The sequence below is a fragment of the Liolophura sinensis genome, chromosome 1, assembly GCF_032854445.1.
Source record: "Liolophura sinensis isolate JHLJ2023 chromosome 1, CUHK_Ljap_v2, whole genome shotgun sequence".
NCBI classification, from domain to species: Eukaryota; Metazoa; Mollusca; class Polyplacophora; order Chitonida; family Chitonidae; genus Liolophura; species Liolophura sinensis.
In genome coordinates, this window is record NC_088295.1 from 56,502,875 (window position 1) to 56,574,963 (window position 72,089).

Here is a 72,089-nt window from a genome sequence, read left to right on the forward strand (position 1 = left end):
AGGCTACTGTTAAATTCAATAAACGACAGATGTAAATCCACGGTGCGTCATTTCTCACAAGTGCAACCGCTTCTAGTCTTGTTTATCTTGCAGTATTTTACAATTAATGAAATGAATCGTGTTAAACTGATCTTAGGCCTATATCAGAAGCAAACAACACAACAAATACACAATACACTTCGTCGATGTTATTAGCATCATAAAGTGTTAATAACAATCCAGATAAAATTGAAACTTGTATGATAAAATCGACAGCAGCAACAACAACAAAACTATAACAACAACAACAAGTAAACTGCGCATTCTATAAACTGCAAATCGATGACCCTTGTTGTGGATATTAAAAAATGAATATTCATTTGAGCGAATCGACAACTCTTGTGTCACTCAAATACGTCATTAGAATATAAACATGTGTATGTCTTTGATAACTCAAACTTCATTCCAATTTCTCGTTAGAAGATCATACTTCTGGCTCCCATCTCTGTTTATTGTGTGTCTGCGTAAATGATCGTATTCTGTCTTTCTCTCCGCGGACGGAGGTTGAGGTGTTTCACTCGGTGAATCCCGAGGTCGTGGAGAACTATAATGTCCTTCGGTTGCGGCTAAGTGATCGTAGTCATTGTGACGGAAAACCGAAAGTTGAGGTGGATCTGCCTGCACGTGGTCGTATATGCCATTTGTGCTGGGTTCAATTTTAACTGCCGAGCCTGCGAACCTTGTAGCATCATCGCGAAATACACTCCGATCTCTCATCAACATAGAATACGTTTGGCCTTCTCTTCTAGTTTCAGCCCTCCCGGAATGCACTGAAGAACTGGTTGTTGAGTCAAATGAGCTGTCTGTCCAGTTAGAACGAATTGAGTCGCTGAGTCCATAGTTGTGAATCACTTCAATCTTTGGTCTTTCCTTTGTAGGAATATCGGTACCCTTCTTCGCTAAAGCTTTCAAAGAAAACCTGCAGACACAAACAATTAGTGGAATTTACACATCGATTGTTAAATTATAACATCAGTTAACTAACAGTTGCATATATTTTATTTCTTTCTAATCTCTCAAAACAGCAAAGTAGATAATGTACCCTGTTGTATTGAAGAAACCCGTCATGCATTGGACATCCACCGACCAATTATCACAACCGTCTACTCTTAAGGTTGATTAATTAGTAGTTTTTTTAGGTTACATGTACATTTAAGAAATAATGTTCGCATCAGGGTAGTCTAACGGTAGTTTTACATCAAATCGATGTGGAAGAGTTTACATTTTAGGTCGAAGACGAAGGTTCTGTTACCTTGGTAGAAGCAAAATGTATTCGTAATTACAACAAAAACGCCATTGTGGTTTAGATTAACAGCAAAAAACGCCCCCACTTTCCCTGACACGTTGTTTTCGTCCAACCGAACGTTCTAAAGGGGCGTGACTTTATTCTGGACGAAACCATGATGTGTTTTACAGGGGGTGTTAAAATGCGATGCTAAATATTACGAACGTGCTTCACGACTAGAATGGAATAATAAAAAGAATACGTTTGTTTCTCGAAAACAATTCCGACTATAAAATATAGCACTATAAAGTAAAACATCTGCAGGGTTGCTTTCATATTGTCCTGCTTTCAGCTAAGACGCTGTTATCAGGGTGGGCTTCGGTAAGACAGGCACGGTGTCCAACAGCGACAAACACTGACAGTGAGCCGCGGAGGTCGCTCGTTGCTGGCAGCGAGAGTTCGGGCAGGTCAAAAGTTTTCCCAAACTCTGTCTGACAGAGCTAAAGGAGCTGGAAACCTCTGGCATCAGCAAAACGACAACAAAAGTGGGGAGTTCAACTGTTTAAACGTAATTTAAAAAGTCTGAATTACGCACGAAAAAATAATCATTGAAACACACAAAATTAGGTTAACAATAGTTCGATACTAAATTTTATATTGTATCCTTGTGTAAATGCTTTGCGGTCGTGTTGTATTCTGTATCAAATTCATAAACACTGGGTAACGAATGTTGAAATAATGAAACACTTCAGTTTACATTTTCAATTCAATATTAATTTCTCAACATATGTTGATAAATAACAAAACAATAAAAACATCACAGATATGTGTTTATGCTTATTATAAGTAAGCAAATAAATATATTATAATTTATATGTTGAAGGTATCATGAAAATAAATATGCTTTGCGTTTATTGTATTGTGAAATACAATGGATGGATCACAATTTAAATTTGTAATGACGCAATCTGTACAAAGTTATTTGTTCATTAAACCAGCCCCGTGCACATGTTTCACTCAATGCGCCGTACCAGTTACGTAAAATATACACGTCACACTCATGCATGAAGGTCACATGATGTACCAAATTTGAAGACCTGGGTCAATGGCAATGTACTGGCGGCAGTCAGACAATAGCGTTCGCATAGAGAAAACATGAGTAAACGGACTGAACATTGTGGATAAAAAAAAAAACAGTTTAACTCGGATAAACATCGAACAAGGATTGGGAGTTGAAAAGGACGATCTGCAGCCAGTCTGCTTTACAGAGGATGTGAAGTTGATGTGAACTCTGCCCTCTGAACAGCCCTCCAAAACTTTGAGGCGTGACTGAAAACTGGAATTTTGCCATTTGGATTGTATTGCTATTGTTATGTGTAACATTACAGTCGACAGCCTCAGGCATTTGCACTGGGAGTGGTGTGACTGACATGAGAGTATTTTCACTCAACGGCATTTTCACTTTCACCATTTTCTGATAACATACTTGAAGCATGCAGGATAATGCTGATTTCACGGCATTTTGAAACGGACGGTTTGGTGACATAACTCCCTACACTGGATTCATTGCGGTGGCCTGTCACAGACATAACGTCCATCACAGAAACCCCAGCATCAGCAAGAACTGTAGCTGTCATAGCCCGGACGCAGTGATTCGTGTACCGGCGGCTAAGTTTTGCATCGCGGGAAATATCAGACATCATGGATCCGATCCATTGGTTGATTGCCATACCATGGTTTGTGGTCAACTGGGACGTTTAGGAGAGACCGCTGAAAGAAAGACTCGGAGGAAGAATTATCAGGTCCGTATGTAAAAAAAAAAAAAACTTTTCGTGAAACCATTATTATCTCTTTTATGTAGCATTCAAACGTCCCTTTGGGCTTTAAATTATCTGTAACCTGATACTTTTCTTCTTTCAAATAAACGTTTGCTCCGACAGAAAAACTAGCCATTTTTTTTCTTTGTTTATATTTGTCGTCTGCTTTATTCAATGTAAACAACAACCTCTATCCACCCATAGAAGTCAAACGCTTCTGTCTCGTGATGGGGGATATCTAACGACTCAGATAATGTGAACTTGGCACAGCGCCAAGCAGTGCGTTGCATGTAATAAAAAGGAATCGAAGGGTAATAGAATCACGATTAGACTCATCGATCCACTTTTAATGATCATTTTTAGCTTGTTTTTTTTTTTTTCGATTTGATAAAATTTGAATGAAGTAGCTGAATACCGACAATCACATTGACTGTTTCCTCAATAAATAAACGTATTCCGCTACACTCTTGTTGAGTTTCTTTTTGTACCCTATCCTGGTAACATCAGAATATTTTGCGTATTTATAATACCCTCTTGAGTTTCAGAAGCATGTCACTAACATTGTCACTCAAAAGTGCAGATATACAGATATATTTTCGCTCAAGATTCAGGTTTCAAACAGCTTTATATAGAATTCCTTTTGAATGTTGCGTTCAAGTGTAAACGTGTTCCGACATTCTAGACAGGACAGAACACGTCACTACAAACGGGGCAGATCAAAAAGTGATGACGTAATCTATACATGTATGTACAGTCATAGACATTCGCTTGCTCTCCACGAACGAACTGAATTGAATCTGTTTATATCCACGTGTGTCAGCTCTATTGATAATTATGGCATATACAGCTAGGTTATATCTTACCATCTTTTGAGAAGGATAGCCCCGATGAGCAACAAACACACGAAAAGGCCACCAAAGATTCCTCCTACCACAGCGCCGACATCTGTGCATAAGAAAACGGTGAATATAGCTGAGCATATTTATTGTGAGCATACCGTGAATGAGTTGTTTCCTTTCTCCAAGTCCCGTGTTTTTTGTTTTTGTTTTTGTTGTTGTTGTTTATTTATTTATTTATTACCTGTTGTTCCACTTCGTGTTTTATTCAGTTTCCTCGTATAGGATGGCATTTAGGTGTACGTGTTGAGGAAATCTGAGAAAATCACCGCCCTTCGCCAGTCCCCTGACAAATATGATGACTTAAAGCCGCAGTCCGCTTAGTAACTGCTTTCGAGTCTGAGAAATCATTGAACAAGGATAAAATTCTAAAAATAAGATTATATTATTAAAAAAAACCCATAAATTCACCCTTATGTCGAAGGAGGAAGTAATCGAAGAAAAGCCCTGTGCAGCCCACACAGGTATAGTTCGTCGATAGTTCCTGTTTTATGACTATGGCGTGAAGATAAAACTTTGACAAGTGGGTTGTTTTATTGCCCTGGTTATCAGTTACCTGTTCCAATGGCCTCGTTAGAACTTGTCATACGTGACGTCACTCTGATAGTGGCAAGGTCAACAACAGGCGTTGTCAGCTTTCTTGTTTCCTTATACTGTTGAGTGGTTGTCTCGCTGTATCCTGTGCGGTATGAAAACGTATTAAACCATACAATGAGTCAGCTAATCCAGATGTGATTTTAAAAACTTTGTGAGTTTTGTGAGTAGGTCCAGGGGATAAACATACGTGTTTTTGCAGTTGTTGATTTGATTGATTGATTGATTGATTGATTGACTAATTATTGCTTAATGCCGAAAGTTTTCATTTGTCTGAAAGTGCATAAACCGATTGTAGATATCGATGTGAGTGGTAGCGAGTATAGTAAAATGAATATGTTTGCTGAAGATGAATGCATGTGTTGGTCTATACCAAAGCTGCAGACATTCTTATATCTAAATCATTTAAGACCATTACACAATATGAATTACATATGCACTTAAATGTTTATCTTTGTTCTATTTATTTAATTAAAACATTAAGTTATTCACAAAGATGTATTAGTCATTGTGTACCTGATATGACGAGGTGATGATTATGGATCTAGGAAACCGGGTGTATCTCTCATTTAAGGCACAAATTAATTTTTACTTTACGTTCCTTTTAAATTTGGAAGCGTTTAAAAATATCAAAAGGTACACCGGAATTTAACCGTTTTCAGGGAAACGGTTGCATAAAAAACGAACTGGCTTTGCTGATGGGGTTATACAAAATGAGGTAGAAAATTAAAGCGGCGAGGTATGTGATAGCTCTTTTGCTCAAATGAGTTATCTCCCATGAATAGGTTTACACCATCAGGAGTTTAATGTTCATTGCAAGCCGGTTTACCTGCATCCGTTGACGTGACGGCTATTGCTGTCTTCGTAGTAATGGGGGCAGGTTTCCGGTGAATTATTCGATGTTTTGACGGAGGAGTTGCTCTTCTTTGACATCCATCTAATTTAATGTAAGAATTTTAAAATAAAAAATAACTTAAAACAGTTATAAACACTGAATAGAAATAGCGTTTATTTACCAGAAATCAAATGTGCACACACATACTGACATTACCGTGATTATTTTATGATTTTGGCTTGGAGTTTAATCAGGACAATGGAACCAGATCAAGTTTAACCAGGACAATCGAACCAGATCGAATTTAACCAGAACAATGGAACCAGATCAAGTTTAACCAGAACAATGGAACCAGTTCAGGTTTAACCAGAACAATGGAACCAGTTCAGTTTTAACCAGAACAATGGAATCACATCAAGTTATATCAGAACAATAAAGATTAAATTTGCCCCTACAAACAGTAGATGCAAATATTGTATATTCACATAAATATATTCCATGCAGTGGGATGGGATATCATGAAATGTCAGTTTTCGACACGTGATGTTCAGCTAGTGCGGAAATATTGCCACAAACGACAATAAAGGGACGACTATATACAAGTGACATAGGAGAGAAGTATTATCATAGGTTACAAGGGAATACAACATGCGCACAAGTAGCATCTAAGGTGACTATTGCCAAATAACATTTGGTGAAATTATACTACGGGTGGCTATCAGCTGAAATATTAGTGCAGGTATAATTAAAGGGAAAGTTTACCCTAAGTTATATATGTACGTATAAGTATAAATTATTCTATCTCACCATAAACGCATGAGTACTGAATTGAACGAACACTGCTACTCGTTGACAAATCGATGTTATCAATGTAACACGGGCGCCTGACAACTTGCGGAGATTTAGAAATAAGTTCACATCGGCCATCTTTGAATCGCGTCCTCTCGCAGCTTTGCTGCAGTTCGGTCACGTGTTCGGCCTCACCGGCCCAGTAGCATTTGCCGGTATCATGGCGGCAGCAGCGTCGATCCACGTGCTTGTTGATGGTATGTGGACAGGATACGTCACCGATGTGCCACTGGTAATACGTCACATCCGTGATGCAGATGGCTCGGTCACGAGGGCATTTCAGGATATTTGTCGTCTGTGACAAGAAGCTTCCATGGCAGGCGTCAGAGATTTTTGCTGAAATTAAAGTTAGAATCAGCTACAATTTATATCTGTCCAAGACCGTAATCTTTTACAGCAGGACTACTTGTATGTGGCATCTGTACAGTTGGAAAAGCCCTATAGAAGCTTCTTTTTAGACAGAATTACAGGTAAACTCTGTCACATATTCTAGAAACCTTTAGAAAGAGCGTATATGACAGAATATTCTAAATATGTGAAAGGATCATTTCACACCTGTACTATCGTAATCAGGATGAGATTGCTGTGTAAACGATAACCTTTGAAGGGTACAGAATCGACGTTGATTGGCTGACAGTGGAGATAGGGTATTCTGGGTTAAATCTTGCAGCCTTGGTCATCCTTGACTAAATATTCCCTACCTAAAATTCAGCACAGGCAAGGCATAGGCTGGACTTGCCTATCTCTCACACCAGCCAAATCAGAAGCGATTCTGTATCCCTTTGAACAAAGATACAAAAGCATGGCTGAGATGAGTGATCTTTTTCTGCTGTGAAGTTGCAGTGCTTGCGTACTAAGGCTAAGTGTTATATGAACACACGCGCATGCACACCAAAAGGTGTAACATATTACATGTATATGCATGGAAGAACAATAGAGCATAAGCAAGTCTATGGTCTTCAAGCTCTGTGTTAAAACCGGATGAGCTTTTACGATTTCCTCATGGTAAACAGCAGCAAGTTATCGAAGATCAGGCAAAAACCCTTGGCCGGAACAAATGCACGACTTGCTTTTGTGATGTATCACATGTAAATGTCTCTTTTATAACATTTAGTAGAAATAAATAAAGTTTTATCTTATAATAACAGAATACATTTCAGCATCACTCAGAAATTAAAAATGAACAGATAAGTTTTTGGAGTGATTAAACTACATGCAGTATCGCAGTTTTCCCGAGATATTCAATGGATCTTTATGGATGTCCCTATATAACATTTTTTTCTCCGAATATCATATGGTCTTTTTGGCGTACACTCTCATAATCCCCCTTATAGTTTTTTCACATCTTTCCTTTCTTCAAGGTGTGTTTAATTATAGCAAGAAACAATGACGGTTTTGTTGTGCATTCGATAAATATATTCAGTTAACAGACACTGAGTCAAGACAAATCCGGGATATGTCTTCAGCGTTGTGATTATTCAACCAAAAAAGTTGCTACTTATTATCCCATGCACCAAGTGATCCGTGACAAATGTATACTTTTCACTGGCTAGCTGTCGGCGCATAACTTAGCACACACACACCATGTTACCATAAATATGATACTATATATATTTTACCTAGATATACTGTTTATTACAGTATAACATACATCGCCTATGATAGAATGTTATAAATTCAGCAGTAGTCTTTCCCGTCTTTTGGCACGAATATTGTACTGTATAAACCTATATACACTGTATATAACATAGATTATGACGGAAGGTTATAAATTTCGTGGGTATTATTTTCACACCAATACCAGATGGTCACAAATATTTAGCCTGGTTTATCATAGTGTACTAAAACGCTAACCTGAAGATGGTTACGTAGGATTCTGTCCGGTTTCCACTATACACGCAATTTTTGTTGTCGAAATATTACTAAGTATGGAGTAAAACAACAATCAAATAAAAAATAAACGAATAAATAATACATTGCTGAAATACATTTCACCGCATGAGCATGAAGCTTTACTTATGAGAGCATATATATACGATATTAATATACAAACATAAACAGCGCACGAGACAAATAATATTATAATTAGCATGTTTGCGATCCTATATTCTCAGAGCAAATCATAAATATTTTCAGCCACGGCCACAAATATGGTCGAGGCTTTAAGGACTGGCCCACATCATATTCATTTGGATGTTAAATCCCCTTCAACACTGAGAGGTTAGAGCAAGGAAACCCGAGTCGTTGGCCCAGTGTCAGTATAATATGGAGTGTCTTCTCTGGTGTCTTTGGCATGATACTTCAGTGACGGCTGCACTTTGGCGGCATGGACTCGCCATGCCACAAGAACACACAATATATGTACACACACCTATTAGACTCCTTGCCGTCATTTCACTGCAAAATTGTTAGGTACCACGTTACACCTCAAGCATACATTAATTTGCATACGTTAAAACCGAAGCATATACACACATGTTCGTTTGGTTTTCTCAACTGAACCTTTTTTGCCCATCGTACCTGTATACATGTTCATATTCTCAACATATTTGTACAGTTATACTACTCTCTCATTACCAATGATCGGTAAAGATACCATTTTAAACTTGTACAGTTTTCACACGGCCAAGAGTGACGTAGGAACTCGGTACGCTGTAGTAAGAGTGGTGGAAGAGCTTGTGAAGTCGGGAGATACAGTTAGGCTTAGATACGTGAAGTATCTGTGAATTTCCCGTGTCTCCAAGACAGTTATTTGCACAGCATGCTGTATAGAAGAAACCTGAAGTATCTTGTCAAGCCTACTCTTAGCATAACAATTTTTAAGGCAAAAAAACATTGGTCCTGACCCAGTCAGACAAATTGTTAAACCTTAGTAATAAACAGAGCTTTCAAATGTCTTACATTACCTTAACTATTGCATGAGATATGTCACTTATTCTGTGTAGCTTGCCCTTAGAATTTGTCGATTCCTCTATAACTGTTAAATTATATTCCTCATAATGGTTTTTTTTTCTGCTAAAGTGGCGTAATAACTACTTTTAGAAAAAAACGCACATAATAACGTACCGGTAGTATTAGTTAATATGTGCTCGTGTTTCCTTGCTGACCACACTTCATGAGCCATACATTGTTTATTTATATTACAAATGAAACCACTTACCAACTAATACTAACCACCTAATACACATTTGAGTGGAAAACCGGAAGAGCCTGCGACAGCAGGAAAAGCGCCCCATTAACAAAACAGAAAGCAAATAAGATCCGTTTGACACAGGTAAGAAATATTTTTGATCATGAGGTAACAGTCGATGAAGATATATTTAACATTTTGACAATTATTATAATAATCGCATGTAGTGTATAATATACGGAAATTACAAAAAATTACAAAGTTACAGTTTCTTACCTTGCGTTGTGGAAATAATGCTCCAAAACAGAGCCAACGGTAAACACATCCACATATCTAATAGGTAAATATAGTAAGTGAGGTGACGGTCTAAATGGCGTGCCCGATATATGTACATAACGGCGCCATCTGCATCAGTACATCAGATGTGCATATTAAGGAAATGTGTCAACAGGGGGACTAAAAATATCAGCAAATGAATTTCTTTTCTCTTCCTAAATAGGGCTCTGTGTAGTTCTCCATCGTGACTGCATTAGTTATAAAGTCTAGGATAAGATAGCTACGGGAGAACAATGGCCACTGTTCTGTATAGGCTTATAGTATATCGAGATCAACAGCGACATACCACAGACCCTCTGTTTTTTGTGAAGCCCTAATGTTACCGTAGGTAAGCATATTAAATCTTTACATCCTCACATGCACGTCTCGCCGGTTCCAGTCGGGCCGTCACAAGTGGAGGCTGCAGGTTCGAATCCAGGTCTCGCTCAAAATAAAATAAGTTCCTCAAGTACGAGGTGAGTGACGATGGTCCAGTATACGGGCGCTTTGCTTTCCTGCATACTTTATAACCCACTGTCATCGTTTAGGTGAAAATTCTCTGAGAACAGCGCTCAGATAAACAAAATCATGTACCGGTATAAGTAAATAATGCAGAGATCTACTCAGAAATGTCAAATGTTATATACCTTAGGGGGCAAAAATTCTTAGCTCACTTGATATGAGATAAACGTACTGAACACGAAATCCTTTACTGTTTGTACGGTCGACGGGTTAATACCAGCTGCTTTTCATTAAATTTGAGTGTCCTTTAACCTTAGCTTGAAAATTCAGACTGCCCTGACTTCCAGACTGTCGAAAGATCCTTACACACTTTCAAAACAAGTCCTACCTCTGCGAAAAACTACGTGTAATTACTAACTCAAAACTATCCTAGTGTATTTCCCAACCTTCGTAGCTTCTTAGATGTTATTAAGTACCAATTAATCCATCGCGTTTGATTGAACACCTGCGACAGTATAAGGAACATGATATGACCGCTGAGTTGTGACGGGTAGCCATCCCTCATAAAGTACCTTCACCCAGCTAACTTTACAAAACACATTTCCAATTTCTGATTTATTTATTTATTTATTTATTTGATTGGTGTTTTACTCCGTACTCAAGAATATTTCACTTATACGACGGGGGCCAGCATTATGGTGGGTGGAAACCGGGCAGAGCCCGGCGGAAACCCACGCCCATCCGCAGGTTGCTGGAGACCTTCTCACGTACGGCCGTAGACGAAGCCAGCATGAGCTGGACTTGAACTCACAGCGACCGCATTGGTGAGAGACTCCTGGGCCATTACGCTGCCTTAGCGCATTAACCGACTGAGCCCCTCCCATTTTTGATAAATACTATTAACGGGAAGATAATCTTATTGAACTACTAATTTTGTACTTGAATATGATTACCTCTTCTTCAATGACGATGTTGTAAACTGCTATCAAGCTAACAGATATGTTGATATTAAGCATGGAACGAAACGAATAATCACTGAAATGTTTTCAGAATTCGGCGATGTCCGAATCGAATTTCATAGTGATGTATTTATACGCAAAGGTATTTAGACATGTAAACACACTGACAAAGACATATTCTTGAATCATGCTGGCTTCCTCTCCGGCTGTACGTGGGAAGGTCTGCTATCAACCCGCAGATGGCCATGTGTTTCCCCCGAGCTCTTCCCTGTTTCCTCTCGCCATAATGCTGGCCGCCGTCGTATGTGAAATATTCTTGAGTACGGCGTAAAACACCAATCAAATAAACATATTGTTGAATTTTGGCGTAAAGCGCCAATAAAATAGATAAATAAATTTAGGCGACGTTACAAATAAAGTCCATGTCATCTGTAGAGTCTGTAGAAATGTACATGAGAAGACCTGCACGCAATCTGCGAATGGTCGTGGGTTGCGCCCCCCTCCCCCACCCCCAGGCTTTGCCCCGTTTCGTCACATCATACGCCCTCGTCGTGTAAGTGAAATATTCTTCAGTACGGCGTAAAACACCAATCAAATAAATATACGGCCTTGCTGACACATTCGTCAACCACTATACCACAACATGCATGCGATGGGATCTTTACCAAATGCTTTCGTGCGCTTGTCTACATTTAATTTTTCATTTATCTTATTGTTGTTTTCCGCCATAAAAAAATATTTTTAACTTATGCTTCGACGAATGTATATTCAGAGGAAGACATCGGAATGTCAGGTTAAAACCATCGAAGTTTGGCAAGCTATACTGGGGAACTTTTCCACGGGGGACATACGTGTATGCCATATAGGTCGATGGCAACTGGTCTCCAGCAAACTTCATTACAACACTGAGAGCGCTCCTGGTTATAGTCACCAAGGCCCCTAGGACAATGAAAACAATGGAATCTGTCCAACAGTGTTATTAAACCCACGACTTCTGTGACTTAGCCATTGTATAAGGCAAGCACCATACCCACTTGGCCAAGGCCAGCCCCCAGCTTCCAGCTCCCAGCTCAAGTTTCCGTAACCTGTAAACTTACCCATCATCATATAGTGAAATAAGCATGTGTTTACGAAACTGTGGCGGTTTGTTCTGCTTTCCTTTACCAATATAACTATCACCATCACCGTACAGGTGAAACAGATGTGTGTTTCCCAAACTTTGAGGATCTGGGCTGTTCTCCTTGACATGTATAAATTTGTCCATCATTTTATAGATGAAACAGGCATGTGTTTACCAACTTGAGGCTCTTTAAAGCTATTCTCCTTTACCTGTATAAGCCTGACCTTCATTTTATAGATGAAACAGGCGTGTGTTTACCAAATTGAGGCTCTAAGCTGTTCTCCTTTACCTGTATAAGCCTGACCTTCATTTTATAGATGAAACAAGCGTGTGTTTACCAAATTGAGGTTCTGGGCTGTTCTCTACCTGTATAAACCTGACCATCATTTTATAGGTGAAGCAGGCGTGTGTTTACCAAATTGAGGCTCTAAGCTGTTCTCCTTTACCTGTACATGCCTGACCATCATTCTATAGGTGGTGCAGGCGTGTGTTTACCAAATTGAGGCTCTGGGCTGTTCTCCTTTACCTGTATAAACTTGTCCATCATTTTATAGATGAAACAAGCGTGTGTTTACCAAATTGAGGCTCTAAGCTGTTCTCCTTTACCTGCATAAGCCTGACCTTCATTTTATAGATGAAACAGGCGTGTGTTTACCAAATTGAGGCTCTAAGCTGTTCTCCTTTACCTGTATAAGCCTGACCTTCATTTTATAGATGAAACAAGCGTGTGTTTACCAAATTGAGGTTCTGGGCTGTTCTCTACCTGTATAAACCTGACCATCATTTTATAGGTGAAGCAGGCGTGTGTTTACCAAATTGAGGCTCTAAGCTGTTCTCCTTTACCTGTACAAGCCTGACCTTCATTTTATAGGTGAAGCAGGCGTGTGTTTACCAAATTGAGGCTCTAAGCTGTTCTCCTTTACCTGTAAAAGCCTGACCATCGTTTTATAGGTGAAGCAGGCATGTGTTTACCAAACTTTGAAGTTCTGGGCTTCTCTACATCGATCATGCTGAGTCACACTAAGAGTAAAGATTACAAATCAGCAAACGCAGTATTCTCTGAATATATTTATTTCTATGTAAATAGAACAGTCAACGTGTCGTGAGAAGACGGCAGTAAAAAAGATATCCATGAACAATTGGCGCAGTAGCTAGTACCATATAAAGATCAAGTCATCTTGCATGAGGCCCCTCGTTAAGTGACTGGCCTACGTTAATAGATCGGATGTCGAAAATTTTACCGACCCACAGACAAACAGGCAGGTATATCGATCCACCTGCACAGCTGCCTGTCGCAGTCAAAATATTTCAAGTTCTTAAAGGAGAAGAAAACTTAAAAACATGACACTATGGGCTGAAAAGAGCACATTTTTTCTATCTGGTGGTGCCTGCTGCATAATTTTACCTCGCCATACACGTAAAGCTTGAAAACGGCAAAGCTGGCATAAATCGCTGAGCCCATCGCGTCCTCCATCTTTAACACCCTGTAATTTATGCTGGGGGTGTGTTGCCTCTCAGCCAGTGAGAGTCGTTAAAACTGCCGGCTGGTTCGTGTAAACTCGGAACCTACGTCCAATATTCCGGTTTCCCGATCGTCAAGCGGAAAACGAACTGTACAACAGTACCTTCTGGGAAGAAGGGTTCTACCGGAAATGTACGAACTGCACTTCGGCAGTTTCCGACGGCAATTCTCCACCTAACACAGAAGACTTCAGGGCTAGGCCTTACGCAAACTGGAGTCGCCACAGCGGATTTTGGCGCTGACTTTATTTATAATTTATCAACTTGAGGTACATATTAGAATTTTTATGGCATGCACCTGCAAGGAAATACATACTTTTTTCAATGGTATTTGATTGATATTAAAATTTTCTTCTCCTTTAATGTCAACTCACTAAAAGTTTCTATAAATATGTAATAATCTTTATGTAACGGTAATCCACAAGTTACACGTTTTAAAATATATTTGGACACAAATCTGGATGGTAACTGATCGGAAACGTATAATAATGCAGCATAACTTATTAAGCTTTAAACTGCGGAGGACATTGTACTTCTGTATACATTTTTTGCCTTGACTTCGAGGAATTCACACAATTTAGGACAGAGTTGAGTGTAAACTTTTTATATCTACTTTACTGATAACAGATCTCAGTTCTGGAACAATGTGGCTGAATGAAATTTTATTGGGTAATTAGCTACTGAATTTTCTAATAAGGTAAGGTTTGGACGATCCTCTAACACGGACATGAGAGGAAGTCTTCTCCTTTAAACAGCCTTCTGAAACATTATAACGCGGCATTGCAAAACTGGTTCAACACAATTTACTACAAAAGTGTTAATGAAAATTATAAAACATTGCTTTGCAAACTAGCTGAAACTCTAAGGAAGCTATAACATCAAGAATTTCTAATTATTATTCAAAGAAACCAAACATCTATAAAACATCGAAGGGGCATCTTACAACATTCAATTGTCAGATCTTCGGTATATTTACAATCATATAATGACTAACATTTCTGATAATAAATGAACACTCAAACAAATGAATAATTAGAAAACAAAATATTGTATAAATGAACTCATATATATACACGATTTTGATATAATTCGTCAATTTAAGAATGGATTTTAGCGTCAGAAATGAGCATCGTATTTGGCTTAAGGACACATTATCCTAGTTTCATCATAAACATCAAATGTTGCCATTATGGCCGCTTTACAGTAAATGGGACGTAATCAATAGCAAAACAGGTCAAATCCCCAAACAAAAAATATACCTCCTTGATATCAGCGCCACTTGACTATAAGGTAACTTCTTTAACAATAATTTCTCACTGTTACTTTTCTTGCAGCTGTGAAGGCTTCTAATAAATCAGGCATAATCAAGAGCAATAGGTCAAACCCAAACACAACAATATTCCATCGTGACCATGACGTAGATTGTCGAACTATTGCTACCTGACAAAATGTCGTGTTACATCGTCATACATATATATATATATAAGAAAACGAACGTCTTTAAAGAATCTGAGACAGAATATGGTATATCAAGTATATTAATGGCTTTGGTACTATATAATGTATTAATTTGGCTTATCAGTGAAAGGCTCTTCCGTCTATCACTGATTGTGGATACAACTACTTAGTGGTCTCCCTTGTTAAAGTTATTTTAAAATCCAAAAACGTAGCTAAACCTTACTATACCTTTAACTAAGAGGATCTTACTGTTGTATAGAGTTATTTTGGCGTTTCAGCTATTCTCAGATCTAGTCTCAGAATGCTATGGGTGTTTTACTTTGAATGAATTTCTTTGTGTAGGCGTGAAATGACAATGGCAATGAATGATCGCGTTCCCGCGAGATCATGCGTGACATGGAATGCATATTTACGTAACATTATAAAATAGGAATAGTCTGTTGGCGCGTGGTGAAGGAAGATGACGCCTTGTCTAATCAGCAATGATCACCAAAATGTATATGCTTAGTGGTCTAGTTATTACCGCTTGTTTACTTATATCATTGGATTTTTACATCGTACTCCAGAATATTTCACTTAGACGACGGTGGCCAGCATAATGGTGGGAGGAAATGGGACAGAGCCCGGAGGAAATCCAAGACCATCTGCAGATTGCGGCCAGCCCTTCCCACGTACGACCGGAGAGGATACATTAGTCCAGATAATATCATAACATCTTGAATATACAAGTTTTGAGGAACACACATACTTATTACATACAGGCAAAGCATATGATATTTCTTTACCGGTAGATATTCACCTTTTCTTGCAACATCGCTGCAAAAGATGTTTCAACCAATATCAGGTGCACTAGATAATGAATCCACCAATGTGAATTTCCCATATTACGAATAATCAACAACCTTGCTTTTGCAGTCAGAAACTATTACATAAGTTCAGATCGCGAACATATTGTAGACAGTATCTTGTTCCTCAAATCATTTTGTTGGCTAAAATGATGTTAACTTAAGTCACTTTTTTATATATCAACAGTATATATGGGCATTGCTGGTAAGATAATCCCGTCACTAAAATCGTTTAGTGGATCTGATCCCCGCACGATATCCAAGATTCTGCGCATCCCAGTACGCATGACTGCTGAACAATCAATCTTGTTTCAAACTCCGTTGTAAAAATACCTGCACCTTCAGTTCTTGTAGCCGATTTGTGGGTGATCTGTCTTGGGCGGAGCTCCTCTGACCTTGACTTTGATTGCCCCTGGGGATACCTGGGATACGTCTACCTCCAGGTAAGTCATCCGTTTTCCGCTGGGGTCGGACGGGTCTCTCCCCGGTGAGGCCAGGACGATGGGTATCTGGGTGTGGTCGTTTTGATCAGCTTTGATGCTGGGGTAGCGCTGCAGCTGTTGGTTGACTTTCTGCGACTCTTGTGGCACGATGGGGTAGTCTTTGCTGGAGTTGCCCAGGCTAGTGGTTCTTGGGGTAGGTACAGGGCCATGATCCATGTGGTCAGGCATCGCATTGTACTTCAAGAGAGGGACTACAGTGACCCCACGGTCAGGCGACGTGCGATCCTTAGAATTGCTTGGCTCATACCTTGTCATGACGCAGTCATCTCGGTGTTGACTCTTTCGCCTGTAACAGAAGATAAAATACTTTTCAGAAAAAATTTTGCTTTTAATCAGTGTCTCACGCCTTGCTCATGAATATTTCACTCATATACAACAACGACCAGGCTTACGGTTGAGAACAGCCTCCCTAATTAATACTCTCCTAATGCCATCTGTCGGCTACCACCGTAGCCTTCTGTCGGCTACCACCGTAGCCTTCTGTCGGCTAACACCGCTGAAAGAGCACACAAATCCAATACAGAATGAGCAGTTAAAACATCCCTACCGTCGCAAACTGCTGTAAAGTGGTCGTCTGAAAAAAACAGGAAGGTGACTGACCAAATTTTACCAAATTGGTTAATAAAGAGATCTGGCTTTAACTATAGTTCTCTAATGAAGGATCGCCCACATCAGGCATTGCTGAACTATTTCTTTGGAAATGCTGGAGTTGCTAGCCGACAACCTGCCTCTGTGTGAGTCACGTGAATGTTAAGTAACACACAATTAACTCTATTTGAAGAAATCAAAATTTACACCCTTTTACCGAGGTATTTTGTTCTACTTACTTACTTACTTTTCACTTGTATCACAAAACCCAGTGTCTTTGGATAAAACAGACAATCGAAAAATTCGAACGGTCTGTAGTGGAAAGAATACCGCTTTAACAGTAGGCCTAGCTTCCCGACTTAAAAACGGGATCTTGCTTTGAACACACAACCTGATAGATTACATACCCAGGAAATGAACCTTTGTTGAATTTATCTGATTGTTTTTTACAGCCATAATCATGAATTCTTTTCTGGCAAAAGATTTAAAGCCCTAGTCCAATCAGCTAGAGCTGGATTCAGTTGAACACGCGACCTCACTTTTCAGAGCTTATAAGTCGCTTTTACCGCCTTAGACAGCGCGTGCCCTCTACCCCAGTCTAAGAAGTGATTAATAAATCTGTCAGATTATCAGAACTGAACATGAAGGTTAGAGAAAATATATAGTCACAGGAGAGAAAATGATTTTCTCTCATGAGAAAAATAAAAATTTTCCCATGTGTATAGCCTGACCGAGTACATGTAAACCCGTGTATCATTAAAATCTACTTTACAGCATGATACATATCAACTATTCTTCCTATCCTCCGGCAATAAATGCCATGGTGTCTATTAGAATTCTATAAGCTGATATTAAAAGAATCGGCATCAAGACTAGCAAACAAGTTGTAAAGAAAAAGGACATGGTATGCTAGCACACATGTTCTTCTCGGACAATTCGAACGGTACTCATATAGAGGGCATGTGTGCATGTACGCAGACATGTCTTGTAACTGAGACCCTACCCGAAACAGCACTTACTGAGACAAACTGTAAAGTGACACATTATGTGTTTTGGTATAACTCACATCATCACCAGGGGCCGGTTTCATGAAGCGCACTTAGTTAAGTAAGTTCTTAATTACCATGGCAACGTATGCTGTAGAGATATAAAGTGCACATAAACAAGTGATACTTAACACTAAGAAAGCTTCATGAAACCGGCCCCAATTTTCCCGGACTCCATCTCTAATCCTCTGATGTTACACTTGATTGATCTGTTAATTTACACGGTTATTCAGTAACGTAATTATCGATAACGGCGAGTTTTATGAGTGGCGGAAACCTGATTGCCAGGGTTCAGTAAACCACCGGCCTTTCCACATGCATACATGCACACCCTTTTGGTGGAGGACGAGTGGTCTTCAACAAAGGCATACTGCGCAAGCGTCCACAGGTGCCTCGTTTTTGTCATTAATTAAGGCTACAAACAAATCTTGGGTCAGGGGAATCCACAAATTCCTCGTCCCAGGTCAGGATTGAACACGCACCTCGTGCATGTGTTCACAATTGATGGTCACACATCTTAACCACTCGACCACGCCTTATGTTCCACGTAAATCGCCAGTTACACTTTGATATTCATTACGGTGTGACCTTGACCTTGGTGGGTCATTCAAACCTAAGTATGGATTTCACAATTGCCCTAACATGACAACACAAAAGACATTATCCCGTCATAAGTGGGAAGGTCTGCAGCAACCTGCGGATGGTCGTGAGTTTCCCTCGGGTTCTGGGCTTCCTCCCACCATAATGCTGGATGCAATCGCATGAGTGAAATAGGCCTACTCTTGAGTACGGTATAAAACATTATCAAACAAAATCAAATGCAATAAACCAGTAGACATTATTCGCTATTTCGGTATTATGCTACTAGTTTGTCCCAAAATCGTTATGGACAAGGCAGGAATTAACAACAAAGATCTTAGAAACGAATCATTTTAGTTGGGCAAGGTTCCCGATAGTTTCCAGCACGGTGAAATTTATGAACTGTTGTTGTTGTTTCGTTGTAAACATGACGGAACTCGAATTGCCTATACTGTGAGTTGGTTAATTAGAATGCCTTATTTCACCACGGACTATGCACTATTAGGGGTGGTCAACCTATGAAACATCAGAGGACGGAAAAACATTTGATATATAACCAAACCATTTCGCATGAGTTTATTAGAAGAATAAAACAAATGTGTCACCGAATAAAAGACAGAAATATGTTCAGGCATAGAATCAGAAAGGGAAACAGCTTCCTCGATTGCACAGTTGTAGTTAAGTACGAAACATACAAATAACGAAACAAAACAATGTTATTCTGGTGGTTGTTTCGATAGTTAAACATGACATGGGAAATAGATTCCGGTTCAAACAAATGAGATCACTGAAAGCACACTTTGTTTAATATACAGTACTTAATAAAACGTTTCTGAAAAGGATTTACTTGTATATTATGGTTTAGACCGTGCTGAAACGTACCAGTATTATGCGATCATGCGTGTTTACAGGTGGCGAAAATCGTGCAGAACTATAGGGAAACCACCGCACACTGTCACGTTAGATGAGAAAATATCTGACATAAGGCCGCAGCTACATTAGTGACACAAAAATAAGAAAGAAGAAATTACTTATTTTGCTTATTTACAAAACATTTAAGATCCCATCCACATAAAACTGTACGACCAGTTGTCACTGTCAGGTATTTCGAAAAAAGTGTAGTACATATACAAGATACCCCACCAAATATGGAACAAATGGAAAATATAATTTCTCTTGTAAGATATGAAAATACAGTACGCTTATTGGATCCCTGCATAATATTAACGAGGTTATATTAGCATATCCATATTTAGTAGACAAAGTACACGTATTTCAAATTAAGGTCTAGAAGTAGAAATTTAAAACACTAATATTTATTAATAGTTATATTTCATTTGGGGCCAAAAAATAATTGAGGCACAGAAATTTATGTTCGGAAAGATTTTAGAAGCCCCTAGAGACAACCTGGTAGGATATAAAGCTAGAGCATCAAAGGCACACACATATGTGACGAAGACAATAACCTTGGTATTGTTATACACCGTGGTATTCTAATAGTAATTCCTTATTCATCAAATATACCCATAACAACAATTCAAATATTTTTCTTTATATGCAGACAGCAATGCAAATAAATCAAAATAAAGATAAGGACACCGTATTTGTGTCAGCAGGACAAACATTATGGTTACACAACACAATGAGAATAAATGGCATGAGGTTTTATACTAAATTCGATATTGTAATCGCAGTGCGTTAGGTGTGATGCAACTATTATGAGCATACATTTATATAAAACCAAAGTTACAGGAAAATAAATCTAGGTAAATTCCAATCATATAGTGTTGAGACCAGCAGGATAATAGATCCCAGATATTTTGCAGACCCATATACTTGCTTCCTGACTTTAAACTAGGAAATCCGAAACAAAAAATGGAGACTACGCACTGTGCGAGTTTCCGAGGACTTTGTCTCGTTTTAAAACAAACCCGTGGGGCTATATACTGAAGTATCTTTCAAGGCAAGCAGCACTTATTAGTAACGTTTACATCTGAGACATTCAAAACATAAAACGCTTTCGAAAATCCCAGAAAACATGCATAGAAACCAGACATTTTGTGGAAAAAGAGTAACCAAATACACGCAATCTGAGGTAAAGGCGTGGCACATTTTAACAGCTTCAGCCTCAAGAACAATGGCAGAAAACAAAATGACCGAAAAGACAAATGTTCGAAAAAGCCCATTTACAACAAATGCAACAAATACCATCAGCGGATTTTAGCAGCCATGGGGTTGCACATGGTGATGCGCAAGACAACAACATCAACAAACAATAATGAACAGACTATTTGACTTAACAAAAAGAAAACAGACATTTGACAAAATGATAGCTGATAATGTCACAATGCCGCAACATAAAACTCAACAGGCTGCAAGGTTGCCCTCAGAAACATTGATCTGTATCAGTAAAAAGGAGCGCACGTGTTCCTGAGCAGTACAAAATGAGTCTTAACCGTTGAACAAATCTCCAGCAGCAAATACTATGAACTTCTTAAAGGAGTTAATTCACGGTGTTACAACATAGGTTCATTTCCGGCAATTTCATTTAAGAATTTTCCTTTGGTGCTATCTTTTTTCACCTTTAGATTCCTTTATTTTCCGACTTGCTTATTTATTTCCTTTAATTTTAACTGAAAATTATCATCTCGTGAAAACACGACTTGATTTGAAGAACACTTCGGGTCATTGTGTAACACCAACAAAGTCTGACACATGCGGAATAATTCTGGCCGAGATCCGAAAATAGGCCTCCTCCCAAAAGCTTGGGGATCCTTTGCTGACATGTTCCGAAAATTCTCAAGTAAATTCCATACTTTCTAGTCTCTCTTCCGCCTCTAAATCCAGGTTACTATCACAATTCATACTTGGCTTTAGTGTGATGCCTGAAATCGAAGAAAAAGATTTTTTTAGAGAAAATATCAAGCCGAAAAGCAACTCTTGAATAAAAAAAAAAGAAAAAAAAATACAAGCCAAGGAAGAAAAGCCACTCCAAAAATGAACAGCAATCAATGATTGAAAAGTAAATGTGCCCTCCTAGCGGAAATGATTTGGGTGATTTTGTTTTCCGTGATTCACTCTAATTATGATGCCCAGATGTAAACCTCACTTCAGTCAGTGCAGCTTGCGAAACGAAGATCGGATCTTATAACTACGTCAATGGCTGTTTATTGCAACGCAAGATATAGGGAATGATGAGGGAAAAAGTGATAAAAATTTAATTCAATAATAAGTCACAATAAAATAATACTTAAAATATATTCCGGTAGATTAAACCTTATTATCGAGCGTGAAAACTATCCGAGTATTTGGAAAGACATGAACCATTAACTGAAACAAGAGTAGCGTAAACTATGAAAAAGATTTTATGAAGAAAGTTTGGTGCACGTTTTCTATGGCCGTTAAGTCTGATCCATTCCGTAGAAGTAATGGTCTCAGAGTACCGTTAATCGTCTGAACCATTCCGCAGAAGTAATGGTCTAAGAGTACCCGTAATCGTCTGATCCAGTCCGTAGAAATAATGGTCTAAGAGTACCCGTAATCGTCTGATCCAGTCCGTAGAAGTAATGGTCTAAGAGTACCCGTAATCATCTGATCCAGTCCGTAGAAGTAATGGTCTAAGAGTACCCTAATCGTCTGATCCAGTCCGTAGAAATAATGGTCTAAGAGTACCCTAATTGTCTGATCCAGTCCGTAGAAGTAATGGTCTAAGAGTACCCGTAATCGTCTGATCCAGTCCGTAGAAGTAATGGTCTAAGAGTACCCGTAATCGTCTGATCCAGTCCGTAGAAGTAATGGTCTAAGAGTACCCGTAATCGTCTGATCCAGTCCGTAGAAGTAATGGTCTCAGAGTACCCGTAATCGCCTGATCCAGTCCGTAGAAATAATGGTCTAAGAGTACCCTAATTGTCTGATCCAGTCCGTAGAAGTAATGGTCTAAGAGTTACATAAGTTCCATTCCTGCCGCTCTTAAAAGAATATACAACAAATAATGTAGTCTTAATTACTGAGAAAGAAACAGACCCAAACGGCCACAATGGTCGTGGGTTTCCCCTGGGCTCTGCCCTGTTTCCACCCACCATAATGCTGGCCGCCGTAGTATAAGTGAAATATTCTTGAGTACCGCGTAAAACATCAATCAAATAAAGCAAATTTTTACATGCTATTAAGCCCCGTTAAAGTCTAACTTGAAGTGTAAAAATGTAACCAGTTTAGCTTTGGTTACAAAACTAGCATTAGTGCCACCCGCGGAAGGCGTTGTGCACCTGAGCTATTCAATATGCCAACGTAAACGTATAATCTCGCTTGGCAAATGCGGGTCTTCAGTTTTTTCACAACCCTTAAATAGTGCCACTCTCCATAATCGTCAGATCCATATACCGGAGAAGAAATGATTTTAGAACTGTATTTACACCAGTTGTATTTGAAGTGAAAGAAATGGGGTCTTTTGTCATACATACCCAAAATGACTCAAATATATGGTCGGATATATACTACATGTAGGCCTATAGGGTATAATATAAATGGCCTTGCTGACAAACCTGCTATTGGCATTGGCCTAAAATTGATCTTTGCACTTCAAGAGGAACTAGGTTTTGTCGTAAATCTGTTTGATTGAAAAAGAGCGTGTATTTATTCTGGTGCGACACCAGTAAGTTACAAGTAGTTCACTGGAAACTCAGTTTACTAGAGAGACGAATAAGTTGCTGAGGACTACAAAAATACCGATGTTCGAGAGGACTCACTTAGTGGGTTCCGTGTCACAATCTCTCTATATCTTACAGCAGAGTACTATGGGGTAAATTTATAAATTATGCATTCTCCTAGCTCCTTGGACTTTGTATTGCCATATTACAAAACTGGGACAGATTTGCTGTTGTGTATATTGGGAAAATAGCGATAAGAATGCTGATGGTTTGTAATCAAGCTTTTATAGGCCATAGGATTGTGATATAAACGCAAAACACAAGACAAACAAAGCAGTGACAAATATATGGACATAATAAAATGAGCTCTGAGAGTAAAAAAATTATTTTGAAGATGCTCTGTAGGACTACATTGTGTCATCTGAGGAGAAGCGAATATAATCAAGGGACGTCACTCTAAAAGACCGCAAAGTCAAACGTTGTCTCCCTTTAACCAGATTAATCAACGTATATTACGTATATCTAACCACTAATGCTGACTATGGCGATAAACTTTAATGTCAGGTAAATAGAACTACCTGTGGATGAGGATGCGAAACCCCTAAAAAAGCTCTTTATGCATTGGTTAAAATGATTCAGTTAGTTATGTAAGCTATTATATGGAATGATGGGATGAAAGAGGTTTAAATACACATTGGAAACATTTCAACAGTATCAAAGAAACACTTGAAACCAACTTACGTTAAATTAATGTAAAACCTGTACTATAAAAACATGACGTCGTTTGCTACCAAACCTTTCCATACCAAAATCTCCTGTTCTAAGCATGCCATTGTGCTGCGGACTGGATTGTTAACAGGTCTAAGCGTATATACATGTAGAATCAAATGTAGGTTTCCACCGAGATCATATTATTAAGCAAAAAAAAACCGATTAAGCCATATCTCTGCCCCACAAATCACATTAAATGCAAAATATTAATAGACCTTCCCATAAACCAGCTATAGTAGATTTGCTTTAGATAATTTTTGGGAGAAGTTTATTACATGTGATACCAAGGGTACAGCACATGAACAGGCAGGCAAGGATGAAGTTAAAAATTTTTATTGAAAATGTTTACATGACGTTAAAGAATACGGACCGACGAATGTATAAAGTTATAGAATTAGGGTGAAAATTTTAGCATTTCGTAATAGAGCACTGCCCGATACAAAACATGGATTTTTAACTTTATAGTTTTTATTTCGACTTATTTTGGCCAAAAGTCAACTGTTTGAAACGAGTTTAAAATTTGATTTGAGTCAGCTGACTGCTATTTTCAACTTGATCTCAGATCCCGAGTTCTGCATAGTGTGTAAACAGTGAGTGAGAGATGTGTCCATGGTAGTGCCCATGATGTGCCCATGACAGTGCCCATGATGTGCCCAAGATAGTGCCCATGACAGTGCCCATGATGTGCCATGAGTTAACTACAGTGAGGATGAAATAAAATAGGTTAGGACGATCATCCTGATAGGGGCTATTTAGTACGCATGTCCTCATCTCGATTTCAAGGGAGATAAACAGTAGCACAGATATCAGCCAATTTCGAGTACTTCAAGGGATTGCTTTGCATGGGCTCGGATAAGTAATTTTATTTTCTTTATTGGCAACATAATTTGCACAAAACAATATAATTTTGAAAAGTTAATAAAATACATATGACACGTGAACTGAGCAGAATCCTAGGCTTTTGCTCAGCGTTACAATGTTGTACACGTAACATAGGCATGAAAGGCCACGAGCTTTTGTTTGCTTACTGTATGACGCGATTTGTGCATGCGCACTGATGCGTTATCAAAACTAGGATAAGGCTTATAGCCTGCTGAGATGCCAGTCCATGCCTTGTTTCAACACAGCTTAATAACATGTAAACTTACATCATAAAATACATGTACACTGCAAACGAAATAGTTCTTACCTGCAAGTTATCACAATAATAATGATGATTAGCAATAAAAGAATTCCTCCTGCGACAGAAACTCCAATGATAAATGCTGAAAAGGATGGAAAAAGATATTGGCCTATGTAAGACATTTGAGACAGTGAAGTGTACAGAAGCTAGAACACAATATATTTCTACAGACAACTCTAATAATTAAGACTGAAAGAGAATTGAAGGAGAAATGTACGTAAAATTAGCGCAGAGGACAGAGAAACGTCCAGTTATCTGTATCACTATAACTTCACCAAAAGGAAAGGGCTATCTCTCTTGAATCGAGACAAATCTGTCATGAATGTATGCATGTATGTATACATGCAGAGCAAGAAAAAAACTGGACAAAAAGAGAATTATTCACTTACCTTTGCTTTCTAATATGGACACATCTTCCTCTCCAGGATTGGCTATACCTTCAAACGGTATGGTACCGTTATTACAGACAATCTCTACCTCGTTGACACCTGAAAGGGATATACAGATACGTAGTTACGGTTACGGTGTGTGATTACGGTATGTAGTTATTTACTTATAGCTACATTAGCTACATTATGTAGATATGTACTTATGGTGAAGTTATGTACATATAAGTCACGGTGTGTAGTTACGGTATACGGATATACGTACATGAGGCACAAGTTACGACATGTAGCTACAGTATGCAGTTACCATATGTGTTTAGTTACAAGATGCGTAGTTACAGTATACTCACGTGAAGTTGGGATAGAATAGTGGACACAGTATTCAGTCTGAGGTTTGGACTTGTCGTGCATGAACTCCACCGTGATGGGGTTGCCGCTGTTGATGGCGTACTTTTGGCTGAATATCGGACAACTGGTGCCGTTTCGTCGGCGGGTGTGTCGGAATATGTTAATCCTGAGGTTACACGTCGCCTCGTACAACCGACGCGATGACTCCGGGTGGAGCGGTGTCACCGACAACGCAACGTCCTGGTCCGTACTGTTCTTCGGTATGACCCGGCAACTGCAGTTACCAGTGCTCTGATCGCCGCCCGTTACCAGTAAACCCGTGGGTTGCCGTAACGTGATGTGCTGACACACGTGAGGGACTGAAGAGGTAAACAGAACACCCAGTATTAGTGACAGACTGTCTGACTGATTAATAGATTTGACTGATTATCCGCTATAACTCATCACTTCGATCTACATGTAGTCCCCATTTTGAGTTGCTGGATGTCAACTGGATCAAAGGTAGAGAATGGCCGCACACTTCTAACCTAGACTTAATCAGTTGATCTTCCACATGGATAACCTCTACTGATCCACTTGCAGACTTGCCATCTAGCCGAGGTGTGGGTTCAAACCCGACCTTGAACAATGAGTTTGTAGATTCCTTCATTGCTCTCACTTGAAGTCAATAAGCGGTTGAAGACGCTCGTGTGCACCGTTTGCACCTTCTATAACGTCCCTTCAAAAATTGTCTTCCACCAATGAGGTGCGCATATTTGTACAGTACGTTACATGAGAAAGTTTGCCAATAACTTGCCAAAAATCTGTGGTTTATCCGTGAACTCCCATTCCCCCCATGGCCCATAAAACTGACCATCATAATATAAATGAAAAAATCGTGAGTTTGACATTAAATAAAAAATCAAATAGTATTCCATGGTATCTAATAGATGTGTCAAGACATTTTCTCTGCGTTGTGTATTTTATTTATTTATTTATTTATTTATTTGATTGGTGTTTTAGGCCTACTCAAGGATATTTCACCTACAGCGTTATAACGTTGTGTATGTTAAGTGTACAAAACATTACATTACCCTATCGGACATTAAGTCTATCGGATACCATGACATAGCCGTGGAAGCTATAGGCTATCTGATATCTCTATCATTCGTCTGCTCCAATCTTATTATTTATGTCAAACGTTATGACATAAACCTGTACAGGTGCAATTATTATTCAGTGCCCAGGCCTTGTATAATATCCTGGGCAAAATCACCTATATGGTATACAGGCAGAGTGAGCCACGGCAAATAAGTCTACATCTACCGTACATATCTAACCTCACAGATGTCACCGCCATAAACATAGTAAAGATAACATGATTTGCTTGTCACTCGAGGCGAGCGATATTGTTACAAGGGTTACAAGGGAGATAACCGTGACATTTAAACATATGGAAAATATAAATATGCAGCAAAAGCCATGTGTTAATATATCACATCCTTGGGCTTCTATATGTTCCTGAGTGAGGACGTGAACTTAACTGTGCATTGATTCAGATGAAGCATTTACAGGTGAATTGATTATAACCTGTAAGATAAATGCGCTTATGCAGATTGATTCATTTCTTGTTTAACACCATGCTCAAAACATTTCCGGCTACTAAGGTAGAGGTCAGTTTTGTGGGTGGAGGAAACTGGAGTATTAAGAGAGAAATTACTGGCGAATAGAAAGCAATTCGAGGCAATTTATTACCGTCAAAATAAGGCGATTTCTTTAGGAAAAGTTTACTTACGGTCATGTTTTGCTTCACTGCATTTCGTTTGGGCGCCAACTGCTGTAAACAAACAAGACGTTGTGTGAGTTAAAGTTGCAAGCAACTGAGCAATTTAGATTTTATATATTGTGCCTTTGCGAAGTACAGTTAGTAACTATATTACCATGTCCAGAATATGCCAAACTTCAAGTCTTTAATAATATGCCTGCATTGAAATGGACTATTGAGAATAACTAAAAATGCATTTTGAGTTTTTGCAATGACTAGAACATTTGAAATCACGTTCAGTTCAGACACTCATGTTGCCAGTTGTGTTCAGACTGGCATTAACGTAAAGGCTAGTCTCAGAGTAGGTATATAAATTCCGACAAATGCACATAGAGGTTAAACACTTTCCATTTATCTAGGAATTAATTTCATGACCCAGCGGGGTTTGGCCCGTTACACGGTAGAAAAAGGCAGAAAACGGCGCGCATTTCTGTCAGCCGTCTGCACGTATGTGTCTCGAACTCAATCTCAATTGCCTAGACCTGCAGATCGGCGCTAAAAGTGTGGTTCAACTCAGAAACGTATTATCTGTGCAACGGCAAGTACGGGTAATTGCAGCAACGGCTACAGCAGCTGTCGCTGGCTCAGTAACGGCAACACCAGTGACATTTAACGTGCGTGAAAAGGTCATGACCCCGGTGGGAAAAGCAAGCATTGTGTGTTTAACCTGGTCTCGATTAATACCGCGAGAATACAACGACGCCCCTCCGTTGGGGTTAACTAAGTTGTCGTAATCGTTGACAACCAGCATATATCTCTTAATTATAAGCTAGGTTTATAAAATATTAAGACAAATACTTTGATTAAAAAGGTGATGAACACAATTACTAGCGTCAGAAAAAAAATGTAAAGATATACTCCAGCAATGACTTGCACTGGGTTTTTTCTCTGTCTGATTTTTTTTCAACATGAACATTTTTTCTCATATAGTTACAATTTAAAAACAAAATGTTGGAACTGACCGTTAGATATTTGTTACAGGCTTTTATGAAACCACGTATTTAGTCATCTAGACTATGATTTACATTCCAGCTGTTGACAAGGTACAAAATAACAATTTGAAGCCCTTTCATAACTACTTCTGGCTCTGGCTAACTCACAAATAGGCTTTTCCTCAGAGGATGGTTCCAGTGTCGTTAATATTACCATATAATGCTGCCCAGTGAACCATAAGGCATGATGGGCATCGCTTAATTCGTATTTTCACTCCTACGTACTATCGCTCCGGCGTACTATCGCTCCGATGTACTATCGCGAGGACACGAAGCATTCGAATGTGTGGATGATGGCCTTAGCACACCTCCATACATTTGTAATACAGCACAATAAAAGTTCCATATTTACTCATTGCCAATTTGGGTTGATTGATTGACTGCATTTAACGCCCTGCTCAAGGATTTTTGGCTCATATGACGGTGATCGTGTTTTTAGAGTGTAGGAAACTGTAATGGTATCTGACAAACCTCCTGACTTAAAAGACGCGGCTGAAACAGCGAGAGCTGGATTCGAAACCTCAACCTCACAGACCAACGGTGTGAGCACTCTGCGCGCCAGTGCCTTAATACTTCATCTGACCCAGGCGGTAAGCCCACCCACCCGATTTCAGAAGGAATGGTATTACAACCACCATATATATTTCCTGTTGGATATAGCGAGGATTCTGCAAGATTTTCTATGTTTATAATGTACATGTAAACGTGTTGCACATATCACGAGGTACAAGCCAGGGCTGGGTCGTAAACGAATGCTATATTTATATACAAGCATGAGACAAGCAGCCGTTTGGCAGACTTTGTCCTTCTCCAAGTACAGCCAAGACTATATAGCCTGCAGCGAGATGCCACTGACAAAAATTAAGTTGGCAATCATCCTACTTCCTAATCAGCGAAGGTTGTAGCCTTTCATAACTCAACGCATGTTGTTTTTGTCAGCAACTGCACTGCAGTCTGTCAGTGTAGTAACATACACTCATAGCCAACTACATGTAAACAGTGTTTAGTGCGCGGACACCGATCACACGGTTTCCACTCATACGGATTCAAGCACAGTGAAAGTGTGAACTGTCTTATTACTGATAAAGGATATACATGTACATATACAAGGTTGCATAAAAGTACCAGCATCGAATAGGTTGTTACATGGGTAGTTTTTGTTCGTAACGGGCACAGTACTTACACTATCTCAAGCTTAAGATGCAGACAGCAAGCTCACGAGGAGAACTTAAGCTCATCAGTCGGACATCAAGCTTATGATGCGGATCTCAAGCGTATGATGCGGATCTCAAGCTATGATGCGGATCTCAAGCTTTATGGTGCGGATCTCAAGCGTATGGTGCGGATCTCAAGCGTATGATGTGGATCTCAAACGTATGGTGCGGATCTAAAGCTTATGGTGCGGATCTCAATCATATGAATGCGGATCTCAAGCTTATGGTGCGGATCTCAAGCGTATGATGCGGATCTCAAGCGTATGATGCGGATCTCAAGCTTATGGTGCGGATCTCAAGCTTATGGTGCGGATCTCAAGCTTATGATGCGGATCTCAAGCGTATGATGCGGATCTCAAGCTTATGGTGCGGATCTCAAGCGTATGATGCGGATCTCAAGCGCATGATGTGGATCTCAAGCTTATGGTGCGGATCTCAAGTTTACGACCTGGGCATCAAGTTTACGAGGCGGACCTCAAACTTACCAGACCTCAAGCTGAAAAGGCCGACCTAAAGCTGAACAGGTGAATCTCAAGCTTTACAAAGCGGATCTCAAGCTTACCAGACGGACCTCACACCTACAACACGGACTCAAGCGGAAGAGGTGGACCTCAAGCTGAAGAAACCGACCTAAAGCTGAACAGGTGAAATCTCAAGCTTACAAGCAGATCTCAAGCTTACCAAGCAGATCTCAAGCTTACAAACCGGATCTCAAGCTTACAAAGCGGATCTCAAGCTTACCAGACGGACCTCACACCTGCCACACGGACTCAAGCGGAAGAGGTGGACCTCAAGCTGAAGAAACCGACCTTAAGCTAAACAGGTGAATCTCAAGCTTACCAAGCAGATTTCAAGTTTACAAAGCGGATCTCAAGCTTCCCATGCGGACCTTAAACTTAGAGGCGTACCTCGACCTTACGAGGAGGGCATCAAGTTTACCAGGCAGACTTCAAACTCACGATGCAGACCTCAGGTTTATGAGACGGACCTCGAGCTTATAAGGAGAGCATCCAGTTTACCTAGCGATCATCAACTTACTAGGCAGACATTAAACCCAGGGACCCGGTCCTCAACCTTACTATGCGGACCTCAAGCTTACGAAGAACATGCTAACATCACCAGCCACAGTTCCACATCGATACCTTTTATAAAGCCAGGCAGCGCATTAACCCTATACGCTGTTACCATCATCCTTCAACCCTGTGACTGTTATGTGTCATCGCCTTCGGTTAATTAGTTCAAAACAGAATGTATCTGTATTTACCATCAGATGCGGGCATGTGCATGCAACAACAATACCCCATAGATATCTATGCAACGCTTTATTACGAAACGACTGATGTGTACAGGCTATTTCACTAATGCGTTTTCGTTATTAAAGCTCGCACACAATGACAGACAATTGAGGCAATTAGCGGAAATAATTAGTGTTCTGTGCATGGGCAAATCCTGCAGGAGATCAGACGTGCCCGATGGCTATGGTTTTAAATGTGGAGTTAAGACCTGAGTTTTAAGGGGAAAGCAGACGGATTAAACAAGGTAAATATTAATGTCGTTAATTATTCCAGAATTTGTATATACAGTTCCTAAATTAGGGTTTAATGGCGCAAAACTTAGCTGGTGGTAGTCATTTTATTACATGCGCATCGCCGGGTAGATCTTAATACAAAACACATTACGAGAGTTTTTAAATTACGATGCAAATATTCAAATCTGTTAACTTATTACCACAAATTAGCATGTGCTTTAATTATGTAACCTAAAGCTATGTGGCAAACGATGTAAACTGAATCAGAATTCTTGACTACTGTGTAAGTGTAGTTAAGGTTTGATAAAATGAAATGACAGGTTATCGCCTCAAGGTGTAACTGAATTTCATATTTCACGCACAAGTCTAGAGGATTCAGCCTGTTGCCTACCTGCTCATTTTCTTTCTGATTTATACATATCTTCAGGTAAATGTAAATAGAGGCAACACTGTTTTGGAAACGAAAAAAACTTTCATCTTAAATCAGTTTATTACTTATTCTAATACATTGTACGTACAACGTTTAATCAAACATATGGCAATTGATCTTGTTCGATTGATAGTTATGTTAACTTTTTCCCTGCTTTAATGTTCCGCCAGCAAAGAGTTTCATTTTGGATACATCCAAGAATCAACCAGCTCCTGAACCAACCTTGTAAGGAAAATTTAACATTTATTGGTCATTCATAAACTTGGCAACATTCCAAGTGTCCGTGGACATATAAATAGCTCACAATTCGTAATGGAAAATCCCCTCTAGACGACTTCCACGGAGTTTGCCGCCTAGCACTCAGTCAAATTTTTATTTTGCCGTCAAGTTGGAAGGCCTTATTCAATGTACAAGCTATAAGTGACAACAGAATAAATGCTTGTCATTTTCGTGATGTATCTTCAGTCTGGTAACCTTGGTGCAATGATTGAAAACCAGAATAAACATCGATCCTTTATTTTGCGACGGGGGGGGGGGGGTGTCATATAAATTGAGTAACACAACAGAAATATGACCCACTTACTTTTATATACAGTGGCTTAGTCGAAGCTAAAAACAAAACGGACACACAATGATAATCAGTATCCTATAATCTTCTCAGAATAGGTCTCTAATACTATATAGGGAATAACTGATTCACCTAAACCAGACGGATGAGCTAAATTATTGCAGTTTCGGTGCAATTAAGCAATAACTTAATGACCTTAATTTGGCAATTGGTATTATTAGGACCACAATTAGTCAATTGTCAGACAAATAAGAATGATGATTATACGAGAACTGATGAGCTGGTGGGAACTACCTGATGATACGCAGGTCCAGTGTTATTTTCTCAAAATATACTGGGTAACATTATAGGTGTAAACGGATGAACACGTAATGTAGACATATAACACTGACTGAACATGGAGCTAAATGATTTAGCATCGAGATGATAATCAGCATTAACGTATTTTACCCAGTGATGTCCATGTACATTGTTCGGTAAGTCATTTCAGTGAAGCAGCACTAGATGAAGGGCGGCGGAAATCCGTTCTGCAACAAGGAGGCACATTACACGCACATGCACGCTAAAGGCGTCATATGACTGAAAACTGTTAAGTACAACGTTAAACTCTCAGCACTCACACCACGTACACTGGTACGTGTAGCATAGATGTCAAGATACCGAAGTACTACTTTTAAGCCATGGGCTGAAAATCGTATTGGGCGTTATAAAGTTGGTCGTGGGTCGAGTCGACATTTTCAAGAAATGTGATATAGCATCAGTTCCTTCGCCACAGGTATTAATCCACGATATTATCGGCTGTTCAAATTGTGAAGCTTTTCTTAGCTTACTTCTCCCAGTAATCGGTGGTTGGGTACATTTATAGAAAGGCATTGGAAATTTCATTCTGATGAGACAAACGTTTCACCGTGAAAAACTATTAATCTATGAAGGTTTTATATACCGCAGTCAAACAAAGTGCTTTTGATTCAACACATGATGATGGCCAGTTTTTTAGGTGACACATCATCTATTGTTGAGTGTAGGCGTATGTAGGCTCACATTATACAGCGTTATAAATAACCCGAGTATTTCCCGGACACATGTTGTAAGACACATGTGAAAATGAACCTGCCAGTGCGGAGAGCCTATCGTACGTAATGAGGAATCGTTGTAGCCTGTATAGTAAGTCGGTCACATGCTGATAGTGCACAATGGGATGTGACGCATAAAATGTGACCGGTGATCGACGCCATTGCTTTTGGAGACAAACAGCAGGGAAAAAAGTTGATACATTGCAGAAAAACGTGTGGCAAAAAAGCAGATTATGAATGAGTGTTTAGATATAACCCTTGCTTATAACCTTTATATAAATAGGTTTTTAGTTTTTTTAACTTTATTTAATCTGTGAAATGCATGAAAACTGACTGAAAAGCACAAAATATCATACACTTGTGGTGGCGTTATATTTAGATCAATTGAACCATCATGGCTCACGCAAAACTGACCTAGTAATTTCCACGGTTTCGTGGTACAAATCATTTTTCTGGTACAAATCAGTTTTGTGGTACAAATCGCGCCGCGAGTAAGCATGAATAAGAAGTGGCATTGGTCACTACATGTCAAAATGGGGAACCAGTTATTCGCAGTCGGGGTAAAAACAACACATTCGTCGAAGACAGGGCATCAGGGCATTGGTAAGTAATCCATACCAAAAAATGGCTATTCTAACTTTGTTTTCAAAACACACTTTTCTTTACATGTGTTGAGAGGTTACCTAGAAAGGTCTTGCATGTCAGAACGGCCACTTGGTGTTAACCCCATGTTGATGCCACCAGGGGGCGTGACATAGTGTGGAAATAACCTATACCACTAATTCACACCCTGTGGCACAAAATAATAGCACTCACTACGTACGTCTACTTATTCTCTGTTTCAAATGTGTTATGCACTTTAAAAATAGCGCAGCTTTCCATGCTGACAACGTACCATCTTCAGTTCTTAATTCAAGAGTTTCAAGAGATAATATCACGTCGACATTTTTGACCTACATGTGTCGTACACTTGAACACAAGAGAAACATCTGTGTCAGGTATAAGATCAGCCATATCTGATTGAGATGCATCGCTTAATGTGTGCGTTTTCTGATCAATACTTGAATACCATTACGTCTTGGTTGTTACGTAATTTTTCAAGTACGTTCCACAATTAATCCAGCCTTTCCTCCAGGGCTCATTTGTGTATTAGCTAATGCTGGTATTAGGTCATATTTCATATTCAAAATGTTACCCACACTCAGCAACAAATGCAGTTCTCTAAAGTCAAAGTATAACAGCCGCCCATTTAGTTCATATTTTATATTTATTTATTTTTTGATTGGTATTTTATGCCGTGCTCAAGAATATTTCTCTTATACGAAGGCGGCCAGCATTATGATGGGCAGAAAACGGGCAGAACCCTGCGGAAACCCACGACCCTCCGCAGGTTGGTGGCAGACCCACCCACGTACGTCCGGAGAGGAAGCCAGCGTGACCTGGACTTCATATTTTATATGCTGGTACACAATTTTTTTAGGTTAAGTACAAAACTGAAGACTTGACTTCCGGTTAAATCTGGTATTAAGTCTTAAATCAGTTTTGTACAACCGCGCCTATGTAATATTTCAGCTGTTCTTGTAGTTAGTCTCCCTGATGAAAACACGACGATCATGCTGACGACGCCTCAGACTTTACGGTTGAGTTTGTTTTGAATCTACACCTTACGAAGGCGACCAGATCGAATATGCTGTCGTCCAGGAGATTGTTTTACCTAACCAATAGCGCACAAATGGCCAAGTTGAAGATCAGAATCATATGGAATTACTGATATCTTTTTATTTTTTTGGGTTCTTTTAAAATGTTTTAATTGTAACCCTATCGGTGAAAACAGACCTCTACAGAGCTGTGGTTAAAAAGCGACTTTCAAAAAGTTTTCTTGATTACAGACAAGAAAAAAAAATTCCAGCAAAATATTTCTCCAGCCAACAATCACACTCGTCTGACAATTTAACTATCTTCTAGGAACAGTACGTGCCGTCATCGCAAGTAAACCACGAGACTTCCACAGTCTGTACATGTCATAAATTCTATGAATGCGGCTCCCATGTAGGACATTCAGATAGGCTATTTCCGACTATACAAATCTAAAGGTCACTATGAGGTCATCCATCTGCCTTACTTACATATACCTAAACCTTATGTAAACACAATCGTTTCTTTTTACAACAACCCCCTCCCCCACCTCCCCCCTCCCGACAAAACAAATCATACAATTAACACTGTTTGGTGATGAGGCGAGGTCCCTGTGCATTATTCATTGTCATGCCGAGATGTTTCTTTTGTGGCTTTAGGTAACAGGACTTCGGATTACAATCTACTCGCGCCTACAGAAGGACAGCGTCAACTTCTACCATTTTCATACGTTTGATCACGTCTGGGAAAGCTACTGGCAGCAGTTCCCGCGAGCAGACTCGTGCATAGTTCCCGCGATCAGGTTCGTACATGGCCGCCCGGTAATATATCTGAGTAGTGGTCGCAAGGCTATTATGTCAATGGGCTCGTGAAGTCAGTATACCGATGCAGCCTGCTTTGCTTTCATTGTGAACGCCTTTTGTTTCCGTGAATAATCCTGCATACCCTAAGCCACTCTGTACACTCTAAGGTTATGCCCAAAACAGTTAGGTAACAATGAAATTGAAACTTAACGACCGCTGATTTTTCAGTAATGCAACATTCTAAAAAAAAATCACTGTTAAATGCCAGTCACAATTCGAGTGCTGGGATCCGTTTTCCTTTCTGTGCGTTCTAAAATGTAAATTAATAATTACTCAAAAATGATAATCGATCCCTTCATTCACTGACCCTCCTGAAAATAGGTGGGGAGACACAGGAATACAGTATTTTACGTTATATAGAGTACAGATTTCTAAGCAAGATATTTTTTAATCGAAAGGCGAGATACAGCCACAGAAATTCAGGTGGTGTCAAGCTAAGTAGATTTCCCGAAACAAAAGCTTTGAATGTCCCAGGGTCAGCGTAGAAATCACAAGAGCGACGATGTAGAGTGGGTCTCCTCCGGTCCGTAATAGGAAACATCTTAACACGGCTACCTCCACCGTGTCAGGGTGCGTCTGAACAAGATTTCTAGAGTGTTGCCTTACTCTGCTAAATCACGACCACATGTGACGCTTTGGCCACCTTTAAAACACAGCAAATGTGTTTTTATTGAACCAGCCCAAAGATTCCCAAAAATATCCCGCGAGTACAGGCTAAACCAATATGTTGCTTTTGGAGTTCGTGTATTGTTTGGTGACGAACCGTGTCTATAAATACGATAAACAGAGGTTAGCTGGTGTTGGGCGGGGCTGGGGCACTACAATAATACACGAGGTAAATTCTGGCCTATATATCGTATCGTTATACCTTGCCAAACTGGCTCGGGTGGGAGGGGGTGGGAGGCGTGGGTTCAAACCTGTGGCTGGTGCGTCACTACGATAGAACGTTTCACTGCCCAGCCCACACGCGGCACGAGACAAAACGTGTTCTCACCGCGAACTGTTTATCAAGATACATTGACTCATCACTGTGCATCAAGCTACGCCTACTGATTGTTCTCATCCGGAAATGTTAACCGACTCAACGACTACGTCTCCCCCAAAAGTTTCCGGTTTGTCACTTTAACCCAGCTACACTTTACCAAAACAATATCCCGTGGCTTTTTTTATGACCTAGTTGTCATGAATATAAAATACTAATGGGACTCACATTCCTATAACTTAGTATGTTTTTTTTTTAAAAAGCAGATTGCCGCATTAGTAATTTTTACATATTATATTTTCACCGGTGTTGTTTTGACTCTCTCTCTCTGTCCGTCTGTCTGTCTGTCTCTCCGTTGGTACGCTGTCTGTCTGTCGGTCTGTTCGTCGGTACGCTGTCTGTCTGTCTGTCTGTCTGTCTGTCTCTCCGTCGGTACGCTGTCTGTCTGTCTGTCTCTTCGTCGGTACGCTGTCTGTCTATCTGTCTGTCTGTCTCTTCGTCGGAACGCTGTCTGTCTGTCTCTCTCTCCGTCGGTACGCTGTCTGTCTGTCTGTCTCTTCGTCGGTACGCTGTCTGTCTGCAACTTTACGGTAAAAGTTATCCTTGGATTTGGATGAAATTTTGTACGGGCCTTGGGTTTAGAACAAACTGGCGATCTGCCTCGGCATCCGCATCCGCATGCAGGAATTTTTAAATGATTCTTTACCACCGAGAGACATACATGTGTAGTCCCTTGTTTTGTAGGTAAGGATGTTCTACATTTACACTGACGCGGAGAACTGAACTCTCGGAAATTACTTCATGCTGATGTCACAAAGCTAAGATTTAAGCATTTGGTGATCCTATTGGGTGAAAACAAGTTTCCTTACATTTAAAATAACAGAAGAGTATTTATCTGTTAATGTCGTGCTTTTTATAGAATACATATTGAACAGATGAAGCTGTATATATTCAGGGATTCCAGTGACGGGCACATTCACATGAATATCAAAGCCTTTTATTTCCCTTGCAATCAAACAGACCAGTCACTCCAGAGACAGACGCATTTGACACGACAATGATAATCCAAGTGTTACAGTTTACCAGCATGGAACGTTTTCTCCAGGCAATCCAATAAAGTTCAGTTTTCAGCCAAAAACGCAATATATCTTTTTTAATTGTAAAACACAGTGCCCAACTCGACTTCCTGGAATCAGGGATGTTAACTAGATAGCAAGCACGAACTTGACTTAATGGATATGTGAAAATCCATACAAAACAAAAGATTATGATTTTACTTAATTTATTTATTTGATTGGTGTTTTAGGCCATACTCAAGAATATTTCACTTATTTGACGGCGCTCAGCATTATGGTGAGTGGAAACCGGGCACAGCCCGGGGGAAACCCACGACCAGACATTCCCACGTACGGCTGGAGAAAAGCCAGCATGAGCTGGACTTGAACTCACAGTGACCGCTCCTGGGTCATTACGCTGCGCTAGCGCACTAACTAACTGAGCCACGGAGGCCCCATTACAATTTTAAGGAAAATAAAGAAAAATATGCCACAAAAAATCTGCTTTTTTAAACATTCTTGAAGAATTTGTTACGTCAATGGTCGGAAATATTCTGGGAACGCTGGGCCACCTTATTCCTCCAGTTCTGGCTCTCCACCCAGGTAAAGTTCTTTTGACAACCGTCACCATTGACATCACCACAGCAGGCTACTTAATTTCCGGACCGACCGGCTTTAGGAAAAATGTAATTCAAAGCCAATTTGAAACCCCACATAAGAAAGCTGGGAAGATTTTTTAATGCTTCTATATGTTAAACTATACCGTGAATTTCCCTATTAGGAAATTAAAACTAAGCGTATATATATCCTTTTCTATTTCCATTTGTGTTTTCGTAGTTTGATCGTCATCTTGGATCACCGAACTAATACTGGGCTGAAGAATAAAGTTTCACACTTTATTTCAGCAAATTTTATCAACACTAACAGCTAGTGTTCCAGGAGAATAAGTCAAACTGAGAAGTTAATACGCATACGGCCACTTTGATCTACTCCAGACTAGGATATTTAATCCTTTGTCACGCTTTGAAGAGCGTAATCTCTCAACATTTCCCCCCAAAACAAGCTGCTTCAAGGCTAACCATAGAAACCAATCATTTTGCAGTGCTTGTGAACTACGCCTTTACTTTGACAGCACAACTCTCCAAACACAGTGGTGTATTACGGAAAATAACGAAAGAGTACACAGCTTGAATTTACTTGATTTAGGTGGGCAACATTCCCGTTACCAATACACCTGTTACACTCTTGCCAACATTGACTCGCCCTTTTATCCACTCTTGAGAAATCATATCCGCCTATTTACATATATGCTGCTTGTCAGTGAAATGCTAATTCATGTTGATCGATCGTTTGCAAGCCTGGCGGTCTGATGATTACCTCCCTTTCCAGGAGACTAAGAACCTATTTATCACACTATATCGGAAGTGTCTCCACACTTCAAAGCTGTGTAGTAATCAACGAAGTAGTCCCTGTTACGTCATTAAGCAATGTACGATGTGATCTAAGAGTTCCACACGGCATTACTCCGTAACTCATAAGCAAACACAAGTTGTCGATTTTAGTTAAAGTAAGCCCAGTGGCTATTACGCTCTTTCATCACATCGCCTGTAGCGTATCCTCATAAGATACCCTTGCCAAAGGGGTAATGTTTTGCACACAACTGGCTGTGGATTTGCACTGCCTGCGCAAACCATATCTCAGTTAAAAACAGATGCAATATTACATCAAAAAGGGTTTAAAGCTTTTGCGGGAGATACCGAAGAAATATAGACCATTATTACCGACCGAAAATCATTCAGGAGAATAAATTCATTCAGTGTATATTTATTCAGTGTACTTTTTCCAGTGAAAAAAAGATTCTCCTTCAGCACGATGGCAGGCGTGTGATAAAATGCCTTGCCTTGGGGGTAAAATGTGCAGGGGATGAATCACTAAACGGCCTTGATCATCTGGCACCCCGGCATGTGCTGCGGGCAAGCTGCCCCCCTTATACGTCCGATCGTGTACAAGCAGTGATTACAGGATCACAACCGCCACAACACTTATTTGCCCCAGTAAACGTTGATCACGCTACATTTCCTCTGCGTACTGTATCACAGGAGAATTACACCCACGGCCGCCTGATCATTCAGGTTAGAGAGAGGTACAACAACAACAACAATAGCAACACAGTCAATTTCAACGATATAAAGCCGTCGGTTTATTTAATGATTTGATTAATGACAAGAGTACTTATGGGGGCTGTTTATTGTAAACAGATGCATTGACAAAACAGATGGTAAAATTGTTTTGATAAATTATTGAAGTCGATTGTTGGATTGAATGGCCGATAAATCGATTGACCGGCCATGCTTTAAAGTGATAAGATCGCTAAGACAAAATTTATTGCCAACTTTACATATAATTGCGGTAAGTGCCAGTTTGGCATACAATCGTGTGGTGTCGCATGTTGACTGAGACCACCCAAGTGCAAGAGGCTATCAGGTTATGCACTAATAAGGGTCAAACAGGTATATATCAAAGAAAATGCTGTCGTGCACCACTTTAAGGTTGATAGATGCATGGGCTATAGCCTAGACGTCTCTGTCACATCACATCAAAGGTAGCGAAATAACAGCGGAGAAAATATTTCCGGTTTGCATCCCTCGCTCCAGCCCTCTTAGAAAAACCAATCAAACTGTTCAGGAAATCAGATTTATGTCCTTTACAGAAGATTTAAGGTTTGTGTCTCCGAGATAAACCTTTTGTAGGCTAATGGCGTCTTTATCCACTTATCTGGCTCTCACCACGAACAGGAAATTCCATATGTACAATACAACAATCGCGAAAGGCTCTATATGATCATAAAATTTGACAGGTCTAAATCAACCTCCAGGTAAAGCTCTATCGTGCAAAGTAAGGCCAGCCCAGTCACATACCTAATAGTTAATTTTAGGAGTGACACCCGTCATTTTAGCAAAAACGCAATTCATTATTTCAATGCTGTTTCGTGCTTCCCTTCCAAAAGTGTAGTTTGCAACTTTATTAGCTATAGCGTTATGGACACGGGGTAATATTTGTTCGCTATGGGTTTGACGTCTACCCAAATGTTTTTTTTTCAAGCGGTTTACAGTGCGAACAAACGATTAAGAAGTTTCCAGACATGGTCTAAATTGGCAAATAAACAATGGTAAACGGTTTACAGATAATAACTAAACTCAGACCTTCGGTTGTTCTGTAATATAATATGCGCTTTCAAAATAATGATTTTAAGCGGTGTTTGGACTACGGCATGCCTACATCGTTCGTTCACCGGTATCTGGAATTGACCTTGGGATTATCGACCTGGAACGTCCATATTGGCTTACGGATGGTATACGAATGTCTGTTTCAACGCATAAATTCTACCCTTGAGAATGACATACTTGTCAACGAGGAGGGTTATAGCTCCCTTTTAGATCTACGGACATCTCAAAACCGGTCACCTCTGTACAATCGCGTATCCTAGCACATGTGGTAGATATTTGTAAGTCTCTTAAGTTAAGAGTACAGGCAGTGCACCAACATACTTGGAAGAGACGCAAGTACAAGACAGGGAAAACGCCAACAAAACCCGCATGAACAGAAGCTGTACAATTCGACAAAGCAAAGCAGATGTTCTGTGTCCCAGCTACATGGATCGAAAATCCACACGCGGAGTACAAGGGTGTTGCCAGGGCAACCGAGCTGTTTACTGGCAAAACTTTGTCTTTTGTGTGGCACCACCATCTTCTAGCCATGTGTCTTGAATTTCATGTTTGTCAATGGTGCCAAAAATCAGGAATCTGTATGATTTGCAAATACAGGTGTAAATCTGCAGCCAAATCCAGCGCAGACTAACGTACGTGTCTGTGACAAACCATAGACTCGGATGATAACTGGACATGGACTTTTATTCCCATCTCAGTCAACTGATAACATAAAGTGTGCCGTGTTAAACCAGCAAATATATCCGTTTTGTTTCAATTGTTCTTGACATCAAACGTGTTCGTCTTCTTAAAGTACAGAAACGGTGATCATTGTCTTCTTTTTATGTTTTGTGAACGCCTATGAGCCGTTGACGTACATGTTTTTACCGATTTTGTGAAATGGTTTAATTCAAGAAGAAAAGTCGTATTATCTATTAAAGCCCCGTCCAGACTATCCAACATCACTGAAGTTGAGTCAACAAGTTGAGCCGTGTTGAGTAGTGTGGACGGGTTCTTCAACTTGGTTCAACAACGCTCACCACCATCTAACTTTGTTGAATCGGAACTGTGCATGTGTATTTGTTGTCAACAACTTGAGTCGAGTTAAATGAAAGTAGCCAATCAGCGGGCGTGTAGAAATACCGTGACCGTCTTAAGGCACGTTGAAGGAGCAAATTGAAGGCACCAAAGGCGATTTAGAGAAACTGGTCTCACGATGAGACGGTTCTGTTAATACAAGAGTATGAAAAATACCCTTGCGTGTACAACACTCTCTGTAAATATTACAAGGACAGGGACAAAACTAAAATCCTTTTGTCCCATGCATTGGAGAGAAAGATGTAAATTTCACTCCAATTTATCGAAAGTTTGCTGAAAAAAAAACACAGCTCAACACACGACAACAGTGTTGGACAATGTTCAACAATCTGATTTGTAGTATGGATGGACACTCAACTTACCTCAACAGCATTGAAATTGCTGTTGAGTCAACAAAAGTTGAACGATGTTGGATAGTCTGGTCGGGGCCTAATAGGGGTATTGTTGTGGTATATACTTAATCTGTAATTGATTGATGGATATTAACATCATTAACTACATGTAACTACAACAAGGCACACAGTAATTTCAATGAAAGGGTTCTTTTTGGTTCTCTCAGTATTTCTAACCAGTACTCTATATGTTTTATTGTGGTGTGAAGAATAAACAACGTCGGTGTTGTTCAACTGGAACTTTTTGATACTGCGCATTGAGTTGACAAGTGTGAGTCACGTCATTTCTCTTTAGCGCTTACAACGATCACCACCAGATTTCTGATCACAGCTCATATATCAGAGTAGTACAACAGGCGTGTAACGCCAGGGGTTACTGATCTGCCTTCAGAGATTCCGAATCAGGTCAGCTGTTGTATTTCTAGCAGATTATATTGGGAGGTATATTCAGTTGTATTGGCGGGAAACAGAAGAGTGCAGCCACATGCTATTTCCTTAATGCAAGTATTCTGGACTTACGCCTACACTCTCCAAAGTACAGCCGAAAGGCGAAGACTATCCCTATCTTGAGTTGAGAGTGCCAAACAGGCATAATCATGGACATAAAACATCAAAACTGAATCTCTATGGTTTAAAATATGGAGAGACCATTTCTTCAGGAATTTATCCACGTTTCTGAATTGTACATGTATTTATGTTTTACAACATTGTGATACAAACTCTTCATTTCATTTACTTTTCTAGTCATATGGATCCAACGTAGCCCTTTCAAGAAAACATATAGTGTGCCTGGAGACCGGTGTGTGGAATGTCGTTTAGTCGTGAATGTAGGTTTTATTTAAATTAATAAACAAAATATACATCTGGTGAAGATGCGACCTACTTGAATATGTGTCGCAAATGCTCGGTTCAGTGTGGTAAAAATGCAATTAGTGCTGTGAAATATATTTGATATACGTCTTCATTTAAATGATAATGTCTCCTCTAAACGACGCCTCAAATAACCCGAGGGTGTTATGTTCATACTGGCCCTGATATTAAATGTCATCAGAATTATGCGTTTCTGACTGCAGAAGAAAGCTGCTGTGTATAATTATACAAATGACAAATATACATAGTTCGCCGTGAGAGCTCTCAATAGGTGAAGACAAGCTGTTCATGTAGCAACTTATACAGCACTATAACGTAAGCAGAATTAGTCAACACAAACATAAAGATGTTCTTTGATATACTTCATCAGTGTTGCATAGATGCATTAAGATGTTTAATGATATAGCGCAGCTTCACTGAAGCCACCCACGGACTCAGAACCATGCAAGGAACAAACTACAGCCCTTTGCAATTACAGAAAAAACGGCGATCAAATAATTACAGTGACATTGCCAATTGATTGAAACCTTGACTCACTTGTTTCAACATTTTGCGATTTGTGTGCAAAGAGGATTGCCGAAGAGAACGTTCTCTCAGCGACACAGACTTCGATGTTTACTTATCGGGAAAGTGTCGGACGTTTTTGGACACGATGAAGGCAAGTACAGCTTGTGACAAGCTCACGAGGTCCCAAAATCTCCAGCAAAACTTCCCCACCATCAATACAGGCAATGTCAACACGAACTATGTCAACACGGGTAAAATGTCGACATTCTGAACTGTGTCAACATGGTTGTGGCCTTTTTGTCACACTTCATAGCTGTAACAGTATCAAACCTGATCGCTAGGATAAAAGGCTGTAAACACATTCCGTAATTCTTGAGTTGGTTGCCATATATGAGCTGCTCTTCTAAAATCATTATTCAATAGCACGTTTGTAATAACGGAGGGCATCTACCGTCGTCGCGAAAAAATATGTTTATTTATTTATCTGATTTGTGTTTTACGCCGTACTCACTTATATGACAGCATTTTGGTGAGAGGAAACTGGACTGAGCCCTGGGTTAGTGCGGGGGTTTGTAATTATGCATGTAGTGCTAAATATGTTGAAATATATCTACCTCCGTCTGATGTAAATGAGAGGTGTATGCAGGAGTTCCATCAGTTCCGCTACAATATATTCACATTTCTGGTTTATAGAATCTCATATGCGCCGTATTCAGTCAAAACACGTGGAAGTTAGAATAGTCAATCACTTTTCCACGATAGAATTCTATATTAGCATCCCAAAATATTAAATAATTAAATCAAAGCTTGAACGAATGAGTGAATTATTTGTAAACCAATAACTAGATTAAACCAAAACCATTCGATCTCCGCGTCTGAAACATACCCAGTCGTGGAGAGGAACAATTTAGCCAATGTATCCTGTACACTTACTACATGTGAACTAGCACTATTTATACAGTCATGTTTCAGCTTAGTGTCAGTGTGTATCTGCTGTGCGATTATGCACAGTGATTTTTACAAGGGATTTTTCACGTACTAATGATAATAGATACTCCTTGGGCAGAGCAATCCAATCATGGGAGACCTAAATCAAAATAGCTCTGGTCTCGGAAATCTCGTGTTATTCCGCACGTACCATAACGGAGACGATCTCGCAACAAAAACAAACTGGGCGACCTTTTGGCGGCGTTCGCCATGGTCGTGTTCAGAATGGACACTCATACAGCCTAGGCCGGCAAAACGCGATGTCGCTCAGTAAATAACACGTTACGATATATTTGCAAACATGTAGCGGGTTTTGATGGCTTCGTATTAGCTTTTCTCGGGTTTTTAGGAAGATTTTGCAATAAAGGGTAACTATGAGGAACAGTCCACGAGGCCTTATAACTTTATGTAGACAATGTTAAAGAGCTCCACAGCCAATGTTGAGGGGTGCTGGAGTTTGAAGATACTTAATGTGAAATGAATGTATTAAATATTTTATATGTCATCAGTGTATTAAAATAAAATAACGGACAATCGACAAATGCCCATAAATCATTAAGTAATATATATAGGAAGAAAATGTACATAACATGGACCTGTTGCCGTCTTATCAACAACCAGTGGAGTTATCTTCGCAGCTATGTGCGTTTGCTATATATATAATATATGTATTGTTATACATAATACCTTTTTACAAGTCACCCAAAGAGGATGCGATTCGACATATGGACTCATCCAGTTCAAATACGGTCGAATACGGTCAAATATTTCGTAGAATTCGACAAATAGCACAGTGTGAGCGGAGTTCGCGACACAGAAGTTTGCCCTATTTTGGACTTGACGAGTCGATGCGACAAATCGCACCAATCTCATAACAACTAAACTACTGTCAAGTACACAAGGACTGCCAACCTGCACAAAACTATACCGCCTAAGCAATTCTACAATCAACGCTGAGTTTATTTGCTGAATGCTTTCACAGCCGCGTGAAATTACCGGAGATAATTAGTGATTCATCACCACATGCACTTGGCCGTCCAATTGCACCTAGATCAAGCAATGATAACAGACCAACTATCAACTGTAATAACCAGTTTACCAGGTAAACCGTCCCGTGTCAGTCAGCACGTCTATTTATGCTTCAGTCACGCCATTCTCAGATGGAGGATCGTTCATGTGAGCATAGGGCCTATGATAAAGAATACAAATTTGCACGACACAACATCTCGTGTACAAATAGTGGCCATCTTGAACAACAAACGGCCATACATCTGCCAACGTGTTTTGATTAGTCCAGTCCCGAGAGGTCTTTGCTCGCATGTTTGGCCTTGTTTCTTAGACATTAAAATATCTTGAAATGCAGTAACAAAACCTGTTTCTGGGTGAATCATAGAAGATGTATGCATGTATTGTTCATTTATAATGTCCTTATTAAAGTTACATGTAATAATCATACAAAATACTTTAAAAAATAACCCCACCTATGACATGTCGAAAGACAAACAGTGAAAAAAGTTAACGTTAATAATGAAGGTTGTATAATATTTATACAATAAAGCAAGACACACACAATTTAGAATAGAATACTTCTGTGGCTTTGGTGGTTTTTGGGAAACGTCGTGGTGGACTAGAATGATACCGCTCTGATACACAAGAAGACATCGTCGTGATACACAAGAAGACATCGTCGTGATACACTAGAAGACACCGTCGTGATACAGTAGAAAACACCGGCGAGATACACCAGAATGCAACGGCGAGATACACTATAAGACACTGGCGAGATACACTATAAGACACCGGCGAGATACACTAGAAGAAACTGTCGTTAAATTCAGACAAACAATGAAAGACAACTCTTTTATAATTTCTCAGGCAATGTTGTGTGTAAAGACAGGCAAAATAGTCAGGTGACATCATGTACACAACATATCTTACTACAGAAAACTGCGTTAACCTTAACACAAAGTAGGTTCGGGCTGGAAAAGACATGTGTTAAACAGAACGAAAAGGCCAAAAGGGTTTTGATTTAGGGCTCTTTTATCGTTAAAGGTAAAACAGTCTTACAGGCCAATTGTTACCATACATACATATATCCTGATGCTGCCATAAAGCAGGTCAGACTGAATTAGACATATGTATCACATATATACACTTACGTTCACGATAAAGGCACATACATATGGTCGCCAGGTATCCAATCTTTTTCACGGCAAAATGCCAAATGAGTGCTTTCACGATACAAACGATTCATGTAATTGTCAATAACTTAACATAGTGGAAATACTTTCGTTTTTTAGGTCTGAAAGAGAAGTAAGTTTCACCTTTATTTTAGCAAAACATGAATTGTCGATGTTTATATAGCGGATTGAGCCTTTCAACATTATCTATGTGAAATATATGTTAAAAGATATGATGCCTTATCATTTATACCTCTAATAAAATAAAGAGTGGGCCTAACTGGCTCATTTAACTATCAAGTCACTCTCGCTATGGCTGATCGGCTCCTAACCTCTGAGGTCGCAGACTGGCTACTATCTTTCGTTAGTTTCATGAGGCATTAAGCCAGGGCTGAAGATTGACAGGTACCTGTGGAAGGGCGGTGGTTTACCCTGTACCCTCTGGCTTTTTCCACCCAATAAAACATCACTGCCACAAATGGACAAATACAAGAAATATAAAGCATGAGTTTACGTTACACTGAACTGCATCCTTTTATAATTGCTATGTACTCACTTGTGACAAAGAACGATGTGACTCCCAGGACTGCTGTCATCTTGACAATGTAGTAGATCCCCTCCATGGCGACACAGTAGTATTAGATGGATAATCTTAGATCCCCTGCGATGATGGCTGCCTCCCTAGCCGGTCTAACGTGTACACGGGTTTGACTCCTAATGCAAACCACGTGTCATCGAACAACCCAACAACCCGTTATTCTCTGGATTACTTCTCTAGCCCTCACCTGAAACGATGATGCTCACTAGCTGCTTCGCCTTAAGAGAAATCGATTCTTTGACCTAGTACAGTTCTTCGGCGTCAGTCCGTAATTGCAAGTAAATCCTTAAATTGCTGTAGTCTCTCTTCTAAAAACATCGACGCACTAATATGTCCTTGCCGTCCACTTGCAAAACGTGGAAGTGACACTGCAACGTTCGACGCCTGCACCCGCCCACGCGTTTAACTAGTCAGAAACCAGGAAAAGTCGGCGAGAGAGAGAGAGAGAGAAAAAAAACAACCCCTGTCTGTCAACAAATGTCTGTTTTACTTCTCCATCCTTTACAGCAGACCGGCCGACAAGATAGTTTATCCTTGCTCAACTGGTTGCTCTCTGATGCACATGTGAATTAAACCACATTGAACAATGCACCAGAAAAACGCGTCCGCTAGAAACGGCGGTAGCCGTCAAACTGGCTGTTGGGTGTGCGTATACTCCAGCAGGTATACGACGGTATTGTGGGAAGGTGAGCTTGCTCGTCGTCTCTATATACACGTCTATTTCTGGTCGGCGCGCTGCGATCTAACTGGTGTTGGTGGGGAGACCGGTTGTTGGCGTTAAACTGAATACGAGGGACCCCCAACCACATCGGTTCGACAGATGCGCAGCAGAGCTGACTTAAACTCGTCAATACGACGGCTTAGGCGGGTTTTCATCAAAGTCACAAGAACGAGACGCGTGGAATACTTCACTAAAGTATTCGGCTACACAATAAAACAATACATCGAGCATCTCATGTCCCGCTGTCGAGCCAATGCTATCACCATATTTTCTTGACTGGGAAATGTTCTATGTCAACGAAAGTGAGGGTCCCTCGCAAACTTTGGGGTCTGCGACAAGCATGGGCTGACAAAGAGCTCAAACAAATGGCCACCGGCCAAATGTCAACCCGCTTGCGTGTGTCAACTAAAAGGCCATTGAAAATAATTATTTGCGGAGTATTGCTTTAAAGTATGTGATTCACCTCTGTACAAAAGGGAAACGAAGCAGGAGTTTTAGTGAATTAGTGATTTTCGTGAAGTTGGCATTCATGTTAACTTGCAAGCATTTCAAATTTATATAGTTCAGTTAAAATGATATCATAAAAACCGAGCATTAAAATTGAATTTCTGACGGTTTGTGGCGGATTTATGAGTATATCAACTGAGGATTCCAAACTTCAGGCAAGCTTTGTCGAGGAAGCTTTTGGGGCAATTTACAGGATCTATAACAGAGAGATAGTTGAAGAACAACCATACCAGCGTGGGTTTGCTCACATCCTCACTACAACACTTCGTCCACATCACACTACGGTGGATTCATATACAGCCACACCACATTACGGTGGATTCATATACAGCCACATCACACTACGGTGGATTCATATACAGCCACATCACACTACGGTGGATTCATATACAGCCACATCACACCACGGAGGATTCATATACAGCCACATCACACTACGGTGGATTCATATACAGCCACATCACACTACGGTGGATTCATATTCTGCCACATCACACCACGGAGGATTCATATACAGCCACATCACACCACGGAGGATTCATATACAGCCACATCACACTACGGTGGATTCATATACAACCACACCAAACTACGGTGGATTCATAGACAACTACACCAAACTACGGTGGATTTATATACAACTACACCAAACTACGGTGGATTCATATACAACTACACCAAACTACATACATATACATCAACACCACACCACGGTGGTTTCCATACATCCTCACCACACCACGATGGATTCAAATACCGCAGTTACAGAAGAATACAGCTTTTTTGTTTGCGTGTCAAATGTTCGCCACACTTCAAAGTTTTATTTCCTTTTCTTGACAGTATATGTAGCAACAGAGTTTGTCCCGCTAAGAGTTTGTCGCTCCAAACTCCTTAAGATAGACGCCGCATCCTCAAGGTTTTGGGTTCCTCGGTTACAGGTACAGACACTATAAGCATATGATATTACGTCGTGTTTTCGGCATGGCGTACAAATGAGGCAGCACAAGCATAGCTGACTAATCGGGACTGATCTAAATGCTAAAAGAAGACACTTTCCCGAAATACGGCTGAAAATCTAAAAGAAATGTTACATTCAAGCAGGTAAATGCATTCACGTCAGTAAACCAAATGTTATTTTGACGTGGCCTGAAATATCGTATCCATACTAATTCCATTCCTAAACAACCGCCCTTAATAGTCACAATGATTCAGTTTCCTGTAAGCCGCGGTAATTCGTGGTAATTTGGGCGCCTGCGCCTGTAGCAGATATTTACGCGTATTATACTCAATATTGTGTACATATTAAAACTGTGGTACACACAATAGTCTGTGCTGTACGCTACAACAAATGACGTCCTCATATAACCCTCGAGTGTGTACCGTGTGGTTCAAAATATGCATGATGCATGTATCAAACTTATTTTTGTAGACTCTTTGGACTTTACTTATATTCTACGAAGGTTCTGCAAAGTCGACTGTATATTTCAATTATTTCACAGCTTGGCTGGTGTTCATGGTTTGTAGGCTGTAGACTTATATCATAAAATACATTCTGTTATCAAATAAGGACTGAGGTTTAAGTTGTATTGAAGTTGGACAACTGGAAGCCTTTATCTGGTTTATTACATGCCTAAGGTCAGTTTCATAAAGCTATTTGTGCAATGTGAAAGACAATGCGAGTGTGTAATTTTTTAAGTTTCACCCTCGTATGAGCGTATGCATATTTAGAATATTATCCGATAAACTGTAGCAGTTAGCAGTGTGCTGGATATTCACTTCCTGTATAAACCTTCACACCTGGAGACAATAGACCAGGATGTAATCAAGTACAATCAATTATGCCATTTAATTAAATCCTAAATATTAATTAATTTCTTCTGTTAACGACTATAAAATCACTTGCCCCTTTATTACCAATGGTTGGATTTGGATTTCTTCCCGTATGTAGCTGAGCGGACAGGCGGGGGGCTGGTCAAACTAACACAAAGCTACTTCCGGTCACTACGCTGTAATTAGCATGGGCGTGACGTCCGGTGTACTCAACATGAAAGCCTTCATCACGTAAATAAGAACTAGGTAACTATATAAGGTCATTTCCGGTGTTTGGGGCCCGTATCACGTCGGGCCGAAACTCGTGGAGTAGGCGATATGCAGACGTCGTGTTTCTAATCCCATGAAATTCAAGAAAGGCCAATTAGGTTGTAATGTGAAAGGTGTGCTACACAGGGTTTTTTACTTACACATTATAATGACTATTTTTAAATCGACGCCTGTGGATAGAAATAAAATTTCTGAGTATATAACTAGTTGTATAAATCTGAAGTTTCAAAAGTAATGGCCCGAGGCCTTCGGAACCTCCGGGATCCGGGTGCTTAGGGTGCCAGTGCGGCGCAATGACCTAGGGCCCTCTCGCCAATGCGATCACTGTGAGTTTAAGTCCAGTTCATGCAGGCTTCTTCTCCGGTCGCACGTGGGAAGGTTTTCCAGCAATCTGCGGATGGTCTTGGGTTTTTACGGGGCTCTGCCCCATAATGCTGGCCGCCGTTGTAAAACTGAAATATTCTTGAGTTCGGCGTATAGAACACCAATCAAATAAATAAATAAGTCAAAATGACCCCATACTGTTGTAACAAAAACAGTAACACCTAAACCTTCATTGATTCATTAACCAGTATATGTAGTATGACTTCCTTAACCTATCGGCAGCAATTTTTTTTTTAATTTTCATAAAGCAGTGAACAATTCGTGATGAATCGTCGGCTAAAACTTGCGGCATGTATGCATGGTAAGCTGGGCTGCAAACTTCTATCCTGTGTGTTACATATATATGCATGTATAAAGACAAAAAGTCATTGTTTAATGTGAACGAACCATGATGAGAAGGGATAACACAGATGGCAGTATATGGTCAACTGGTCATTTCATACAGGGGAATTTAAGGGAAATTTCTATACAGATGAGTTACAAATATATGTAGAGAGTAGTGCCGTAGTATAAAAGGGTAGAGCCCACAGAACAAACTAAACAACGACAACAGTGCGATAGTTCCCAAACTGTCACACACAACCATTGAAATCTGGCCTCTGGATCAAATTCATAAGTACTTAGCCTCGGGGATATATAGTCCTTCAGCAGAAATGTGGTTTACATAGGACTACTGTAGAGAATATAGCATAGAAATGAGTGTGGTATAATTAACTAACTATTTTTTCATCAGATGTAAACGGAGATATAATATTGGCCAATCAGTGGTTTAACTGTCAATGAAATAATGTTTAAGCTTTAGGGAAATTTTGGCACCAGCGATTTTCACTCAGTATTTACTTTCTTTTTTGTACGTAGCTAATAACAAGAACAACTTTGGACATGAGCAGTCCCATGTTGCAAACATACAAACAACATAAATTTATTTATTTATTTCATTGTCGTTTAACGGCAAATTCAAAATGCTTTCTATAGACAGATGATTTCGATTATATTTGACTCCCCCCCCCCACGACCACCACCACCACCTATTGCTCCTTACCCATCGATCAGAAACACACTTCAGTTTACGTCACTAATAATTTACCAAATTTCCATACGAACAGCGAAACATCTGGAGTGACTGTTACGGTCCTGATGGTCCTCTATGATATAGCTGTTAACACCTTCATTGGAGATTATTGATTTCTGGAGGGTGGGGGGCAGGGTAACAGGGTATTGGACAGTTTTGATTTATTCCTAGCTTAATCCCATTACTAACCTCTTTCTCACGTAGGACATGTCGACAAAATGTAACACAAGAAGGTCAAAAAGAAATTGAACAAGTGGAGACAACCGTGTAAAACATCAATAGAGAGTTGTTTACCTTAGATTTCTGAGCGGGGAAACTTGTATAGGTGATACAAGTAGCATGCTTGCAAATTGAAAAAAACGAGTATGAAATTTACGCTTTTATATCTTATGGACACTAGAAAGATCAAAATATGGCGAAACATACACACAATACAACTATAAAAAAAATTCAATCCATGCCAGAGATAGCAGGTTTATCATCAGGTCTGAATCCTGAGTAATCGGTAGGCCTGTGTTTAAATGATTACATGCCGTTTCATTATTTTGTATCAAAACAGAATCTACTTTTCCGTATCTGGTTCATATTTAGCCTTGTCAAAGCCAAACAGCGCGTGATCATGCTGTAAAGACACAAACTCAATTATTCATTGAGATGATCTGGCTATTGGTCGTTGAGCCAGTGTGTTTGAACCCAGCTCTTCCTGTATTATTTACGACTGTAAGCCAGGATGTTTGTCAGATATCAGGCGATGGTCGGTATTTTCATTCTGGTACTTCAGTTTCTTCCATCCATGTTAAAACCTTCCCGTCGTCATAAAAGTGAGTCGTTTTTTAGCACGGCATTAAAGAAATTAAATGAAATTAAATAAATCAAACTCAAACCTTGCTGGTTTGGTTGCGACCATAAGCCTGTATGGAGGTTCGTACCTCCGTACCTAGCGAAGTGCTGCGATACGATACAATGTACGAATTGTATATGTTATTAATAGGCCATAAATACATGAAAAACATTACAAACATCAAAACTATACTTCGATTCTATGGGTCGGAGATGTCAAAGACTCCACGCGCATGCTCCGTTACCCAATGCTCTAAAACTGACCTTGTGCATGAGGTAACCTGATGATATCAGTCGTTTTTTTATTTTCAAGTTGATGTGAGAATTGGGACGAAAATGTAGAAGTATCTGACCCGGATCTGACATATTGTAGCCCCTTGACATTTTCAACTTCGACAGCTTACGCCTAATTTGCGTCATATGCAGACCTGAGCTATTAGGACTAAGTCGCCATTGTGTTTAGTTCAGAGATAGCCCGAGTGGCAAGGCTTTAGGCATGACCATGTAACGTCTACTCCACGTAGGCACTGGGCGAAAAAAGACTTTGGATACTGAGGTATAATCATAGTTTTTAGGTAATGTATACATTACATCTTCATTGTTGCAGTCTTACAATTTCTTATGATTGCAGAAAGACATGTTTATGTGCAAATTGTTGTAATTTTGCAGATTCATTCTAGAAAGTTAAGCTTTCTCCAAGAGTTTGTTAAAGTCAATGTCTAACAACATCTCTTTGAACATGGCGATGATGATATATTTAGAGGCTTACGTGAACGCACACAATTTTTACATTAGGATTTCTACAAACCGTCCCAGTTTAATTTTTTCAGCATTTTGAGGTCTTAAAAATTATTTAAAGACTTTGGAAAGGCATGCTTCCCCTAGACGTACAATAATAGACTAAACTGATGTACATTTTAACCGTTATTTTTATAAAATTCATACACTGAAAAAGAAGACTCTTACCACTATGGTTGCTGTGAGGTCAAGCCCATCCTATGCTCTCAGGCTGTACGTGAGAAGGTCTGTCAACAACCTGCGGATGATCGTGGGTTTCCCCCAGTTTCCTCCCACAATAACTGGATTCGAACTTGAGATCATACTGGCCTTGGACCAATGCATCCAGTTATAATAACGTTTTATTCGGCTGAGAAAATTATATCGTTCTTCATATAGTCGTTCTTAAGGAGAGATATTGCTTCGTTACATAAGTCCATCCTTGCCTTACAGCATCCCACCTGTGAATGAATTTCGATGATATACATGACATACCTTATACATAGTCAAAATGCCTCACAACAGCGAAAGAGACACAGTACCAGGACTGAAGGATTTCTGCGACCACCTCCGAGGGAGCCACGATTTAAGGGCGTCAACGTTCTGTATAGTCGTGTTAGTGATGTTGGTGGTGTCCACGGTCACTTGTATTTCTTCTCCACTTGGGTACTGCATTGGGGCTTTCCTCGTGATGCTTTTCGTGTTTTTTTCTTTGCCCGTCATCGAATCAAAGATCGTTACCAAGACGCACCAGCGGGCGCCACCAGGTTTTATTCATCAGATGCACCAATCAGAGGACGACTTTGAAACCAAATCATCCAGTCACAGCATCATTATTATCCAATCAGGGGCTCATGAAATCGAAGTTTAATACTCAATCTTTTTGCAGCCTGAATGTTAAGAACTGTAAAGCATAGGACATTGTTATCAGGCACAGCTGATTGGTTACAGGCCTACCCGTTATTAAAATGAATTAAAACATTTCAGTAATAGTTCCCAATGTTCAGTAGAAAAAAGAATGTTATAAAAATGGCAGATTTGTCCAAAAGTTATACAATGTTTGTCTTCCTCTTAGTCTATATCAAGTATGTACTAATTTAAAATCTCCAAACTTCTGATATCATGTCAGTCTTCAAAAGACGATTATTGATTGATTATTGATTGATCGATTGATTGGTGTTATCGTCGTGTTCACGAATTGGTCAGTTATATGTCTGTCGTAAGGATTTTGGGTAAACGAAACCGGAGTACAGACTCAGCCTAAATAACTAGAGGTGGATTCAAATCCCATTCCTCATTGATCAAGGATCACTGAAGGTCACGTAGAGCCAAGGCTTAAACCATTAGAACCAGCTAGGATTCCATACACCTTTTGATGATTGGTCGAATCGGTATAGGATTTACTGTAGTAGGTAAACTATGTTAATAGACTCTGCTTTTAGTTATGACCGGGTCTTCCTTTTAGGGACGGTCATGTTACAGGTTCAAAGCACTACCTTAATTTAGTTCGTCCACTGATGTTGAGGGTACAAACCCAGGTAAGGATATAGCAGGACCTACTGCGTAAAAAAAACAAACAAAAACGAATACAACCTTGAAATGTATCAAGGGCCGGAAGCTTACGAAGGAACTTTCGTGTTACATACACAACAAAGTAGCTTCCCCTACAATGCTGTTATGGCCCGCTTCACAGGTCGTGACGCATTTGTGCAGCTGGCCTCAGAGCCCTATTAACTTTTCATAAGCGATAATGTTAACGTTTAGTGCTGTAACTCTGTCCCAAACATTATGTGGCCAATAAGCCTTGGCGCATACCTGGATAAGCGTGTGAGAAAGCAGCCATAAAAATATTGACAAAGGTTGACCGTCAAGATCTGGATATTTCTACACCAACGCCATGTGAACGTCCCTCGCAGCCTTATCACTATCTGTCTTCTTGTATCCTCTCGCCCTGAATTTCAAACTTTCATCATTAAAACTCATACCGGCCCAAAGTATTGACAGTTTCCTTCATTTTGATACAAAACATGCATCAGTACACCACAAATGACACGCTGACGACTTAAAATGATTATAGTGTAAATCGGAAATGCTAAGGGGCCCTGGTGACAAAAAGCGGTTCACGAAGCTCGTATGGCTTTTGGAATTATGGGTGTAAAATCATTGAAATTTGAACGAACTTGTTTCTGAAGGCATGACTGATTTAATTACAGGTTAAAATTTAATTTAAAATTAAACAAGGGAGGGCGGTATTTACTCCGTCCATAAACTAGATCGCCGTCATACGAGTCCACGAGTAGCCCATACGGCGTTGAATACTAAACATGTTAACCAAAAAAATGTCCATGGTTATGAAATACGGGAACCACAGATCGATAGTCAAATCCGTGTAGCACAGAACAATCTATCGTGTTGGCCCTATTCGCTCCCTACCTATCCTTAATTCAGTACGGCCGCTGCATTAAACCAGGTTTCTGTTTAGATTTGGGTGTTTTCTTTGCATTTGCATGTATTTCTAGTTAAAGAAAAAAGTTTCGCGCAATGCTGTATTCGCAGCCAAATATTGTGTTCGTGTCGGTTTTGAATTTTTATTCATCATTTTTGGAAGCTGTCACGTTATATCCACAGGAACAAATAATTTTTTTTTCGTATACTTCACAGTTTATACCCATGTAATATAAAGGAGAAGACAACATACAAATTATGCCAAAATCAGATAAAAGAGCGGGAAAATTTAATTGCAAATATGGTCTTTAATATATTCTTCCATTTTTCTTTCGGGAGAAATGGGTATTTGAAAATATTTTGGCATGCTGCGTATTTAGGACCACCAATACATAACGTATTTTGTCTATAGCCAAACATATGCACTGAATCCGAATTATCATAATATTTATGAATATATTTAAAATATGAATATGATCAAAACCCAGGTTGAACAAATTTGTTACCTGAAAACACCAGATTCCAGTGCAAATGTATTTATTACGCATGTGTTACATCCTCATTCATAGCATCATTACTCAGATACGACATATACCCAGAGGTGGTCCCAAATACCCACCTTAACAAAAATTACTTTAAAGAGAAACCAAGAAAAATGTTAAACGCAACATTTACAACTAACTTTTCGATTCTTTCATCTGAACTCCACATTCTAATGGCAACTTCTAGATACGTATACCCGTTTTTTTTCTTTTATTTATTTATTTATTTATTTATTTATTTTTAATTACGGTTGTTTGCAGTGCTCACAATCACCCATTGTCACTGCATGCAATAAATTGTTAAGTACGGTAATGATATTTTTCCGTGTGGATATAAGCTTATTCTAACAACCTTCCAAACAGGGTGGATGAAAAATAGAATGGTAGCAATCGTGTAGAGCGTATAACGGTGACAACTTCAAAACAATGTTTCCTGATTACTAGAAGTCAGTGGCGTTCAGTTTAATTTGATAGGGAGGAAATAAATCAGTTTAGATGTGTACAGAAATGTGCTACACATAAAAGCCGTCCCTGTGGGCCCTGGGCAATCACAAGCTTGGGAAGGGTAGGGGCAGGGGGATTTGCGCATGGAATCATAGGTGCCCATCGAGATACATGTAACAGGTCATCATCCAAATGTCAAGTTTCACACGTAGGCTATTTAGTTCACTGCTAAATTGCCAGAGCCGTTGTTACTTGTTCACATCCGGACTTAAAATCCGAGGCGAGTGGGGGATTTACATCCAATGGACTTTGTGCTTGGCCTTTCGCTGAGACATTGGTCGGTCATCAAATTTTCATCCAGACGTGAGCCATGCGCAGCAGGTACCGGAAGTGGCACAGTCTCTGTGGATCGCCGTTAACATGCGATGTAAAGGAGTGATGCAAGCACTTCTCGATAAACGTCGTTTGGATATGTCGACTCATTATATGTAATTACACACCTTTTGACATGTACATAAGCTGGTATGGGTTCAGGGCTAAATAGCTAGAAGTACCTTTATCACAGTTAAATAGGGTAGATCCTATTCTGTCTATGTTACCTTTGAATGGTGGAAACTTTTCCCAACAACAACGAAAACACTATGGACAAATGACTACAAAATGATAAAACGATATACATGTAGTTTAATATCTAGAGTGGGGGCCTCCGTGACCGAGGCGACTAGCGTGCCAGTGTTGTGCAAGGATCCATCAGCCTCTCACCAGTTCAAGTCCAGCTCAGGCTTACTTCCTCTCTAGCTCTACGTGGGAAGGTCTACCTAGCAACTTGCTGATGGTCGTGGGTATTTTGGAACCTGGTTTTCTCCGATCATAATGCTGGTCGTAGTCGTATAAGTGAAATATTCTTGGGTATGACGTGAAACGCCGATTAAGTAAATAAATAAATAATATCTCGAGAATACTTGTATTAAAAAAAATATCTCTTCATAGCTTTTCGGTTGCATGTAGTTTTTTTTCAATTTTAGTTTTATCTTTTTATTTTTTTATTTTTTTTTGTCTACAAATTACTGTTATCATGATTGTTAATTTAAGACCACAGGTATAAATAATGAATAAAATTTATTTATTGATTTATTTACTTATTTATTCATTTATTTATTCATTTATTGATTCAAATGAAATTCTACCATTATAAAATAAATGGTGTCTCAATGTTGTCAAGTGCTCTACAACAGTTCTGTGGAGTTGGGTGGGGTTTTACATGCAGGGAAATAGTAGTGCTGCCCAAAAACATCATATACATATTGATGTACGATCGCTGACAAATTTCCAGCCTATACATGTACATAGGGTCATCGTTGTTAAAGCCAGCTTACGTCTAGTCCTTTAAAACAGTAAAGTTCTGATGTCAAGAAATGCCTCATATATATGAATGAAGCCAGCTTTGACATTGTCTAACTCTTCGCCCAACAATAGGAAGAAATTCAAGAACTTTTTGTCTACAACGGAAGTAAAACCATCCCTCACCGGTATAAAAAAAAGGGCGCATTGTGTTCATGTGCTGTGACAACAGCCGGAAACTTTGAAACAGTTATACATGTGCGCTTGCGCTCGGCAGGGGCTTGATCCTGACTGTCTGCCCTGTGTAGCCCGTGATAAGGTCCAGTTTCCGCCCTTTGCAACTCGCTCATTTCCTGTATCCACAAGGTCCGTAGACGTACAGCTGTAGGAAATATGCCGCATATTTCATAACTAGCCGAGGGGTTCGAATTGTAAGCAGCAGACTGGGAGTTCAATTGCCAATCAGACTGTATCTAAGACTTTAAACTTGGTAATTTAAAAATGCTGCACTTTGAAAGTTTTAAATCTGACTGTAAAACAGTATTCAGAATAGATCTTTTTTCATTCCATTTGAATGTTGTTTAACGACATACAGGTGACTTGAACTGACGGCCATTTTGGATCTCTAACAAAAGAATGTCAAGGTCTATTGCGCATATAATAATGATAGGCACAGTCCAGGAGAGGCCAGGGAGTTCTTTGGTTGTAGATCTAACAAGGCCGCCATTTCAAATCATCTATACTCGAGAATTCTTAACTCATATACCCTGGCAGTCGGCTTTATGGGTGTCGGGAAGAGTGCCCGGTTTTCTAAACCACCGACCTGTGGCAAGTTACTCACCAACTTTCCCACATGTGACGTATACTAATATGGATTGTTGTATTATGTTGCCGGAAGAATCGTGGTCACAAAAGCGTAGTCGGAAGCTTACAGTTACGAAGGTCCAACAAACAGTGGAAATGGAGAAAGCGGGGTGCATACAAATTCCCTGTCCAAAGCCTGTCCAAAGTTGGATCCTATACCCCTTGAGTCCTAGTGATTAAAAGGTTTTTCGGATTAGAACAGGAGCTTCTTGCATACAACATCGCGTGCTTGTGGCAATCCGATCTTCTGTGATACAGGCGTATTGTTTTCTGATATAGACAATAAGTATGTGTTTTTTTGTGTGTGTGTTTACCTTAGTTATTTAAATCGTCAGACTGACCAGTTCATGTGAAGATTCTTACAGGCTTGCGTTTCCGCTGAAACAAGTCCCAGATGTTCTTTAAACCATATAATGAACTGTTTTATGCGGTGAAATAAATTAACACCATCATCCACGAGCACACTGGAAAGTTACGAGCTATGTTTATACCATGAAAAATAAATCAGTTTTGGCTGTAAGATGATATTATTTTCAAATTGACAAATGTATAGTTAGGGAGAATTTGATACAAGTTTCGAAGGATTGTTGCCATTAAATAGCTGAAATATCGGCATGTAACGTTAAGCTATTATCATTCATTGAAACCAAACTGCACATGGGGGTGCAGAATTTCAGCCCAAGAGGCGACATTAAAAAGCGAATCGTTTACCCATGCTTGCGGTTTCTACAAAGAAAAATAAATCTAAGTTGTGAAAAAGGTGAGGCTAAGAAATCCAAAGTAACAAAAGAAGAGGAGGGGATGAAAATCATAGTCACACGTTTAGATCTAAGACTTTAAACTTGGTAATTTAGAAATGTTGAAAGTTTTAACTCTGTGAAATAGTATTCAGAATAGATCCTTTTTCATTCCATTTGAATGTTGCTTAACGTCATGTGACTTGGGGTGTCTTGCACTGACAGCCTATAGTGATTGAAAGATTTTTCGGAATAGAACAGGATCTGCTGGCGTTCGACTTCGCATGCTTGCGGCAATCTGATCTTCTGTGATACAGGCGTATCACACCAAGAAGCGACATTACAAAGCGAATGGTTTTCCCATGCTCGTGGTTCTGCAAAAAAAAAATCTAAGTTGTGCAAAGGTGAGGTTAAAAAGTCCAAAGTAACAAAAGAAGAGGAGGGCCGAAAATCAAAGTCAAGCGTTTAGATCCGGCTCACAGGGTGCGGTCTCGGACAAAGAGGGGGGATCATTTCCCGAAATATGGTAACAAACAGCATGGTACTTATAACATGGCACGATATGGATACTGGTTTAAAATCATTCTCCTTGTGTCTTTTCTTAACATGAACTCGTCCTAATTTCTTACTTTATATAGTTCTTTTGTGGTTTGTTGTTGAACATTGTGTAACATATTGATTATCGATCGGAACGTCCATTTCGGTTGATGGCTGGTATACCAATGTCTGTTTCGACGCCTACAGACTGAAATGTCAGTACAACGTGTAACTTAAACGTTACTGGTCAATTCGCGCCTTTGAGAATGTGACAATAAATGACGAAATGACCTACCCTATCTGTTACACGTTGTCAGTAGAGGTAAAATAATGCAAGTTTATTGTCATTGTTAATATATATATATATATATATATATATATATATGAATGATTTTATAACTATCAGACTTGCATGCCCTTGGTATTTTGGTATTGTGTATACCAAACTTGGTACTGTGTTGTCTGTCATGCACATGCTATTATGTTGTAGTAACATGATATGGTGTACCACCACTCAGGCTGCATGTACACATCTGTTACAGAGTCGTGTTTTTCTGTACAAAATATATTTATGTGTTATTTCAGAAGAAAACATTTTATTTTAAATAATTTTCAAATTTTTGGTTCCTAATATGATGAAATGACTTGATGAAGTTGTGTATTTAAAAAAATCGATGCTTTTTTTCTGTACGCATGATTTCGCCCATCAAAGTAACAGTCTACCCACAACCTACAATGTACATATCGCAACGGAGAGCCTCCAAACTTTTGTAACCTTACCACGTCAAATGGGATGTTATATACCATATACAGGTCAAGCCAGTTAATGATCGCAGATATGAATTTTGTATTAAATGGGGAAAAAAGTTCACTTCCGGAGTTGTGATAGTTTTAGTTGTGGTTTGAATTATGGCCAACAAACTTGTTTAGTCTTGTCGTAGTAATTAATGACTAATTGAGTTTTTTAATGAATGAACATGTCGTGATTAATTTTTTATTCACGATGCATGCTGTTTTTTGTTTTGCTTTTTTTTTCAACGGTTCTGTATTTATTTACATATAAAACGAACAACTTCCGATTCGTTGGTGCATGCATAAATTTAGCTCTAGGGCAATTAAGAAAACCGGCTGAAATAAGACCATGAGGATAAATATACTCGGTTTTAAGGAAAATTCGACTGAGACCTAAAAACGCTTCACAAAGGAAAAAGGAGGTCATGTGTTATATACAAAGTCCTGGGACCCATTATTTAAAAATGATTATTAAAAAAATAACTTACGTTTTTGGCATTATCTTACAGCACCTATACAAATACAATCGTTTTCCCCGTGAGCCTGACACCGGGATATGATGGACATATTTTTCTGCAATATGTTTAAAATCCCAAAGTCTGAAAGCCACAAGAAAGTAGTGTTTTTTCAAAAAACCGGCATTCATGTATATAGCTTTTTTCAGTGCATACATTGCCAACACTGGGCATAGTGACACGGATCACAACAGATAAATACGTTCTGTCCATCCTATACAGACTTTTCAAGCGCAATGAGGTCTTCAGTTAAATGTAAATCCGCGCTGAGATTCAGGACACAAACTTGAGCTATGGAAGAGAAAAATCTGCGACACTATACACCCCTACAAACTAATGTGTTCGAATTTAACCATACTTTCCTGAGTTATACTAGAATAGATTACGTTAGAACAGTATAACTTTATGTTACGCATGGACAACACCATATCGTGTTAAATTAACAAATTAAAGTATTCTGTTGGAAAAACAGACCATTCAACATAATACGTCCAAACCATAATAGATTGTAAAAATAACATTATTCTGTTCTGTCATCATTCAGAACACATGGCACCCGTATTCTATCAACTTAGCGGATTAGTTTTTAGTGTGTATGTATTCAGTCTCACGTTTATTTCTGGTCTTTAAATGAGTGTAAAATCTTGTAAAATTTGCCTTTTTGGGGTTGTAATGGCTAGATTAATGTATGATATATATGTACATTCTAAATGACTATTTGAAGAAATGTTGTCGCTAAATCTTACACATAGTCTATTTTCACGCATGTTTTCAGATTCCATAATATTCTGGAAGGAACGGGCAAGTGAATGCTCAACAGAGTAAAATAATTTACAATCGAGATAAAGTTTATCAAAAATTAATGTACTGGTACAAACTTTGATATTTTTGTTGTTGTTTGGCTTACTTACTACTTAAGGTTCTACGAAGCTAACTTTCCTTGAATAAATATATTTGCTTGTTTTTTTTTTAGTTTTAACGCTCAGCAGTGGAGTATGTATATTGTGTACATGATGTTGGTGTTTTTGAATAGAACAAGCATATCTTTGCTCACGCTTGGTCATAAATGTTTGTTTAAATTGCATGGAACAATTTATAGACAACTCGTCCAAGGCAACGCCTTAAGTAAATCGCCAAGTCTGAGGACACTGTATGCACTCACACTGTGTATACAGTGTCCTCAAGCTTAGATATGCCCTTTACACCTGCCTCGTATGCATATTTTTCAGATGTTTGCAAAACGTTGTACCATAAATTTGCATCCCAATGTAATAATTATATATACAGTATTTATTGTTTTCCTCTGGGATAATAAACATGCATATAGCCTCTGGGAATATATTTAAGTACCTAATATAGAGAGTTGACTTCTCTATATTAGCTGTAGCTCTGAGATAACGATATCAGTGCATTCCAGTGGACAATCCAAATGTGATTATCACTTATCACGTATATGTATGTACAGCTTTATTTGAAAGTCCAAAAAAGGAGGGTAACAATTAACAATCTAAAGACTAATCCGTTAAATACACTGAACACTGTGTTTTTCTGAGTGCGACAAAACTGATTATGTTACTGGTACAAACTATTATGCTGTTTATGACACAAAAATACTTTTGTTGGTTTGACTGGACATGGTGTAATATTACGTTGCCGCTAATAGAAACTATTCTGATATACATCACCCCCAAAAATAGAATGTTATGTTACATTTATCAGAGTAGTTTTTAGAGCGTAGCCAAGTGTCACTGGTAGAACTACAGTCTTCCACTCTTACTGTTATTAACAATTCTAATTTATTTAAAGTTAAACAATGTTAAACATAACCTAAATTAATAGGACACCCTCTAAAACACAAAAAAAAATATGTGTAGATCTTAATACAGACATTCTCTAGATGCTGTAAATCCTTCTTTAATGCTGTAGTTTGAATGAGTTTATATGCAGTGTGTTCATATACATATATATATAGGGTGGCCTAGACTATGAGCTGTTATGAATGTCTGGAAACACCTCCTGGCGGCATGGCGTATATGAGGAAGTGTATATATAGGCGAAACGTTATGAATCTTAAGTGAGGAATGGTGCTGAGTATTAGTCACAGTTCATAAATATGAGGCTAATATTATAGCTGTACATACATGTAGGAGGGTTGTCCACATTAAGTCGTATTCTGTTTATCAAAATGATTGCCTGTATATGCATGGAAATAGGTCTTTTTAGTATGACAATTTCCAGCTGGTCTCTGAGGATGCCCTCCATAAAGAGTAAACATGCTGGAGTAGGCCTATGTGGGTGAACGGTGGCAAGCTTCCTGCCATCATCCACGGTTATGTACATATAGGACTCACCCTGATTCCCGGCAGTGTCTATCTATTCCGCTGTCACCCCTTGCCGACGTGGTTTGTGTTTTACAACCGATGTAACAGATGTTGTTTGTGTTTACAAATTCTCTTATCAAAAGAGAATAAACTAAGAACCTACACTGCAACAAAACATTCTCTCCATATGTCATACTCAAAGTTGTTTGTAGGTTTGGAAAGATCCGTCTCTCCTTCCCTACTGCCGCAACCTTGCTGCATCGATCTATAGGCCTTCCCCATGACATAGAGCAACATGGCGTTGTGCCTGACTGCATAACTATGCATCAAGATCCAGTTCTTCGAAAGTGTATTGGCTTAAATCATATCTTACATTTAAAGTTTTATCCAAACTCAACAGCCAATGCAGTAATTCAAAGTCAGAGTATAACAGCAACAGATTTAATTCATATTTAATACACTGTTATGTAATTTATTTGGCCTGAGTACAAAATTGAAGGCTTGGTTAAAAGTTAAACCTGGTATTAAACAGATTTGAACAACCGGGCCCTGTTAAACAATCATTTTTGGGCTAAGTATTAAATTGTAGACTGGGCTAAAAATTAAATCTGGTATTAAGTCTTGATTTAAACAGTTTTGAACCACCGGGCTATGATCTATATGTTACTGCCTATTTCGGATATATACTTGCATTATTCATATGAAAGGAAATTAAACTGAAGGAAAGATATCAAGATTTTCTTTGCAATACAGTATTATTACACAGTGTGTATATTTATCGGAATTGTTATAACATTTGTTATCAGACTTGATTTTACTGTTCAGCTACTAGTGTTACATTTCTACACCAGTGTTGGACAATGGCATTTATTATTACATTTCTTTTAGTGTTACACAGTGACACTAATTATTGCATTTCTGTTAGTGTTACACAGTGACACTAAATATTACATTTCTGTTAATACATTTCTGTTATGACCCGGCTGGGAACAGCAAAGTTTGAATGCCATGAATATAGTTTATTTATAGTTATAGAATATAGGATTCACGTATCGCTGGGTTTCCCTCTGACTCGAACATTGCAAATGTCCCTATGTGTAATTTGAAGCCGGAGGAACATGTGCCCAAAAGAAATATCCCTACTCCCCCGGCCTCACCCCATCACCACCAAAAAATAAGGGGAAAAAATCCGAATTTATATGCTGTATGTTGTATGTCTTTTATTATTTTATATGTAATTATTTATCTGAATAGTATATTATGCTATAGATTAAAAATATTTATTTTATCAATGCACTTCGCCGGGTATAGCCCATACCTGACAAACCCTATGACGTAAGGCTGTATACTGTATAAATATATACCTTTGCTGTGTCGTCCATTTTGCTAGATAGCCGGCCTGCATTGCATGCTTGTATAGTGACACTGTATTCTTTCTGTGTACTTGTCATGAATGTGGAATTCTGTTATACATAGTGCGCGTCTCAAACGTATGGTATGTGCTGGATGGATCAATGCGATATCTGTAAAACGCCTCTTAAATATGTATCGCTTATGGCAAACCGTTTAGGAATTTACTCTTTAACTATACATGTGTATAGAAAAGTACATATGTCCACATCTTCTGTACTTTACATATGCATATCAAATTATATTTTCCAATCAAATAAATATATTTGTAAATACATAAATATCATTTTTACTTATATCTTTGAAAACTTCGGTTTATTTTAAAGAAATGAACATTTGTATAAAGGAATTTTACAAAATTTTAAAATTTGACATATATATTTGTACGTGTGTCTGAAAGTTTCGGTTTAAAATGTAGATATATGAAAATTTTATGTATGTGTAAAATAATTTTTATTTGTTCAAGTATGTGCAAAAATATCTTACAATTCGTATACAAGTATTTTACATATGTATAATGAACGTTTAGTTTACATATGTAAACAATCCGCGGACATATTTGCACATACATGCATGTGTAAGAGCTTCTGCTTATTTGTATATATGTATAAACTAATTACAAATATGTATTAAAGAATTTTATATATACATGCGCGATGAACATTTATTTTACAAAAGAATTGCACATTTACTTGTGCATCTATGACATACTGACTACAAATTACATTAAGCTATGTTTTATTTGTAAGGGTAAAACACTTGTACATTTGTACAATTCTTTTGTACACATTTGTAGAATATATGCCGAAATATTCTTGAGTACGGCGTAAAACACCGATAAAATAAATAAATAAATCTGCAGATATGTACAGTTTGAGAACGACTAGTACAACGTCTTGCTATGTAACACAGTGCAACACGAACAAGTTTGTTCATATCTAATAAACTTTTCCCCAATCTACAAAACACATTATACCCTGCACTGTTCTCTGCACAGGGACACGCGGCTTTATTCTGCCGCTGAATGCTATGTACATAGCAAAGTATAGCCTTGGTTCACAGGCTATGAAATAGGTCAACATATTTTGCTGCAAGTTTAATTTTCAACATCCTGTAAATGTGTATGATCATCAGTGCATTTGCAAGGTGTTTCCTTGTCGTGTTGATTATTTCACATAGATATCTGGTTGGACATCCGGCAAAATCAGGGGAAAACCAGAGTAATTCTCATCATAATGTACCCGACGGTAGCTCACGAGCCTCTCTGCTTATACTGGATTTGCCTGCAGTCGGTACAGTAATACTGGTATTTGACATATTTGACTTATCTATACAGCCAGTATCACTGGAGTGAGACTAAACAGTTATATTCTAGGTGGACATGACCATTGAAACAAGGTTCCCCTATTCCAGTTATATACGTGTACTTCGGACATAAACAATAGTAAATTTATACCAGTTAAAATGAGACATCAAATCTGACTGTCTATATCACATAAGATTAAGAATGTTGCCAGTGAATAAAGGCTGACAGAACTCCATACCTATGCAAATTTAAATATTCATAAATGTCATCGACATTATCTAGCTGTAAAGGAAGGAATCTCCTCATGTACGTGTATGTCTGAATGTAAAGTTCTGTAAATCCTCTTACACCCAAAAAATGAAAAAATCAGTTAATTTTAACAGAAAATCTGTTGTTTGGGTGATGCTAGAATGTGTTCTTTTATCATAACGTAATACCGTTTTATATTCAATATATTATCCTCTTAGTTTAACAGAATATTTCTGTTGAATTAACAGAATATATGTGTAATATTTAACAGAATTATCTGTTGCAATAACAGAATACCTTCTAGCATCACTCAGACAACTTTTTCAGACTTTCTGTTAAAATTAAGAGATTTAGTTTCTGAGTGCAATTCTCCATAACAGCGCATATGAGGCAATAAAAATTACAAATCTTTTTTAAAATGTTCTGCCTTCGATACAGTAGGTTTGTGCGTAAAACCTACATACCTCAGTTACCGTTGCTATACTGGGGAATGAAATCTACACACAGGACATGTCATTTACACCGTACTGGAGGTATTAATTATTTTTTGTTATTTTCAACAAGCACAAAACTGATGTTAACATGTTTTATATTCCACGATCAAAAAATCCTCTTGTACATAAATGTACAAAGTGTGTCGTTATGTGCGGCTAAAATGTTGAAAGATGGTAAAAGAGTGTGTCTGATATTGTACACTATATACACCAGCAGTAGGGATACAAAGGATGGTGAAAGAGTCGTACACTGTACTAGTTTACACTATATACATCAGCAGTAGGGATACAAAGGATGGTGAGAGAGTCATACACTGTACTAGTTTACACTATACACAGCAGCAGTAGGGACACAAAGGCTGGTGAAAGAGTCATACACTGTACTAGTTTACACTATACACAGCAGCAGTAGGGACACAAAGGCTGGTGAAAGAGTCATACACTGTACTAGTTTACACTATACACAGCAGCAGTAGGGACACAAAGGCTGGTGAAAGAGTCATACACTGTACTAGTTTACACTATACACAGCAGCAGTAGGGACACAAAGGATGGTGAAAGAGTCATACACTGTACTGGTTTACACTATACACAGCAGCAGTAGGGACACAAAGGCTGGTGAAAGAGTCATACACTGTACTAGTTTACACTATACACAGCAGCAGTAGGGACACAAAGGATGGTGAAAGAGTCATACACTGTACTGGTTTACACTATACACTTCAGCAGTATGCATACAAGAGCTAGTAAGAGATGTTTGTATGGGTCAACACTAAACATGCTAACCTTTTTTTGCATATTTTTGTCGAGTAATAACGTTATCTTTGACATTTTAACAAAAGAAAACAGTTATAAAACCAATTGTTCAAAGGTGTATTAGAAGTTAAGGCCGGTATTAAGATTTAAACCTGATTTAAAGGCAAAGGAAACACTAAAATAAAGTATTTATCAGATGATAGACTAATAAACACTGTCGAGGGAGATAGTTTGATTTATTTTTTTTTTTTTAGAATTGTTCTAACCAACTAAAATGCATTTAAAACATAGGATTTGGTGGTGGTCTGTTGGGGGTATCAGTGACGTCACAGCAATATTTTTAGCTTGAAATAGTTCGTTTTGTTGAATGTATTCATATTTCCTAAATGAAGATGCATTTTGAATGATGAAATACAGCAATCTATGTGTGTCAAGCGGCAAAAAGCTGAAGTGACATTACTGATACCAATGTGGCCAGAAAAGGCCACAGTAGAATCCAAAGTTTAAAATGCATTTTACTAGGTCGAAAAATATTTTTAAAAAATAAATAAAACTAATTTTAGGGACACTATTTAATGGTCTTTCATCTGGCATGTACTTCATGCTGGTGTGTTCTTCGCCTTTGTCTAATAAGCAGCAAATAACATCACTGCATAATTTTTGTTACCTAATTCTGCTTAAGCCATTGTGCTTAGGGGTGTGTATATTGCTACAATGTATTCATTTTCATGAACAGTTAGAATAAAACCCTGACCAAGTTAAATTGACAAAGAGACCATATTTTACCAATTACGTGTGGCCATTTGACAACTATCACACTGTCATCGCTGCTCTGGCCTTACTCTCTATGCTGGACGTCTATATTTAACTTTTAATACACCTTTGAACAACCGGCTACAGGTCCCCTGTTTTCAAAAAGCAACAGTAAATAAGGTGGCACGTGATGCTAATGCGGTTCTCCTGCTATTGTTTTGTGGGATGCACACAATGAAAGTGAAGAAAAAAAGGCGCTTCAGCACACAAAAGAAATCGGGTGCTTACCTTAAGAAAGCATTTGTGTTATTGCAAAAACAGTATTCTTCTCTTAAACAAATTAGCAAGATTTGGGTCAAAAAGAAATTGTTTCAAATTTACGTGAGGTCTCACGAGATAACATTTCTTCAAATCTAATGTCCCCATGTAGAATACATGCGAAGACTATACAGGTCTATACAGGTTATTGCCGACAGGAAAAGCGGCAGAATCGTTTGTCAGATCGTATGAGCTGTTTTGTGTACATGTGTGGTGTGATTCCTGTGACCTGTGACTCAGTTCATGTAAACGTAGAGGATGCACGAGACGACCTTTTTGGCCCAGATGACCTCTGCACTACATCTGAACAGAGCTCTTTGGGATATATAGACAAAATGGCTGATGTAAAAAGAGAATGGCTGTATAGAGAGAATGGCTGACGATAACCAGATTTTTCGAAATACTTTTCCACGAAAGAAAGATGATGCTCCACAACAAAATTGCATTTTCGTTAAAATTTTCGTTAAAACTACCTATAAAGGGCGGAATCGCTGTATGTGTGTATCTTAGGGTGTATGTACGTATTTAGGCACACTTGGTTTTCGATCTTCTGATCGAATCAGTACACACAAGTGTTTAGGTATTTATTCTCTAATTACCATATGTAAAAACAGAATGGTACAATATGTCAAATCCAATTTTTTGAACATGTCTAATTCTTTTAAACATATGTCCAATTCCTTTAAACATATGTCTAATTCTTCTATGAAAAGTGAATTACAAATATGATATTTACGTATGTTAGCATTAATAATATTTTAGACATGAACCAGTATAAATTCAGATTCAACCACTGTACCTCTTTTGCAGCATGTTGTTTATACGACAAACAAAGTAATGCAAAAAATAAAAAATAAACAATTTAACGTGGTTACGTTCCTTGACCTATCCAAGGCCTTTCATCCGGTCACTCACACTGCACGCTTAGATGAACTTGAATATTATGGATTTCGAGAAATCCACCAATGGTTTAGGAGGTATTTACGCAACAAAGGTCAAGTAGTATCTTTTAGTGATACGCTCTCTCAAACTGAATCTGTGGTACATGATGTCCCTCAAGGCTCTATTCTCGGTCCCATTCTTTACCTTCTTTATGTTAATGACATCTCTGACGTTAGTAGTATTCTCCATTTCATTTTATTTGCAGATGACACTAGTACTATATGTTCTTCTAATTATGCCACTGCAGCTATAAATACGATGTCAACAGAATTAGATAAACTCCACACTTGGTTTTGTTTAAACCGCTTGTCCTTGAATATAAGCAAAACCAAATTCATGTTAAATCGAAATTTTATGGATATGTGTCTATGAAGTTGGCTTTTCTTTTTTCCCTTTGTACTACATTGGTGAATAAACAAATCAAATAAAATCAAAAATCAAATATATACAATAAACATTTATTGTACATAATATGCGCAAATAAATTTTTAATTTTTACACACGTTCAATATATTTTCACATATTTACAAAAAGTCGCTGAACATACGTACAAATAAGCACAAACTGTTGCACTAATGTACAGGTATTTACATTCAAATGAATTGGACAAAATTTTCAAAAAGGGCTGTATGTTGCTGTAGCAACGACTTACTGACTGTAAAACCTACATTCCCTAGATCTCCAAACGGCCTTAGTGATTTTAGAACAGTTAATGACACAAATATTTTCAATAATAATAATAATTTTAAAAAAAAGGATATGAGGTAATCAGAAAATTTGGCGAAAATGTTTTCATCTAATAAACATGATGAGTTACAGTGGTGT

The 72,089-nt window shown here is 38.9% G+C and overlaps 1 protein-coding gene across 1 annotated transcript; it reads right to left on the reverse strand.

The window, feature by feature from the left end:
• Positions 1 to 13,294: 13,294 nt before the first annotated feature.
• On the reverse strand, positions 13,295 to 49,102 carry LOC135479719 (uncharacterized). The gene is made up of 6 exons (XM_064759625.1): positions 48,056 to 49,102; positions 27,890 to 27,931; positions 26,118 to 26,474; positions 25,771 to 25,869; positions 25,388 to 25,463; positions 13,295 to 16,854 (listed from the first exon to the last, which is right to left on the reverse strand). Exons 1-6 carry the CDS (start codon positions 48,120 to 48,122, stop codon positions 16,407 to 16,409), a joined length of 1,089 nt encoding a protein of 362 aa, XP_064615695.1. The 5' UTR covers positions 48,123 to 49,102; the 3' UTR covers positions 13,295 to 16,406.
• Between the last annotated feature and the right edge of the window lie 22,987 nt (positions 49,103 to 72,089).

Coding starts and splice junctions, on each gene's coding strand:
- LOC135479719 (XM_064759625.1), bottom strand. CDS start 48,122: ATGGAGGGGATCTACTACATTGTCAAGATGACAGCAGTCCTGGGAGTC. Junction 26,475..27,889: donor CAGTGAAGCAAAACATGACC/GTAAGTAAACTT, acceptor TTACCTCTTCAG/TCCCTCACGTGTGTCAGCAC. Junction 25,870..26,117: donor CTATTCTATCCCAACTTCAC/GTGAGTATACTG, acceptor TATCCCTTTCAG/GTGTCAACGAGGTAGAGATT.